This window comes from Zonotrichia leucophrys, chromosome 8 (assembly GCF_028769735.1).
Source record: "Zonotrichia leucophrys gambelii isolate GWCS_2022_RI chromosome 8, RI_Zleu_2.0, whole genome shotgun sequence".
Classification (NCBI taxonomy): Eukaryota; Metazoa; Chordata; class Aves; order Passeriformes; family Passerellidae; genus Zonotrichia; species Zonotrichia leucophrys.
In genome coordinates this window covers 10,898,289-10,970,377 of record NC_088178.1, presented here as the reverse complement: position 1 = coordinate 10,970,377, position 72,089 = coordinate 10,898,289, and the positions used below count along the sequence as shown (strand labels likewise).

At 37.3% G+C, this 72,089-nt stretch overlaps 1 long non-coding RNA gene across 1 annotated transcript; it reads right to left on the bottom strand.

The window, feature by feature from the left end:
- Window positions 1-31,795: 31,795 nt before the first annotated feature.
- LOC135451260 (uncharacterized) lies at window positions 31,796-33,615 on the bottom strand. Its single transcript, XR_010441253.1, has 3 exons — window positions 33,465-33,615; window positions 32,594-33,110; window positions 31,796-31,861 (listed from the first exon to the last, which is right to left on the bottom strand). It is a non-coding gene; the product is annotated as an uncharacterized LOC135451260 (long non-coding RNA).
- Window positions 33,616-72,089: the final 38,474 nt, after the last annotated feature.

Here is a 72,089-nt window from a genome sequence, read left to right as displayed (position 1 = left end):
AAGATAAATGTCAAATGAAATTGTACATCATCCTGAGAAAAAGAGAAAACAAATTATGATTCTCAGATATAAATATTAAATGAGGGGAACCAGATATTTCTGAAAGAGTGCTGTGTTTAAATCACTGTGTAAAACAAAATTAGTACTGTGAGATTCAAAGGGATTAGAACCACTTAGCTGCAAAAATATATCAAAGAAATAGTTAACATAATATGCTGGCTACATAGAAAGTGACAAAGATACTTCAAACAGAAAAGCAATTTCATGACTTCATTGAAGGAATTAAATCTCCCCATAAAAATAATCAAATCTTTTCCCACCATTCTTTATTCAATGGTATTCTTGTTTCAAATGAATGCCACTGCATTTTCCAGATTTTTTGTGAGAAATGTAAACATTTTTCATAATAATATCTTGATTTTCTAAAATGTTATCCCCTCTTCTTAAAGAGTCAAAATTTTGCTAAAACAAAAATAGAAATTTGAGAGCTTTTTCTATATTGAAAGGTATTTTAATTTGTGCTACATAGCATCTTCCTTCTATTATTTCCCAAGAACAATAGAAAATAATTTTAACTGGACTGTCAGAAAACTCCCTAACATGCTGTTGCTTTATCTGTACTATGTCTATGACCACTTTTATCTCATAACTTATTTCTTCATAATGCAAACATTGATTTGAAGCCTTTAATAATATCATGGGGAAAAAAACCTCAACAAAACACACACCACAGATATGTAAAAGGAAATTAATATAAATGGAAATCAAAGTAAGACTTCATTGTAATAGAACAGCAAAAGATATTTCAGCAGGAACAGAAACTTTTTCTCTCAAATTCTTGTCAATAAAGGAGCCTTAAGAGCAATTCCTCTTTAGCAAGGATATGTGGTTTTCAGCTATGCAAATCATGGCCCTTCCAGCAGTAAAAATGCTGCAATAATGTTGGTTGTCCAAAGAGATGATACCAGTTAAAATAAATCAAGGGGGAGAGGCTACAAACACCTAATAAAATTCAACCTCAGAGATGCCAGTGAGGACAAATCCTCTGACGTTACCACGAGCAGGTCTCTGTAACACTGCAGCTGAGATTCTACCACCAATGGATCAGAGAGGCCGCAAATGTTCCCTGCCTCCCATGTTCCTTTCACTTCTATAACTTCAGCCTGAATTACAAAACATTTTCCTTACCTCTGAGGGGAATTTATAACTCACACAATTTTTAAACATTCGCTACATCAAAGTGGTTACAGAGATCCCAGGAATCTCAGCATAGTAACAGAGGCACACAATTAAATCCATATCACAGCAGACATAATAACCTGCTGCCACTTGAGTAGAATCAGATGCTCATTAAAATCTAGAGCTGGAAGTTAAAAGGAAGTATTTGTAGAAGCCAAGCTGTCCTCAGGTCTGACACACTTTTTGATGCAACATAGAGGTGATCAAGTCAAATTCATCAAAGGAAAAAAATGAATAATCAAATTATTAAAAAAAAAATACAAGGGGAAAAAAATCACCACATCATAACGGTAAAGATTAAGGTAAAGCACGCCACAAAACTTTTTATTTTTGATTGAATTTAGTGCTTCTGAAAAGGAGTCAGATTGACATCAGCAGAAACCAAACCCTTTTGTTCCCAGAACGAGCTCAGTACAATCAGCATTAGAAAGCACAAACTCCTGCCACTGACCAGCCACACAGCTAAACCCAGACCTGGCAGGGGCAACCTTCCTGCAGGGATAAAACAGAAATACATTTTCTGTCTTCATCCTAACCTTGTTCTCTCCTGCAAGGCTGTCACACTGAAACAGCTAGTAGGGGTTGGTATGACCTAGTTTATAGATATCAGTATCACAGAAGGAAAAGACCAGCAGCTGATTTACACAGGATGTTAAATAAGCATCAAACCCATTTACAGCCAAAGGCATGAATTTTTTGTCATATTTATAAACTTTGAGAGAATGTGGATTCAGTCAGCGACCACTAAATCTTACACACACCTTTATTTTCTGATTAACAATATGTTACCTGCCAATTTTGGCCTACTTGTGGCCAGATACTTATAAAAATCCAAGTAACCCCATTGTCTGATGGCACAAAGGAACCCTCTCTTGTCTGCAACGTGGAAATAGCTACCCATAAACTATACATGGCCCGAGCAGTGAGTTTTCCACACTGCAGAGACCACAGTTTTCTCAGTCCTGCTGCAACTGCAGAGCTGCCCCCTCACCTTGGCATGGCACTGCTCTCCCTCCCCCTGGTGACTCCAGAGGGATCCCACACACCAGGACGTGGCCTCAGAAAGCCAGCCCTTTGTCTGTGTCACCTCCCTTCACAAAGGGATAAAATTACAGAGTACCATGTCAAAACCTGTGGCAGCACGGTGCAGAAACACAGGTTTTCATCGTTATATGATAAACAAAGCACAGGATCACCCAGACACAACCTACTTGGTGCCACAATGCCAGAAAGTAATGCCACTCACTCCCATGAAACTGGCTCTCCCTCTCAGTGTGTTAACCACTGCTTGTGTTGAGTGTTACATTGGAGCACCTGCTGTCAATGAAACAGCCTGCCCTGGCAAACATTCGGCAGCTTTGTGCTGCTTCAAATGGTCACAGTCTCCAGTGACCTAGTGAGAAAATAAAATGCATTTTCTCTTCTTTCTTGGTTGTTCAGACAGGATATCAATGAAATTTGAGAAGAATTTATACATGCTTCAGGTCAACGAATCCACTTGCCTTGGAGCAGGCATTACAAGCACTGACAGAAGCAGAATCCAAGTAATTAGCAGTCTTGACAGAAAAGCCCTGATTGTGCTTTGTTAGCATTATACTGCAGCTTACAAAGGCACGAGAGCTGCCAAGACCCTGCCACATCCCCACTGATGGAAGCAGACTTTAAAAATTTACTAGTCAACATGTGGCTCTCCAACCTTCCAGTATAAACATTTCATTCACACTTTGCAGCTTTTACTGATTTTGCAAAGAGATCTTACAGAGGCTGCAATCAAAGCAGCACTTGCCAGGAAAACCTAAGTCATTAAGAAGTGTTATATAAACACACGGAGCCAGGCTCCAAATGTCAGAGATCAGAATTAGCCTCTTACGTAAGCTCTTGAGTATTTTGCAACAAATGCATGATTACTAAACTCCGGCAGATTACTCTGTCGTGGATATGTATCACACACTTATAAATTGTCTTCCTTTCCAGGCCAGATTATTTTGATTAACTGTGAGTTATGTTATTACTCATCAATACGCTACAGAACAGATAATTTAAAGTAAAAAGGGACAAACACGATTTCTTTTCATGCTCAGTTCATTTACACTTTGAGAAATGTTTAAGACAATATCCACCCTCTGCAAACAAATCTTCCATTCTTGCTACCTGTGTTTATTTACTAACATTGAAAAGAAACAGTGATTCTAAAATGCAAGGTTTTAACTCTATAACTAGTCAGCTCGAAATGTTGAACAGTCAAGCAGAAAAAAAAGGTGTTTTGTAATATATAAACTGTTTTAATATCACTTTTTTCCCTCTTTTTTGCAAAGGAAATACTAAGTTAACCTTACATGAATCCACAGTATTCGTGTTATTATTTGTAAAAGTATGCATCTGAACTTAGAACCTGAATTTGCTTAAATCCATTTACTCTTTGTTTTCTTTAGCAGTGTACAGACAATTGGCTGAGTTTCTCTTAAGTTTCTGCTAAATATCCATGCTTATTAAGGCTTTTGTATCTCACACTGTGTAACTAACTCCTTTGCATTTATCTGGCTCTAGTTCATGCCCCTCTCCAGCTCCAAGTGCAGCTCTCCACAGCAATGTGCCACTGCTGAAGCAAAGAGCCCAGGGCCTGAGCTGTGTAATAAGGCCCAAAGAGACCCAGAGAGCCAAGGAACATTCTCTTACCTTCAGGTCTTTGGGCACTACAAAGGCTCCTTGCCACAGATCTCCGTGTAAAAATTCTGACTTCCCTATCCTTCCACTTTGAAACATGTGTCTTTTCTCCCAGCAGCCCAGTGCAAGGCAGGAGGGACTGCCCCCAATAGGGGGTATAGGGCTGGGCAGAAGGGAAAAGCCTCATACAAAAAAAAAATTGTATGCAGGCTTAATTTTTATTATTTCCCCTTGTGTTGATGTTAATGAAAAGCAAATATGCACCGTCATGAACATTAAGAAGCCTGGGAGACACAAACTACAGCCTTAAGGTTACAAAGTGGACAAGATAGTTTTCAGGGTCTAGAAAAGAAACTGCAAAGTACAGCTACAAAAGGGGAGCTCATTAAAGTTAAACCTGTTCAAGGCAGCAAGAATGTCAATGAAAGAAATACCCCTACAAATAATTTGCTTCATAAACAGGTTGTGCTTGGGCAAAACAACTCCCCTTGTTCTCCTCTGAGGAAGCACATGTCAAACTCTAGGCTGAGAGCTCTTCCAAGCAGTTGACAGCATGAGCAATTCAGATTGTCAGCAGCAGTATGTTTCGTGTTACAGCATTTGCAAATATATAAATTAAATTCATTGCAAAAATTTTTAGTGGTGAGCTGAAGGAAAATAATTCATAAAATCAGACATTGTTTTGCCTGGTATTGACAGTTCTACCAAGCTTTCCTTACTCCTGAAAGGACCAGAGCTCAGAGCATACAAGGCTGACAACACTGCTGTGTAGGGCACAGACAGACCGGTTTCTGTCTGAGGGGCTACCATCACATCCCCTGAAACAGAGACTCTCCACAAGAGGAAGAAGTCCTTAGTTTTAATTATCACCAAAGGGATTGTAAGCAAATTCATGGTCTGCCTTGGACTAGAAGCCTTGTGAAGGATTACTGGGTTTCAGCTGAAGGGAAACCTGAACAGCAGAAATTCAGACAACTTTCTACTCAATTGTAAGAGTACATTTCACAGCAGTCCTCCAATCATTGATTCATATTTTAGCATTTCCCTTGGACTCCAAACTGTTTGGTGAATAAGATGGATGAACTTCAGGGAACAAAAGAGTATTTTATTTCATTCTATGTCCATTATTCAATGCGATGCCTCAGGTCTTTAATGTCACTTCAAAAACATGCCATTTTACCCCATTTTAATTTTTCATAAGTTTTTTCTGTGAAGTTTTCTGCTGTACCATGTGAATGATCAACAGCCACCAATTAATTTGCCATCAGGGTGTAAAGTTGTGTTCCCTTAACTCTACTGGAAAATTAAGGTACAGAGAGTACCTGTTCCTTGTTATCACAGGGTGACACCAATGTGTCATAGAGGCATTCTCAGCATTTGAAAGAGCCAGGATCAGTCTCTCTATGACACACGTGAATTCACTTTGGACTATTAATCCTGATGCCCAAAGTTAGCCATGCTCCATTTGCTGGTGTTTTGGTTGTCCTCATAACTCAGTGTGCCCACAAAGGGTTTATACACACTTGAGGAATCTGCTTTAAAGTAGTTCCTTTTTTCAGAGTATTTGGCATTCCATGGCACTTTTAAAGATGCCATTGATATCACACTATGTGGCAATTCTGCAAAAACAGAATTTGGATTCAATAAGGAGAAGTTTAAGGTCTGACTCCTCTCTTGAAGAAAGTAGGGGCACAAAAAAAATAGAAAGTTACTGAGACATGACAAGTCATCTAATTCACAGGAACTTGGCTATATAATTGTATTAATTACTTTAAGCAGATTTCTACTAGTAGGTTAAATTTATCATGTGGCTTCACGTGACAAAGCAGAGATTTCCAGGGTGACACTTAACTGCAGTGGCTTGCCTTTTCACTATAAGGTTCTCCAACAGATAGAGAAAACACCCTACATGCAATATCACCCTGATATTTTTCCCCATATATCCTCATAATGAATACAGCAACATACTTTTGAGGGGTTGGAAATTATGTTACTCTCTTAATTTAAGATCATGCCATCATTTCAATGCACAAAAAAAGGATTTGCCAAACTCTTCATATTAATTTGGCTGTGAGCTACCCAAGGTACAAGTCTGCACAGTTAAGACCTCTTTCCAAAAGAAGCCATTCATCAGCCTGCTACTAGAATTCTTATAAATCATAAACACTATTTGTAGGGATTAGCATCTGTGAAAAGCACATAGCAGCTGTTTGAAATCTCTTAGCAGTGTGAGATACAGTGTTGAAACAACGCAGGGCAGAACACAGAAGGGGTAAAAAAAGGACAAGTTCAGTCTGGGTTTCTTTACACCATTCAGTAGTCCCTGGAAGCCTTTGGGATGGGTGGCACTCCATGGAACAATCGTAAGAGACAATCCATGGGAAATGGAATCCCAGGCAAGCTCTGACAGAAAGGTGCTGTTTCAGATCATCTAATACTTTTTAAAACTATATGTTTTTCCTCTAATAACTTTTCATCTATGAACTAAGTCTTTAAATACAAAAACATATATTCAGGTCACTTGGGGTGATAAGGGAGTGTTCCCTATATTATGTTGAAAAAAAGGTGATGACTCACTGTCAGCTTCTGTAAGTACTTTTTGAAATTGGTTCTACTGATTACAGGGAAAACAAATTCTCTTCAGCCATCTGCTTTTCCTTCTATTGAATAAGATAAAACATTTGGCATATATTTGGGATGCATAACTGCATTTATTACAGTTTCAAACGTTATTATGCAACCAATTTGTAAAAGTCTCAAAATTATGGAAAATGCTCTGATGTATTCTCCTCTTTTGAAAAGATACAGATTACATATATATGTAGACTACTGCTGCAATTGAATTTCTTTTCCTAATGACAATACAGTGATAAAGGTCAAATTAACTTCCATTCTTGTATGCTTTGTTATTTGTAAAATCATTTTTGTCCTAGGGTTTTCTGAATAATGGCTTAAAAACACTCTTTAAATATTAAACATACCAAAATATTGATGGATTAAATGAGACCTAGTTTTATAATCATAATGCACTGTGTTTAGTGCACAATGTTTTCTTTGAGTGTGCTTAGTACTGGCTTTCAAGAGGATCCCTTGCATTTTAAAATAGACTCAGTTTCATTATCATAGATGTTTCCTTCTTTTGAAAACATTTATTGATTCAATTTTTTTTTTTTAATTTCCTGGATTTCTAAACCCCTGGTGGGATAATCCCTTACCAATCCATATGGGGAAGGCAGTTTTGCAGATCAACAAATCCTACCATTATTTGATTTGATCCAAGAACAACTTAATTGGAACAACACAAAGTCATTAAGAAAGGTTCTTAGGCATATCCTAGTTAATGTAAAAGACAGCTTAAAATAATGAAAATTTTGTTATGACCAGTAGGTGACCCCATTCTCATAATAAGTAGATCCAGGATTTTCATATATATATATAAAGAACATTCTGGCTGGCCACATTTAATGGTTGGTTTTGTACCAAAGAAATGGACTGGTTACAGTGATACTGCATGAAATACAACACACATCTATGGAGCATGAAAGAATGCTGCTACAAAACAGGCACGTGCCATAAGCCAGGAAAAGGATTGACACAATGGAAATTCTCTTCTGAGATTTTACATTGAAGGAGTTTTTCATTTCAATATATGCATCAAAAACAATTATTTTAGGTTATAAAAATTAAAAAATGAAACTGCAGTAAGTCATCTAAGAGAAAAACTCTGTACAAACATGAAGCTTTTATTGCCTTTGCAACTAAAGCAAGTATTTAGCATTCAGCCAGCATAAGAGAGACTTATGACAGAAATTAATACGCTACTGAAATATACTCAGGACCACAAAAAAGTCTGTCAGATTCAGAAACCACCTTGTCTCCAAATGTGCAAATATCTTACTGAAGCTACTTCATGTTTTGATTCTTCTGAACAAACTGTGAAAAAGTCATTTCCTACCTACAAAAAAAGAATAAATTTTAGTTCTAGGCTTTAGGCAGCCAAGGCTCCTAAATTCTCATTATGGACTTGTGGATATTTCTTAGTGGAAGGCAAGTTTTTTGGAGTAGAGAAAGAAAAAATAAGGTTTTCTAATGCGCTTTTACTTAAATCCTTCAAGGTAGAAGGAATTGCACATTTTTTAACCTTATTTCAGAAAGAAGAGAAAACCTGTACTTTTAAAGGAGGGAAACCCTGTGCCCTGAAAAATCTGCCAGTCAAAAATCTGGTAGGTGTTCACTCTGAAATACAATGAATCATTTCACTCACAAAAGAGTGTCAATCCCCATTGCAATTCACTTGTTGTCTTTAACAGCTTTGTTGATACTGCCTGACAACATTCCTACAATTAAGGTTTTCTTCAGGAATGCCTACAGAAGAAGAATTTCAGTGTTTTATTAACAAAAGCTCACGACCAAAAATACTTGCATAGCCTATAGCATTTGCATACTCAAGGAGGAGGAGGAACAGGATCCCACAGCGTATCCAAGCAACTGTACCTAAGAGGATACGGACCACAGCTACAAGTTATCCCTGAATATCTAGGGGGAAATTCCAGAGTGAGAATTTCATATCTTTGAACTGCAATATTCAACTCAAAAAGCAAATAAAACCAAGGCCTAAAACAACCAACTTGTTTTCTGTAAATTATCCCCTCTGTCCAGGTACTTTTCTCATATCTGCAGATCCCGGGGTAACACAGGTAAGGTGTTTTGTGAGTTAAGAGAAATTGATTGCTGCTCCCAAATAGTGAGTTTTGTTCTTGAGATAGCAGTTAAATCTTTCTAATATGGCAAAAGCTGGTATGTTCCATGCATGGAAATGATGAACCCCCCCTCACATCTTCACTGGCAGATTTTCTATACAACAAGCATCATGCTACCAACATCTCCCTGCAATGTCTCCTTAACTAACAAAATCAGTTTGCCATTTAGTCTAGTTTATTCTCTGATCTCCTGGACCAAACCCCATCCTTGATGAAGACCAAAATAACCTGTGTTTAATGTCCCAACACAAACTATCATACTGTACTCAAAAATATTGCTTGTACTTCAAATTATTGAAGTAGTATTATTGTGATTACCCGACCTGGTCCATAAATTTTTTAACTGGCATATCATACTTACTGTGTTTTTGTAGTCCTCTATTAAACCCAATAGTTACCCTAAAGTAATCCAAAAGTTACCATCAAGACAAACATAGCCAAAGATGGTTTGATTGCTCATCAATTGAAGAAATTGTACGTATTCTAGAGAAACAGTATTTGGCACCAAATCTGCCAGGACATCTCCCATGGAGTGTGGCTCAGGAAGGAGATCACTTTCTGGGCAGTAAATATACACGTTTAAGCAGGCTTCAGAAAAGTAAACACTCTTGTGGCCTGTTTTTTTAACTTTTATTTACACATCAATTATTACTGTTCTTTGTTTTCCAATTCACTCATTTAGAATGGGTTAAGGTTTCAAATCACACGCTAATCTTTCTGAAAAAATATCAGAAAATAAGTTCTTAAAAGAAAAACAGAACTGTGCTCCTAACTCTAGGACAGACTGCATGTTGTGTTGACAACACTCGCTGCAGTTACTGAAAACAAACTGCAAAACTGGAATAGTTCACAAATCGCTTTTCCGTACTCTGCATTATCTTCTCTTCTTTGAAGCAATACAGTTTGTTATTCTGCATCTTTGTTATCCACCCTATATATCTATTAAAATCAGAGCCTAATTATAGCAAAAGAATGGTTATTCCTCATTGGAGTAAGTGAGAATATAGTCTTGTTAACAATACATTGCTCACACAATGGGAAGTGTACCGTGACATTCAAAGCCACTGATTTTACTTTTGTTTTCTAGATGAACAAAAAAACTAGTTTTTCATTAAAATGCACATTGGGGCATGAAGATATGTTTAAAATATATATTTTATATATTCTTTAATAGAAATCACGATCCACAGCTGCCTGTGAGATCACAGCTGGTTACTGTGAGGATGCTGACAGTGCTGCAAATAGAGGATTATTACTCCAGGTGAGGGGAAAAAACTGCAGAGATAGATAAGCTGCAATAAGGGGCAAAAATCCTGTTATTTGTGAAAAAGCTGTAGAAAAAAAACAAACTAGAAGAAAATAGGCTGCAGATAATACATACAGAGAGAATTGTTTAATCACACTGTTTTCTACAAGGCTCATGCAAACAAGAGTATCTGTATTATGTTAAAACATCTGGGGCTTTAGAGTTAGTGATAAAGGGTCAAACTCTCACTGTCATGGAAAAAACCTCTTACATTTCAGTTCATCCTGAAGGGTCTCAAGATTTCATGGCAAGAAATCACTTCTCAAGTTCAAAGAAAAATTAATCAGGTTTAAGGCCATGTTTAACACTGAGAACAAAATGCAACCATACCTATAATTCAGACTGTGACAGGATTTCTGCAAAAGAAACTTCTGGATAGATTTATCATTTAATTATCTGTCCTATTTCTCTATCTGTATTCACCATTTTATGTAAGTGTATGTAATCGTAAAGAAAATCTTTGAAGGACTAATTTCTATCTTGCTCTATTACAGCCAATGCTTGGAAAAATGCAACAAAATTTTTCTTACCCTCTTTGAGTAGAACAGAGTTATAGATCACCTGCACTGACTCCTGATTATATCATCCAATCTGATGATCCACCAATCTAGAGAGATTGTAAAGGTGGTATTTTAAATTCTCTGTCACTTCTGAGCAGATGATTATCACATAGAAGAACCTAAACTTCCCCAAGGGCAATGCAACAGATCATCTGCATCCATGGAATGCATCATTTTCCCTAGGGACACAGAGTGATTGATCGATTAACTGTAGTTATTAAACCAGAATATCCATCCTCTGCCTTGTCACATCTCATTTACAACCTGGTTGTTGTCATAGGCAAAGCCATTTTATATAAATCTTTGTTTCAAACATGTACTTTTCTTGTGGATGGGAGAATAAAAGCCAAAAGATAAATCACAGCAGCAGAATCTCAAGCTAAACAAACGAATTTTAGATGTAATTAACTGTGTTCATAGTATCAGTCACAAATTATATAGGTAATCATTGCTATTGAAATCAGTGACAGCAGAATGAAATCACCATTTTCTGGGAATGTGATAGCACAAAAGATCAAGCTATCTTCAACAATGTGTTGCAGTTGTGTTCTGCATGGCCACTAAACAGATGTTAACTCCCCATCAGTGCAGTGTGACCAGCCTGAGGTCTTGGTGCACTTCCTTCCTTTTAATAAATGTTCTGAGGCTGGGAGGATCAGTACCAACAACTATATTGAGAAGCAGCTAAAGAACAAACTTGTCTCTGCTCTTATTTCACTTCCATTATTCCCATTTTCCCAATTTCTGCTTTCTCCTGGGTTTCTTACATCCATCACAATTCACTGCCTCTTGTCCCACTTTTCATACAAATCCTTACTTAAAAATTTCCTCCATGAAGCTCAGAAACAGAAATCCTTTTCAGCACACATTGCAACCATCCATAAACAGTTATTTGTGATAATTAATCAATCAAGGTTTCCTTTAGGTCTATCATCAGGGTGTCATTCTGTTGTATTTGTGCTCTCTTCTGTTCATACATGAACCTGGAGTCAAACTCACTTTTCATTCCATAAAACCACTGAGAAATATTTCCTTGAACTTTTCAGATTGTTCAAGGTTTGATTGCTTTTTTTGTTGAACACAGCAATACCAGAAAAAGGTGGCCCCAAAACTCACTGAGGACTGAGAAATTTCGAATAATGTCAAATAACCTTTACATCAATCTCTGTTTAACTGGGCCTTCCTACCACAGGGTGCCTGAAGTGATTTGAATCTGCACCATGCGTTTGACAGGCTCACAAGATCTGTGAGACATCATGGAGGTGACATTTTTTAATGCATATTGTTTACTTTGAAATTCTGACAACAAATTCCAATGTTCCATGCTCATGTTCTAACTATCCTAACAGACAAAAATAAACAAACTAATTTACACTGAATCTATGAGTTGGGAGTCCTTCCCCATGATGAGAGGCTGAGATTCTTTTTTGTGTCTATCAAATAAAATCACCCTTTTCACACAATTACGCATGTAAGAGTCAATGTGTGAATTACTACCAGCAGCCTAAAAAGTCTCAATTAGAAAGACAAGCCTCTTCTGCTGGCCATTAGTGGTGAGAGCATCATGGAAAAATGAAATTATTTTAAAGACTAGTATCAAACACAGTCCAGATACTTTAACATTAGTCAAAGCCCGTATAAAGTAAACCTAAAATCCAAATTCATCATTACTTTACGTTACATTTGCTAACATGGCAAAGCCCACTGTAACCACTCCTCCTTTCATTCAGAAAAAGGTGCTAAAATATTTAAATCTTAAAAAACCAAACACCTCACCTTATTTTCTGAGTCTTTATAAGCAGGTACAAACACTATTGGGGCAGAGAACTCTAGTTTTACATTCTGCCAGAATCACCAACCACTTCAAAACAAACTGAGTTTCCTTTTCCATCTGATCACAGGAAATAGTCCCACACAGGCCACATTACAATGTTCTCATCATATCATGATTTTTAAAAGAATTTAAAAATTGCAAACAACCAGAATTACCCAAACTGCATCATTGCTCCAGGACAGAGCCAGTTTACTTCAGCTTCACCAGCAGAATGTAGTAGCCTGAAAGAACAAGAAAATACTTTGTCTTTGAAATTTCCTTTTTCATTCAGGCTCAGAAAACAAAAACAAACAAAACCAGAAAATATTAAATATTCCAGACTATTTTACACAAGCTCCAAGCAATACTATAAGCAAAGAGTCTCTAGAGAGATTAGGATGCTTATACTAATTGTATTTAACACTTTAACGTTTTATAAATAAGCCATGGGGCAACTGAATCATCTTGTGAAATTACAGTGCTTAGGAAAATTTCCCAAAAGAATAAACATTTGAGTTTGGCAAGTCCTTTACTTGCATTGCCTGAGGCACCAATAGGTTTATCCTTCACATGGCTGGAGTTGGGATTTCTCAATATCCTGTAAAGCACATGATGCCCTTCAAGAAACAAAAATCAATCTATTCTTGTAAATTTGTCTAATTCAAAAAAATAAAATTAAAAAGACATTTTCTTCTTCTTTTGAAATTGTAGGGAATAAAATTGGTGGTTCACCCTGTTTAGATTGGGGTAAAAATCCAGGCTATGAGAGAGGGGGTGGCTGAGTGAAAATCCTTATTAACTTACAGACTTGTTTCACCTTTGTGGACAGAAATCTTTTAGGCGAAGCAGAGCTTTATCAAGGAAGAGAATATTAACCAAGGGGAAAGATTAAAACAGAATTATGCAAATAAGATGGCAAACAGTTTCTTTGGAACTAGAAGAAAGAGGTCTCAGAAACAGTAATCAGACAAAACAAGGAACATTAACAAGTAAGCATAAAGCTTATTATCACCCACAACCTACAGCCTGTAAGTGTCTGGTAAGGAGAGAATGATTTAAAGATATATGGTTGATGAAGGATTTGGGACAGAACAAGCTATGTCTTCATCACCAGTCTGGAAACTTGCAATTAAGGGGATCTTTTCCCTGGAAAGATCAAATAAAGATTTTATTTTTATCATATTCCATTTTGTGAGAGAACAAAACGATTAACAGTTGGGCAGAACAGTTACGCAGCTTCTTCATTGACCAGATGAATACCCTGGAGCAAGTAATATCATCTGTGCACTTATCAATAAACAAAATAGTTTATTGCAAGTCCCTTGAAGCAGAGGCTGTGCTGTGTGTGCCTGGACAGCAGTCTCACACTGTAATGTGGTTCACCAGTAGCAGTAAAGACAGAACGTGGAAACTGACTGTGAGGCCAAGGCTTTCAAATCACTCCAGCAGTGAAAGGTCACAATTTTAGCAGATCTCTTTCTTTTTTTTTCCCAACTAAAGAGGTTACAGTTCAAGAGATGCTAAAAGATCCTTTCAGACAGAGCAGTTTGGGAGATTTTGTTTGATTCCAAAATGTTCATAATACCACAGGCTGCTAAAAGGATATGGGATGTTTCATGTCAGCAGAAGTATGTCCCTCAGAAATCTGAGTTACTAGAAAAAGAAAAACAAGGAAAGAACTTCAGATGCCTTTGCCCAACATAAGTCTTTTCATTCCCAGTATCAACAAATATCACCAATATAAAGAATTTCTGGCCCATTGCCTGGTTATTTCCCCATCTCCCCCCATCCCTGTTTCAGTAGGGTTGATTCTTCACTTCTCAAGCTTAACCAGGGACAATGACAAGAAGATAAGAAATGTGCAGTATGGAATGTCACTCACTTCTGAGGGTTGCTTTCAGCTCAAGGAATAGGGCAGAATGGTGAGAGATGCTTTGAAGCAAACAGGGCTTTTTTTTTTACTCCAGTAGGCCACGAATCCACTCATTAATTGATTTTCCTTTCAAGAAAGGACAATCTCCTCTAAAGAGAAGGATCCTATTAGAAACAGTGGAAATTTAAAATAATTAAAAGCAAGAAGGTACCTCACTGTATTCATGAACATGTTAAAGAGTCCTTGTGCAATGTCCAATTGCTTGGTTTTCCAAAGCAAGAAAAGAAATACAGATATTCCATGTTTATTTACCTTTTTGTGACAATGGATTTGGTATTAATATCCAACAGAGAAGATGATCTATAAGAGGTAATACTTCCCTAGGATTCTTCTTCTCAGAATAAATTTTAGCCAGAAGAGAAGAGAAATAGAAGCAGAGTCACAGATGGAGGATTGCATTTTTCAGAGTCATTGGTCCAAGCTGATTTGGAGTCAATTATTTTGTTATGTTGAGGCTCTGGACAGAATTCAGATCTGAGAAAAACATGCTTATCCCACATTCCCTATCTTACTGATTGCTGGAAAAAGATTCAGAGTGGAAATAGCATGGCCTAATAAAATCCTGAATGGAATAAGGGGAAGGACAATATCTAGTAGAACTGAAAAACATCTGAAAATTAAGGCAATGGCTGGGGCATGTTTAAACAGTGTTTGGCCCTAATGCACAGATAAGTAATCAGTGAAATAAACTAGAACTTAGTCACAAGTAATTACAGAAATGTTTAACACTCAGCACAATCTTCTTTTGAGCTTCAGCTGCTGTTAACTGCTGAAGAAATTTGAGAAGTTGCCTTTATTTTGGCTTTTGGAGGTTTTTTGGGGTTTTTTGCCACAGCAGGTACCTTCTCAGAATTACTTGGAAAGACAGCTTTTCCACAAATCACTGGACAGTCATGCCAATGGTCCTCTGGGACTACAGAAATCAAACACCTAACCTGTCACATTCCATTCGAATTTTGTTCTAAAATTTCACACGTATGGACCTCTCTAAAACTACCTTCAAACCATCACAGGTTCACAGAGTGTGAAGCAGTCACATTTCCCTAACATAAAACTAACAATCACCTAAGAAAACATCATGAACAATGAGAACAGAAATGGTATTCCTGGCATTCCTACTTGGAGCATCAGGACTTTATGTCCCAAACTTGTCTTCTTCTGCTGTCAGATATTCAGAATACAATATAACACTACCTTGTAATAACACTATTTAAGGCAATTCTGTTTGATGAGCTTCTTTCATTCAAACTAAATTAATTGGACATCAAAGCTTACAATGCAATATTTTCCATTTGGAAATACTTCCTGCTTTTTTTGTGTGTGTGTGTTTCCTATCCACAGTTTGAAATCAGCTTTCTTGAACATCTCAGGTCTGTAGACAATTCAATAAGTGAAAAGAGTTACAGTAGTTGCATTGTTATAGTTTTACTGTCTGCAACCAAAAAAAAAATTTTATTTACTTTTGTGAAATTTTAACTTTTTAAAGATGTACTAAGAACTATTATAAGTACTTAATTTGAATGAATGGCTGCAGAAGAACCCTGGGTTAGCAGGGAGCAGTGCAAGTAAATGCTCCCACACCTGGTTGTGTCTTCCTCCCTACTCACCTTCTCACTGCTGCTTGTCTAAGACAACAACAACAGTAAATAACTTTCCAAAATCAGCTTCCCTGCTTGCCTGAGTTGGAGGAAACTGGTCCTTACAAGAAAAACACAATGCAACACATATCAGTAACCCACAAGTTTCTGCAGAAGTTCAGGGAGAAGGGGAAGGAGCACCTGGGAAATGTTGGATGGGCTGATGCCCTTATTTATGAGGGTGACTCACACCTATGGAAAGCTCTATATACCCTCATCAAAATCATTCTCTTAAGAAGTACAGACAAATGGAGCTTCAGATGGCTTCCTCAGTGCCTTGAAAAGCACTTTTCCTACATTACTGTTCATTTAAGTGCATCCAGACATGCTGATAACAAACACATTGTGTACATGTTTCAAATAAATGACACAGCCAGACCATACATAGCTGGACAATATATCTCTCTTAAGAAGCACTTGGTAAACTGCTGCTTTCCCAGGGCATTTGATTGTTACAGACATGTTCCCTGCTTTCTGAAATATTAATAAAGGCCACAATTGATATTAAAATGGAACACTACTTGCTTTCTATAGCTGTCCCTGTCAACACTAGTGGTTTTCACATTATAACAAAACTCTTTTATCACTGAGGTAAATGCCTTTCTAATTACATATGCCAGGATTTCCCTATTAAAACACATAGTTTAGGATGATTTCTGTTTGCAGGGGTGCCTGAAAATAACCTCTCCTTTTTTTTTTTTCTTTCCTTTGGTGGAATGGGATGCTCTTTGCTAACAATTCGTGAGAGAGCAGCAATTACTACCTATAGGGCTTTTTGTTCTCCCTAACCCAAAATATCTCTCTTCTGATGCATCACAGATAAACTACTGCTGAGAATCTATTTAAGTATGATTTAAAAAAGGAACTGTAAAAGGAAAAACTGGGTAAACATGGCAGATTGTGCATTTATGGTATTTATAAGATGATCTTATCCTCACTGCAATACAGCCATTACATGGATTATGCCTGAAGTGAGGCAACAGGGTCTGTTTCAGAACTGCATTATCTAAAGTACCATAAGGCATTTTCCTCCTTTTACAGCTGGTGATGAAAATGGCTGAAATTAATTTTTCTCTACACATACACCCAGATAATGTGTCATTTATCTGCATGTACTCTAATACTCCAAGAAGATGGTAACTGCAGTCTGATATATGATGATGTTTTAATCTACATTAAATATTTTAATAAACCCACCGTCTTAAACGGATCTGTGGGACAGACAAATCAGCATTTAATCACACAGTAACCCAACAAGGCATTCTTAAAACACACAGATAGAAAGAAAGGGCTAAGATTTAACCAAGTATGCTTTATATATTAAAAATATACAAATTAAAAGCTGATTTGGATATTAAAAATACCAAAATTAAAAACTAAAATACAAAGCTGGGGTATAATACACAACTTCCAACTGCATGAGAGACAGAAAAAATTACTAAAAGATAAGCATGGAAATAAATAAAACAAATTATTCTAAATATCTGGCATATTGACACTATTGATTTTTTTCATATGTTTATATTTTAAACTATTTTAATAGCAGCTAAGAGTATGTATATTTCTAGCACTGAAATTAAATTTTATGGCTATATATTAAAAATGTGAGATCAAATGTAAAACTTTTGTGTATTACAGCCTTTGGTGAACAATCAGGTTCATAATATGGCCCACTGGTTCTGGGCATTTTATGTTCTATAATGTTGAGACACGGGAGTAAGGAATAGATATTCACAGCACTTCAACATGGTCTCCAAAACTGTAAGAAAGCCATTCCAGCACACACCATATCATGCTTTAGAATGTCTTAACTCCTCTGAAAACTCTCAAGTCATGAAAGCATTTTACAGTAAGTCTTAGATGAAGAGAGGGAGAAATGAACAATTAGATGAAATTGTTCAGCACATGGAATGCATTCTGGGTCCTTCCTGAATTTACCTCTGCAGTTCTTCCTGGGTTACCTGAGCCACACAACTCAGCCATTATCATGTTGTAGAGACAGGAAAACAAACTGAATAGAGGTGCTGATTGAAGCAGCATATCCAGAGAGAGATTACCACATAGGAAAAAAAAAATAAAAAAAAACCCCAAAACCAAAAAACCACCAAAAAACCCCAAACACTATTGCCCTCTTTTATTAAAAATACAGTCTAAAAACCTCCTTAGTGGAAAATCGTTATTTTTCATGGGCAGAGGAAAAAAGTAACTATAAACAGAACTCCTCAACTTTGTGAGCTGATGTTTTGTTTTCTGGAATGTTCACTTGACAGTGGATTTAAGTCAGCCCTCATTATCAGATGGCCTGTGAGTCACGATGTGCAGCATGGAGGGCAGCACAGCAATAGGTTCAAAACACCCAACTCAAAACAAACAACAATACAACAATAATGGCACCAAGAGAAAAAAAACCAAATACACAGCATTACAATAGCATGCAGTACACAGCCTGAGGAGGAGAGCTAAAACTAAAATGGATTGAGAGACCAGTATTTTCATACCCATGAGTTGCTCCACTTTCTGTTATACTGCTTCTATAGATAAAATAACCTTCAGTATAATACAATTGATACACTGCAGAAAAACCAATATATTTGTAAATATTTGCAGAAATGGAAGATTCATGTTGAGGTGAGAACATAATAATTTAAACTGAGTCAGTTGGAGGTCAGGCAGAGGTAATCAAGTAGGAGGATGATGCTACATTCCCCTTCTATTGCACAAAGTCCACACTGCTCTAGCATTTTCACCTGATGGACCAAGGCATTCTCTCACTCTAATAAAGTACCCTTATTGTGCTTTCTCTTCATGGTTGAAAAAGAAAACTCCAACTTCTTCAAATTGTTTCAGGATGATTAAGACCCTGAAAACCAGAAACAAGACTAGAATGTAAAACATCACTAGAAATGCAATAGGTGTTGACATTACTGATGGTCGACAACTTCAGCCTTCAGGAACTGGGAAACCCCAACTCATCTAAAAACCCCTCTTCTCACAAAGGCCACAGCAAAATTATCAAAAGAAACTCGCACACAATCTATGATGCTTTCCCTGCTGACAAAGTAGATAATAATTTATTTTGAAAGAGGGACAACTGCATTCAGAGATAAACCTTCTGTATTGCAGAAAAGTATGGAGAGGAGGCAAGAGAGTCAAGGGAATCTGTTCTTTTCCTTTTGTACTCTAAACTAAGTTTTGTAGACTAAGAATAACCAAGGGGAAAGGACAATAACTTGCCAATGAATTTACTGCTCGTTAGCTGGGGATTTTAGAGATTCCTATATATTATTCCCTCAAGAATACAGGCTTACATACACAGCCCAAAATATCTGCAGTCTCAGCCTCACAAAAGATGAAGAAGTCACCTAATCATATCTGCAAAGAACAAGTGCCCTTGCCATATAATGCTATACTGAAAAAGAACAAAAAACCATAAAAATAAATTCTGTGACTATTAACTGGTAAGTGCCATTTCCCATCATTAAATCCAAACCTAGCCTGTGACAATGGCCCACACCAAGCACAAAAGCTCAGTGCAGCACACGGAGCAGAGCTGCCTGCAGCAGACATGGGAAACCTGGGAAAGGGAAAAGGCTGGAACCACGTGGCTGCTCAGCTGCTCTTCACTGATGGATGAGGAGAGGCTTCATTTGCAGCACCCTGTCTGAAAACAGCCTCTGTCCAAAAAGATAAGCAAAACTTACACTACTCTTTAAAACTACAAACAAACAAAAGCCCCAAACCAAAAACCAAAACAAACAAAAAAAAAACCCCAGACAGATGAGACAAAAGTTTATTGAGCATACTTCTGGTCAATACTTCTATAGAGAAAATGACCATGCAGAGGAGCACAGAAAATTAAAATACACTTTCTCTGCTGAAGGAGACAGTTGTACCACCATCATCCCACTAGTACAACAGAGAAATTTAAGACATAGACTACAGGAAGGCAGGCATGGGTTTTATCTGCATGTTTGAGCACCTCAGTCTCTATAAATTAATTTCCTTCAAACAGCCATTGGAAGAGGCATAGTTGGAGGAAGAGGCACAACCCCTTTGATGTGGGACACTCACTCCTGGCTACTGCCACAACCCCTCCTGAGTGTGCTTGCCATGTAGGGCCCTACACACTTCAACCTTTCCTCCCAAGTGCTGCTGGAAGGAGTGTAGTTTGTAAACACAGAACAGATCTCACCTTAGCAATAGCAAGAGGTCATCGGGGTGTCGGGGATTGAAGAGGCTACATACGAAGGAGATTTTTCTCTTCACTTATTTCATTTCACAGTTGAATTGAATTTTCTGATTAATTACAGAATACTTGAAGGAAATGAAAAGCAAAAAATTACTGTCTCAAGTTCATTTTTAGATAATAATGTTGCTTGACTCTAGCAATGCAACTCTGATTTTTTCTGTCTGCATTGTACGTGGCAACAGTGACCAACCAAAATTTAAATAGCCAGATACTCTCACATCATTTTTCCAAAGGCACTGAAAATTGTTTTGCATAAATTTCAGCAATGTGGAGATAACCTGGTAATGCTTGAGTAATAATGCACTATATTTATAGGCAGTTCTTGAACAATGAGATCCCAGATATGCTATTATCTTTACTTTCCAATAATTCGGCTCCATTATTCTTCTACTGCAAGTGGATCATTTTCATAAACTCATTTGCATCACAAATCTAAATCTTTTCTAGTTAAAGCTTTCATATCACTTTTGATTTTTTTCTGATATTTCCTAAAAAAAAGCAAACCAAATTTCCCTAGTGTTCTGAATTACAAAAACAATATATTCAGTCTACAAATCTCAAATTCAGGTAGTTGTCAATGAACTGAGATCGGCATTTTGAAAATCTCTTAAGATTTTCATGTTTAAAAGCATTTCACAGTCAAATCTAATGGTTCCTGTTCACCAAAAAGTGACACAATCCATGCTGTCTCTGCAAATTCCTGAAGGCTGCTCCTCATGCTGTCACTGCTACCCTTTGATAGGGCCTTCTCCAACAGAGAAAGGTGTTTGCTAAATCTACTGCAACCATTCTAGATCAATGAGTATAATGGTTGTAGAGGAGTTAATTCTGTACTGTAAACATGGAGAAAACAGTATAACCAGGAGTGATACACACAGCACTTTACCAAGTATACAGATTACTCAGCATTTAGCTGCTCATTCTGTATCTCATAGCACAGATCTTGCATAAACCAGGAGATAATGACAAATGATGAGCTCACACTGGGGACATTGAAGATCTGAGCTGCAGGATACTAAAGCAAGAGTAAAGACAGACCTTGATTCTGCCACATTCTCATGAAGGAGGGAAAATGCACCAGCGTCCCAGAATTCACTGGAAGAGCAACCTCCTCCAAATGCTCACCTGTCCCCCAAGAGAACTGCACTGACTGCCCACCGAGCCCCCAGCTGCTTCTGCCCCCCGGATTTGTCTTTTCCCAAGTCCTGAGTTCTTACAGTAGGGGCAGAAGAAAAAGCCTGGAGAGCCAGGTAGCCCTCCATGCACAAACAAAGGCACTTTCCAAACACCAAGATTTAAAAGGAAGCACCATCTCTCCCTGGTGGTTCCCCAAATAAAACACATTAACAAATAACAGGAGGTTATTTGTTACAGCACCGAGGCTGGCAGAACTGACTGATATTTTCACTACAGCATATTTCTGCTAAGCTACATGACAGCAGAGACACTGCTTAGAACATAAACCCAAAAGCCAGGAGAATTCAACAAACAGGTCAGGTGCATTGTCACAAGTCGAGAAACAAGGAAGGGCACAGCCTGGCCCCTTGCAAGGAGACGAGACAAGGAGGGCAGGGAAGGGAGCTCAGCCCTCTGATTTGCTGCCTCATTCATCTTCCAGCTCCTGTTTGTGAAAAGGTGCCCTCAGAATCAGGGGAAGGAGGAGCTGCAGATAGCATCTTCAACAGCCAGGGTCTCTGCAGCCTGACTCACAGGCGAGAGGGCAGAAATCAGAGCTGAGCAGGTGAAGGCTGCTGGGCTGTGACACATAAGTGCAACCAAAAATGGATGGATGCAACATTAGAACTTTTCAGAAAATTCCAACATATGTGGTTGTTTTCATCAAACTTACCTTGCAGCTATTGCATCTTAAATATTGTGATACTAACGATCTGAGAGTGAAAATGATTACAAGCCCACCGAAACTAACTTCATCCATTTCCCTGTCTAAACAAAGTGCAATTCAAAAAAGGTAATCAAACAAACAACCTTACTGTGAAAACAAAATTGGATTTTTAAAATACTGTCATTTTTATTAATCTGAGGTGATATTACTGAGCTGAAGATTGCCCTTTCATTTACAATAAATGTGTTTTTTCAAGTTAACATTCACTGTTTAACTGAAAAAAGAATTGTTAAAAAAAAAATCTGCTGTATTTCAGACAAAAGCTATTTTTTACCATGAAGTCATAAAACCCCATGAAAGAAGTTTACAATGGGTGCATTGAGATCCCCTTAACTGCAGCAGCACCAGCTAAGGCAAATGTAATGGGGAAAAAATTTCAAAGATAAGAATCAAAGCCTTTTATCAAGGTTGTTCATCCTATTACAATCTCCACTTCTACAAACCTTTTAATGCAGAAAGTCACCTGCTGGACAGAAAGCTGTTGGTATGAATCTGTATATAAAAGCATTTTTCAGTTACTGTCTGTACTTGAAATGCCAATGGGATGTCTTCTGTGGAAATCCATTTTAATGAATTTTGGCTTAAATGATGGTTGTAAAGTAGGTTGAGCTTGTCAATTTTTCTCTGGGTTTTTGACATACAAAGCTGTGTTCTATGTAATAATTAAAGACACATTCTGCTCTCAAAAATACCATCAAAGTGAAACCACTGAAATGTCATATCTTAGCATAGGTTTACACTGCTGAGGCCAAATCAGAATCTGATTATTGAGCCCTTGAATGTTGCTGTTGGTATGACCTTGGAAATACTGAGAATAAGCTAAATGCAGCCAAGAGTACTTTTATCTGAGCATACACACAATTTCACAACTACTTTCAAGAAGAAAAGGGAGAGCTATTTTAATGCAAGGCAAAATTGAAAAATAATTCTGAGAATTCAAAATTATCTGAATAAATTAAAAATTCTACTGTTATCTCCTTTCAATTCTGTTTGAGTTTGCTGATATGCAGCATAATCTCACAAGAGTTAATAGTGTCAGCAAGATCCCACTGGATTTGTTTTTACGGAGATATAGACATATTAATTAAAAAACAGATTAAACCACTGTAGGTCTCATTTCACTGAGCTACAGAACAGCTACTGAAATATTTCTGAGAATTACTGCATGTTTCTTATTTGTAAAAGAGAAGTAAAATATTCCAGCAGATCCCATGAACAAACACCACACTAAGAGCACCACTGGTTTATGTATTTGGTTATACTCACTTGTTTCTCAGCATAAAGCAACAGTTTCTGGAAAAATATATGTACAATATGAAATTATTTCTTCACCTAGTTGTCCTTTAAAGGAAATAACTGGAATTTCTAGGTTTGCTATGTATCCACTAAAGGAAATGGATAAGCCAAACATTTGTGCTCAAACAAAACCTCTATGGTAAATCTATACAGGAGTGAATAATTTTTAAAGCTTCTCCAGCAAAATACAAAAGATTTTACTGAAAGATCTTCACCTCCATAATTTTGTTATGAAAAGGGTGTTCTCTTGCTCTTTTATCACTTGTGAATTCAGAAGCCTAAAAGCGCTCTTTCTTCATTTGTGTCAGCATATCTAAGTCAATTTTTAAAGAGTCAAATTTTTGTTTGGATAAAGAGACAATTTTAGCCAAGGATATTAATCCAAATTCACAGATACTAAGCTGAGCATTTTTCTGTTAAACAAATTACTAAAAAATGCAGTTTCAGGATTCTATGGGAAAGAATGGTTCAATCAACTTTTTTTTTTTCCCCCATGGGGAAAATCAAAATTATATCTAAATTTCAAGCAGAATTAGCCCAGCTTGAAAAACTGCAACTACAATATTGCAAAACACTAATTTTGAGTGAATGCAGCATTTTGTTTAAGACATCAGTAGAACTGGAGTGTCCTCCAGAAGCTCTCAGAAGCACAGCTCACCATGCTGTTCTGGCTCTCCTCTGATACCCCCTGGCACCTGGACCATTGGTGTGGTGCCAAGGATGCTGACGCTTGTGAGAGCCCAGGGATGCTTCACAGATATTTCAGGGCTCTTCTTGTGCTCTGGTCCTCATGGCTGCTTTTTAATCTGGTTTAAATCTTTGAGCACAGAGCAACGAGGAGTCCTGTGGGACTTGGCAAGAGGCATGTCTGGATGCTGCCACACCAAGTGCCAGGTGACTGGCAGAAATTCCAGGATATGTGCATGAACAGTTACAGGCAGAATGCCCAAATCTTTGCAAACCCAAAGCAAAGGCCAAATTTTCTAAATTTTATCCCTGCATATCATTACTAATTTTAAAAGCACTTCATTCTCCAAAGAACTTGTATTCCCTGACCAGTGTTCTCTAAAGCTGTCCCTGACATGGAATATTCTCTGCAACATCACACCTCTTCCAAGGACATGGCAGCACATAATGAAGGAGACTTTAATTAAGATTTCCCCTTAGCATCAAACCAGCCAGGAACCAGCTGCACCATTCTGGCTTTCCATGAACTTTGCTGTGAGGAAGACACGCCAGCAATGTCAAATTTAGGCCAAAGTAGAAAGGAGAGGCTTAAGGGAATTAGAGTGCAACCTGTATTTCTGAAATACGTATCTTGCCCATTTTGTACCCAAAAAAACTTTCTAGAAATTGCTGACAATACTTTTTCTCACATGGGCTATTGATTTTTTTGTCCTCCTTCTGTTGTTTTTTTTTTTTTACCTTATTTCTTGCTTAGCCCATTTTCTTCCATTTTCTGAGACATTTTTTGATACAAAAAGGAGTCTTGCAAACAGAGAAACCTGACACGCATCCACAAACTTGTATCATTTACCATAAATAAAAAGAACTTCTATTATGGATCACAAAAGCAAAGAACAAAAGCAAAGAACCTTATAATGATTACTTGGACATGAAATTGATAAGCAAAATTATTAAACACCACACACCACACCAAAATTGCCAGCAGCAAATGTATTGCAAACTCATTTACATTGATTCTTCACAGGAAAGGAAGGGAAAAAACATGGGTGAACACAACAGGGCCCATTTAAGTGCCTGTTTGAGGACTGATCTGCAGCTTAGCAACAGAATGCAGAAAAGGGTACAAGACCCCAAACAGGAAGAGGGAAGCCCCGTGCCACTGCCTCTTTGGGTTTGATTCCCCTAAATATAAAATTGCTAGCCCTAAGTCCAGGACCCCAGCTGATGCAGCTCTGCTGTCTGAAACAAACCCTCTGACCAAACCCAACAGCAAGCACAGAGCAGGAGATGCCCATCCCTAAATTTTGCAACCTTTGTCCTCACCATCCATCCCCCAGGACTGCAGCAGAGCCGCTGTGCAGGGGCACCCTGTGCCAGAGCTCTCTCCAAGGACATTCCAGTGGGGATGCCTTGCAGGTGCACTTCACAAGATTAAAGTGTAAACATATGCAGGCATTTAATATCACTTCATAGAGGAACTGTCAGTAATGGTAAAATTAATCCTGTTCTCAAATATCTGAAGGTCAGAAAAATAGCCATATTTTGCTTTGAAAAAGGTCCACAATTGGAAAATACCATAAGAAACCAGGAAAATACAGAATGGCATGTCCCTCCAGCAGAACATTTTGTCACAAAATAATCAAATCCTATTTGAACATATTCACATTTCATATCTTCACCATACCCTCTGATAGGGAATTCCACAATTTAATTGCCTATTTGTGAAGAAAATATTTGTTGGTTTTAAAACTGTTGCATGATTTTACTCAGTACATCATCATCCTCGCATTACAAGAACAAATAAAAATGCTACCTTTCCTACACTATTTGTCAGTTATTAGACTTTTAGCACAACCCCAGTCTTGTCTCTTCCAAGGGGAAATTACAGAGCACTTTAATTGGTCCTCAACAAGAAACCCTTCTCTGTCTACTATTGTTCTTTGTAGCCCTTTTAGGTCCTCTGGGAACTTTTACTACTCTTGTCTCAATATTCAGGATAACAATGCAACCTAGATTTCAAAAGGATTGCATTCATTATTTTATCTTATTTTTTTCCCAGAACTGTATTTTCCTCTTTAACTGGTGCTGAGGTGACAGTTTTATTGAACTAATCACAATAATGCCAATATCTCCCTCCTGAATAGTAACTACTGAATCAAAATGCATATTTAAATACATTAGTTCCTTTCGATTTACCAAAATTGAATTTCATCTGCCATTCAGTTTCATGAAAAATATGTTTTACCTGTTTAGAATCAGCTTTGCTTTTGAGCATTCAAACAAATTTAATCAACCTACAGCCTGTATCTCATACCTAATCAGCCCTTTCCAAGTTTATTTACAAGCCTGCTGAATACAACCAACATCTGAGAAGCCAGATTTAAAATTCTCCCTTCAAAATTCAGATTTCCAAATATCAGTAACACCCTTACAGCAAAGGTACAAAGCTTGGTTTGGGGTGTCTTGACTATGATTGCAAATGTTTCACACTTTCTAGAGATTTTTTTCTGCAGGGGATTTGAAATGTGAGAGCTAGTAAAACATGGGAAATGTTTTGAGAGCAACTCACTCCAGCAGAATCAATTTGGATTTGAGCTGTTTATGATTTATTATTAATTTTGTGAATTTTTAAACATATTCGCAAATACTGAATTTTTTTGTTATTAGTAATTTCGTTCTTTGTTTTGTCAAATAAAAATATATTTTATAAGAAAATGACTCATAAGTGAACAAATTTCCTAGCAAATGTCATATAATCTAATTATAGCAACCAAATCACTGACATACCAGAACAACTCTATAGCTCAATCACAGATTTTAATATCCAAATCACACACAGAGTAGACATCACTGATTCTCTGTCCCTATGTTTGCAAAGGGAGTTATTTTTTTTTTTTAGTTCACCATAAAATATCAAATAATTAATTATTCTTAAATAAATAGTATGTATTGTTGAAAACATTATTTTAAATGAATCTGGCCAATTTCAACCACTATTCAGCTCTTTGGCTGCTTCAATGGCCTGTGTAACCTGCTCAGTGGCAGACAATTTCTGCAAACACAAAATAATTATCCATTATAGTAGTTTGGGAGAGAAGAATGAAAAGAGATGTGGAAAAGAAGAGAGCTTCATTTCCAGACACAGGTTTCAAAGTGGAGTCCTTCTGGTCAGCCTCTGTGCAGGCTGCAATAACAAGCAGCCACCTCACAGAGATTAAGGCTGACATTAGACGTTCCTTCTCAGAAACAACTGGGGATAATCACATCCTGCTCCAAAAACTGGGAAACTAGCTGGTGATGCAGGTAACAATCACAAGTGGTCATTTCTATCCCTGTGGCCACTTAGAAATCCTGTCTTTACAGCAAGCTCCGCTCAGAATAAATGCATTTTATTGTTAATAGTAATTAATTTTCACCTTACAGTCCTTATTTTACTATCTCTGCAGTAGTTACATTGGCTTGCTCAATGCCCTAATTTTTCCTCACTCACAGCCATTTAAAATAAGCTTTTTGAAACTTGTGAGCTTGCTGAGCTGAGGAGTTCTTTTTCTTCTGAATGTGTGTGCTTGTCTGGCATTTCTATCCAAGCTTCTACAGCTCTGCTTAAGAGTTAAAAACAGTAATAAAATTGAAATATGTTAATATAAAAATGAAGAATGGGATTTGTCTTACCATATTAAGAAGATTAAGCAATGGCTAGATAGTCCTGGACCATCTAGGGTTTAACTTCTGCTTGTCAAAGCTGCTTCCTCATCTCTATAAAGACACTGGATTATAGCCCTTTTCCAAGGTCAGACTACCCTGTCTCTGCAAGTGGAAAACATGAAAGAGATTTACTAGGCAGCAATATACATCTATGCATTTTATCTTTCTGCAGTCTAAACACCTAGGAGATGCTTGAGGCAGAGTTTAAGAGGAAATCAAATGAATTATAAATGATGATTAAATCCAAATTGATTCAAAACTGATGGGGTTGCATCATTTACATTGTCAGTAATGTTGAGTGTCATTTTTAAATGTTACGTCTTTTTTTGAACACGTGCCATTCAACATCTATTAGCAAGATATCAGCGTACATCAGACTAGCTTTCAGTTGGAAGATGATCACAAGCAGGCCTGATATTACAGTGAGATTTTAGAATTGTAATCAGTCTATAGGAAGTAGCTGGAGTGGGAGCAAGCATCTCCACACCTCTCATGGGTCACATAAATGCAGACACAGTGTTTATTCCTGTACAAATGTATATACATCTCTCTCATAGATAATATTGAGCAACAAAAAGTAGACAAAAGTAAGGAATCGTCTTTCAGAGAGTACTTTGTAGGCAGAAAATGGACTGACAGCTAAATAAAGAACATTTACCCAGATAACAAAGTGAAACATTGGTCTGTAGCCCTGCTAAACAAAGCACTGGCACAAAACTAAACCAGAGTTTTCTCAGGATAGGTCACTTCAGAGTACATCCATGGGCATTAAAAACAACACAACATCATTGCCAGTATTGCCATGCACAGTATTTCTCCTATGGTATCCTAAAAGCAGGGTCAGTGTTACATCATCTTTCATATCACTGCAGCACTAAGTAAAAACTTCTGTTTGCTAACAAAAACTGTACCTTAAAGGTTAGTATTGACCAACCCATTTTTGTCCATTTATTAAAAGAGGGCAAATATTTTTAAGCAAAGAATTTTAAAAACACTTTGCAGATAAAGAATACAGACTGAAACATCTGTTCCTCAGCCTTGAAATCAATTTTGTAACAAAAATAAAATATTCAAAGCTTTAAGACAAATTTTGTAGGCACACTTCCCACAATGAACAACTTCAGCTTCTCTTGGTGTCTGTTTTCTTCTTTCCTTGCGAGCACTCAGAGCTAGTTTTGGAAAAAAAGGGGGAAAAGCACCAAACCCACTCAGCAGATGACACAGAAACTGTCCCCGTGACTAAAATGAACCAAACATATAAGATTGTTTTCAGATGAACCTAAGCAGCCTGTGTTTATTATGAAAGTGTCACACTTACACAATTGAGAGTTAAGCCATAATTTATCACACCCTTGGTATGCTAAAAATCAACCCAGACAGCAGATTCTGATACCCAAAGTTGCGTTCTCCCTCTCGACTCGCCCCTGCTCGGCTCTGGTGGGCACTGGCGCTCCTCCAGCCCTGTGCTCGCAGCTCCCTGCAGCCCAGCACTGCAGGAGCAGCTTGCAAGCCTTCTTCAGCCCTGCCTAGCATTCCAAGTGCAAGACTATAACTCTCAGAGCCCCAGGCCCTTATTTTTTTCAGGCTTTTCTTTATTTATAACATGAATTTTTCTGCAGGTTCTCATAAAAATCTACTGAGGATTTCTAAGTGATATAAGAAATAACTCCAAAAATTACCATTTTCCCTAATCCTCCGTCCTGAAAATTCTTCCCAAACACTATCCTTAATGAGTTATTTAGGTGTGTACCCCTGAACAAATGCATGATATTTACAGATCAAGGAACTCTGAAATCATGATTTTTAGAGCTATTCTCCCTGCAGTAGTGACACAGAGTCCTGGTGTAGCTAGAATGAAAACCCTTCCTGTCCCTTAAATTCGGTCCTAATAGAAGTGGACCTACTCAAATAGGCTGTAGAAAATTGGAAGCAGCTTGGGAAGATGAGATTCCGCTGATGAATGTCACAATACAGTCCTGTACATGGTAGAGGAAATTGTTTAAAGTGCTTTCCATCTATTTGTAATTTCTTGCTCCTTCCTTGCAGTTTGGGATGCAGTTTTGCCTATCATCCTTGAGATCTGTGTTCACCCCAACCCAGAATAACTCCATAATGTGTCATTTTGGATCACGTACTTATCATACCGTAAAGATCCTTGGAATCAAATTCCCACAAAAAATGTCATCCAAACCCTTGTGTATTGTTTAGGTTGACACAGGCTATTTAAATGGTAATAGTTGCAAATGCTGGCCTGTGGTATTTCTCCTGAATATGCTATTGCTTCCTCTCTCTGAAACCACCACCATCAGATGTCTCAAGCTGAAGGTTAAACAAAAGCTCTAAGCATCTTTAAATTGGATTAACCAATATGATCAAAGCTTGACAGTTTCATAAATGTCAGCATATCTGCAAAACAGGACTTGAAACCTCTAAATTAAGCCAGGTCCACACCTTTTTCTACTTAGGGATCTTAAATGCTACTTGACCTTCAGGTTTAGAGTGGTAAAAATTAATACAGTATTGATTAACTGGAAAAAATATATGAGTTTAGGCAGATCTTAAAAACAATATTTTTAAAATTAATTCCATCTACCTATTTAACCTTAAACATTTTTATATCACTTAGTTCTTAAAACCAGATTTTGGAGCAATACAATAACGTTAAGAATAGACAAAAACCGAAAGGTTTTCAGTCTTTCTGTTGATACTGGATTTTAAAAAATCTCATTATTCCTCTCTATATACAAATTTATTTCTAAACAGCTATAGTCCCTCATATACTCACTAAAAAAGATTGAGAGGAAAGCTTTGTAGTAAACCTTTCACTGAAATGCCCTCATTTTATATCTCAATGGAATGAAAACACCATCAGAGACAGCAAATCATTGACAGATTATGACCCACCCCAATGGAAAATTGATTTACCAAAGTGACTCAAAGAAAAACTTCCCTTGCTACCTACAGCAGTTCTATATTTCAGTGATTCCATCCCATACACACTGAAAGGTTGGTGTATTTAGTTTTCAGAATTCATATAACTGGAATGTGTTTTTATAGGCCTCACATGCACTGGGTCATTAAGAAAGAGACGTAAATAAGTAGGAATCTAAGGAACTTGGAGCCAAGAGGCAAAGAGATTACCAGAAGCAAACAGCCAAGGGCCTCACTTGAATTTCTGAAAGCCATCAGCCTGTGGCCATGCAAACACTACCCTTGGCAAAGCCAAGCGCTCATCTCCTCAGGCATGGAGCTCGCACATCTCTTGGTTTGCAGTCATCACCTGGTTCTGCCTGGCAGAGATTTACTCGTGGATGTTGGTCCAGCTGCACACTTGATCACAGAATTTGTTATGAAAGCAAAAAGTTGTGAACATTAAAGCACCACTGTGTAACACCTGGAACCACCTCATTATAAACACTTTTTATGGTTGCTGTAATCTGTGCCTCTACTTCTCCATTAACACTTTAAAAAAAAAAAAGTATTTTTAATAGATTAATAGATAAACAATATGGATCAAAAGTCACATTAACAAATTTCCTCTCAAATCCTTGTGGGTCAAGCCATCATAACTCTACTGATTCAGATAACGACACTATTTTCTATCAATTGAGAGACCAGTCACATCTCACATTTTGCTTCATGGTCAGATATTATTAAATTGCTCATAATAACTATGGCATTCAATATTTCTATTCTCTAACTACTTTTTATAAAGCACACATGCCCCAGTATCACAGATATTAAATGGCACTTGTGCTCTTATGTCATCAGAGTTAGAGATTTATTTGAAGCAATCACATGAGGAATTAAGATTTAGCACCTTGAATTGCCAGTATCTAAAGAAAATGTCTAATAAAGTGGAGCAGATAACTAAAACATTACAAGAAAGTGTCAAAACTACATTTCTGTTTCTACTGAGGTTTGAACACTGGCTGATAAACACAGAAATACCTACCTCCAGCCAAGAATGGCAGTAATTCTAAGATCCTCTCCAAATGATAAAAGAGATTCCCATAGACTCAAAGATTTTGGTTTTCTTACCAAATAATCCATTATATTCCAGGTCCTCAAATAGGGCTTGGATGGTTCCCAAAACTTGCTGCTGGTACCTGCAGGGAGACAATCTCCCTTCATTAATAGTCCCTGATGACAAATATGAAACCATTGCAGCTCCAAAATTTTTATTTTCCATTTCCCCACTAATCAAAGGCCATATCAGTCGTAATCTGCGTTGCATGTAGCCTTGTAATATTCAATCAGACTCTCAAACACACACTGTAACACAGCTGCAGTTAAACAAAGATGCTAAGCCTCCAAGAGCATTGCTTTACATCTTAAAATTTGACAAACAGCATGCAGAATCTTAACCTGTATCCTACAGGATATAAAGACAATGCATACAGAGTCAGTTGAAACATTTAACAAGACAAAAGAGATCAAACCAGATTTTGCTGCTATGCTGCAAAATGAAAACACATGGGTATTCATCTTTGACTGCATGTCACTTTCACCACAGGGTATAGCTTTAATTTCCCATAAAATGCTTCAGCATTTACTTTTTTCCCTGACAATCAGTTCCGTAAAGTTGTTCCACCTTTCTTGTTCACCAGATATTGTGCATGTAACAAAGCTTTTTTTTTTTTCCTTGTGCTCCTGTTTAGGTATGTAATAATCACCTTTCTTGCTGGTCAGTTTTCTGATGCCTTCTATCCAAGCTTTGCACACCACAGGCCTCATTACTAAAATGACCTGCAAGAACTGTGAGGCTTGAGTTTTTTCCCCATTTGTTTTTCTGCATTTGACAAAGGTAAGATGTCTGCACAGTATTACAAGGCACATACCCGACACACCACTTTTCTGATCCAGCATCCTCCACAGCAGCCATAGCAGAATAAAGCCTGTGTCAGTCATTCAGAGCAATTCAGCTTTCCTTCTCTCAATGGTCCTAATGTTCTCCCTATGCTGAGAATCCCAGATGAATCATCCAGATGATTATATTGGGTCTGGCTGAGCTGGAGCTCATTTTCCCCAGGCAGCCCTCCCAGGGCTGTGCTTTGCCCCAGGAGCCGGAAGGGAGTTGGTAACAGCCCAGAGTTGTGGCTGCTGCAGAGCAGGGCTGGCTCAGCACCAGCGCTGTCTCTCAGCACCCCAGCCTGAGGCAGCAGGCTGGCACTTGGCAGGATCACAGCAGGGGACGCTAATAGGACAGTGGACCCACATTGACCATGTATCATCAGCTCGGACACAAAAGCCAAAAGGAGTTGGAAGTGAGGGCGTTCTTTGTTTACAACATTTCGCTTCTGGAGCCACTGCTGTGGGAGCTGAAGCCTTGCTTCCTGGGAACTGTCCAGACAAAACCTGCCAATGAGAAGCAGAAAGTTAAAGTTTGGGGCTTTATTTTCCTGTGCTTGTGTGCACATAACCTTTTGCTTTAGGAACCTGCTGTATCTCAACCTATGAGCTGTCTCCCTTCTAATTTTCTCTCCTCTGTTCAGCTGTAAAGGAGTAGTGCTAGAGCAGCTTGGTGAGGGCCTAGCATGCAGCCAAGGTCAGCCCACCACAGCCCTTTTTGGTGCCCAGTGTAGGTGAGACCTACAGTTGGCAATTTCACATTAATCATGCTGCAGTTGCAGCAGTTATTGGGCAGCAGGACAGGGAGTTGGCAGCTGAGCTGCTTATCTCCTTATTTGCCAAGTTTGGGAATGGGCTTACACAGCCAGTGGCTCTGTGCTTCACCCTGGCACTGATGGCCTTGCTGTGCTGGGCAAGATGTTCATTTAAGGAAGATCTTGTGGAGTCCCCAGGAAAGCAGACCACTGCAGATGAAGGAATCCAGCACCTGAGAGATTTAGCAGTGCTGGAAGACACCTATAATGACAGCTAAGAAAAAAGTTAGTGTAGAAAACTTAACAATTTATTGTAGAAAGATTCTTCAACTCCTTGAGTTTGTATTGCAGAGCACTGCGGTCAGCAGTGGTGGAGCAAACACAAGAGAGCTCTTCCCACCATTGTCACTGCATATGAGTAAATGGAAGTATAAAATGCATCAAGGCAGAACAGGGTAATCCTTTTAGGCTTAAAAAGTTATTTCCTACAGGACTTGTACAGAGAAATTGATATGTTAAGTTAACTCTTGAAATTAAAATACTGAAAGGAAAGTACACAAAGTTTAACTAAAGGACTCAGCATATGAATTAAAACATTTGTCTTGCCAAAAGAAATGTCATCAGATGGCCTTTCTTTCAAAAAAACAAATAAACTATAGAATAAAACATGCCTTTTGGGGTTTTTTGCAGTTTCATACCAACACCTCAATATTTCTGATCTCATTTGTGACATAGTGGAATATATGAATGTAACATGATAAGCTTTAAAACTGCTGACATAAAATTCAAAATCCATTTTACACTTTTGAACCAAATAACTTTGGAAGAAGAGAGTGTTTGCTGGGTGAATTTCAATGACTTCTTCCAATTTTAATACAACTGCATTACAATTACCATATTTGCAAAACAAAGAGCACAAACCAGAAAAGCATAAAAAGAAATGGATGATGACATTTGCATTTGCAGAGTACATTCAATGTAAGTTTGATTTTTTTTCTACTCAGCATCACAAATGTGTTTTGAAACCTCAATGTAGTAAGCATTATGCGTTCATTTGAGGAGTTTCATTTGCATTTAATTTTCCTTCAATGGCTGGATAGGATATTAATTTTGAAGCCTTATAATAATTTCTCATTAAATAATACTATGACCTAGACATGAAAAATCTACATATTTTTTACATTTTTCACTCAACAATATCCTGCTTTTATTACATGCCTAAAAGTAGAAATTTTAAGGACAAAGTAATTTCATGTTTTTAAAAAGCATGCTATATTTTTCAGTATTTCCCTTGAAACCTATTTTAATGTAGAAGATTAGAGAGAACTTTTCGGTTTTTTTTAATACATATTACTAATAATTCATTATAGATCTCTTTGATGCTGGGAGTCCTCAAAGCTCTCCAGGTGTCTAAGGCTCATCAGGTACTGAGAAACCCTCACCTGAATCTAAGTGATTAGAAAAGTAAACCTAAGAAATTTTATTATGCCACGGCAGCCTTACTAGAGTTAGGATATCAGGTTCTGGAGGGAAGAACAGTCACTAGTGTTGTAACACCACTGATTTGATGACTGAGAGTCCTTGAGACTTGTACGTTTTAATAACTAAGCAAGACAAAACAAAGGGTGAAAATGGAAGAAATTAATTGTAGTAGACTTGAAGGTGGGAGAGAAATGGATACACAGAAATGGAAGGTCATTCCAAGAATTAATACAGCTGTAAAACTTGTTGTGACAAAAACTGAGACCTTATTCTACAGAAAAGAATTCCGCACAAGCAGTGCTGTGTGAACAGAGAATTACCTCTGACCAAAGCCTTACAGAAACAGCTCTGCAGACACTGACAGCCAGCACAGTGATCCTAAATTTTGTCACTAAAATTGATTTCCTTTTGTTTTGTTTTTTTAAACTTACCTTCACTGTCATAATGGAAATGGTACCAGATAGGAAATAGAAGCAGTGGGGAGAAACCTAGGTTAGATGAAACTTAAATTTTTATTGCAATCAAGTTGGAAAACTTGAAGTGGCCCAGATATCACAGGGACACATGATATGAAAATAAATAAGTAGTTAGCTACGTTAGGTTTAATAAAAGGAGAGTGAAATTAGGGTTGCATGGGCAAAACAAGAGCAAACAGGGAAGGGAGACCACCTAGTGCAGTACATACAGGAGTTTACAGACAAGCAGAGAAATATTTTGTCAAAACAGCAGCAAACAAAAAATTGTCCTTCTATAGTAATAGGGAAAAAAATGAGCACAAAGGCATGGTTGAAAAGCTCCTTACTCATGTCCTGTGAGTGGTTCCCCCCTAGTGAAGAAATCCTTAACACTCAAACTCCTAGGAGCCTCTTAGTCCAAATACAGTAGATGCTGTACACAAACAACACAAAATCCCAACATCTTCCATCCAGTTTAAATGGGGGTGAAGCATCTCTTTCTATATCTGCAAGCTCTTTAAGAACTTTTTAAAGCAAGTATTTAATGGACAACTGTGGGATGGAATTCTTGTTAAGACTGCATTGGGAGATCTCTATGCAATTAATTAATTAGGGACTTCCTTTTGGGAGAAATTGAAGAATTTAATCATGTATGTAAAACTGCACGAGTTCCTGAAGAATCAACACTCTTCCTGGATTCTCTGTCATCATGCCAACTGCACCAGTGCTAGTTCCTCATGACAGAGAAGGAAACAGAGCTGGTATTCAAGCTGGTCACAATTTAAAATACTGGCCACTGGGACTCATGTTCAGTTAAGACATTTGAGGTCTCACAGATTTCCAGAGTTAAGAGAGGAAAATTAGTTCATGTCATTTAGGTATCAAAGGAGGCTGGTGAACAGCTGGCTGAATTCAAAGATCATTCAATTCAGTGTTTAGGGTCAGAAATAGATAAAAGTTCAGTATTACTCAGAAAACATTCAGGCACAGTAGGTGCTAGTTTTGATAGCAAATTCATCAGTATGGGAGATCTTGTCATAATGAATCCATAGATTCATTAAAAGCAAATTCAAAAATTTTGGCCATCTATTAGCAATGGGTAGGGAATATATACAGAAGCCATTTCTGACAGATCTACAATGCAGTTTATAACCATACAGCATCATGACTTAAACCTCTCTACACAAAAAGAATTAATGCCAACCACTCTTGTTGCCTTTTTTTTTTTAGAGAGAATTCATTACTTCTTAAACACCACTTGAAAGACGTGGGAAGGAAATCCTACATTTATCTTAAGGGGCTGCCATTACGAGTGGGAATGATTGCATTGATAAAGTTGTTCTGATCCTACAGCTGACTCCAGTGACGCTCCTTTGTGAGTTCAGAGCTCCACCCATGCTGCCATACACCCACTGAGTCGTAAAATTGCTGGCTTATATAACTTCCTAATTCAAGGACTAATGAATGTTGGCAGTTTTTATTCCCAAGTGCATTTTCTCTTTCCTGATTAAAATTCAATTCCTATGAGAAATAGCAATGTATACTATCAGACTGTTCTACACAGAATATGTAGCACCTTCACAGCTGAGTAGAATAACACACAAAACCATGAAGAATTTTGAAACTCCATCTGCATTTATCTTTTTGTATTCAGCATTAAAACAAAATCATCTACCCTCAACACTACATAAAGTTGGATCTACACAAACTGCTGCAAAATCCTAACTCAGGTCAGTCAGGTCTTAACCACAGTAAGACCATACAGTCATTGCTTTTTATAACAGTAGTGTGGTCACATATGATTACAAAAAGCCCATTCAATGCTCACGGCAGAGACAACTCTTCCACAAATTTCCAGGCACTTGGATTACTTGGTGGCAGATGTGCAGAGTCAACCACAGCTCAGCTACTCCCACCCCCTCCGAGTGAATTCCTTATCCCAATGAATTAAGCACAGCCTTGAACTGACTGGTTGCATTACCTGTGACAGAATGTGCTATGATAGGAAAACCCACGTTAATACTCCAACTTTCTTACACTAACAACTTCATTTGAATAAAATACTTATGAACAATTAATACGCAAAATGATTAAGACTAGAATAAATTGAATAATTGATAAAAGTCCAAGTATTATCACTCACTTATCAAATGCTTTACTTCATCTAAAGCATTACTACACACTCTTACAATGCATAGGTATTAAGTCCTGTATTTTCTTGTGGACAAAGATAGACAAGAACAAATTCTGACAAGACTGGCTGTAAGATTACCGTGTTGAATAGGGTTAGGCCAGTGATTTTTAAATTCCTAACTGCCATTCCTCTTTGTTCCCTCTTTGGATTGGGGTTTTGCTTTTTTGTTTTAATGTGATTTTGCTCTACTGTGAGATTTTGACACGTTTGGTAAAATCTGAAGCATTACTTAATTTGGGTACTAAAGAAAATCATCAAACTCATGCACTGTTTGAAGACTCCAGTGCCTAAAAATCCTATTTTATCATCAGAGCTACTTTTCCACATACATCTGGATTTTTGAGCACTTGTCATAGTATATATCACCTAATTTATCACCTGAATAGGCATCACTTTCCTAAGCAGTTTGTTCCGGGAAGCCGCACAAATCTCTTTGTTCCCTCTAAATGAAAACAACATCATAGAAACTCTCCTACACCTGCTCTGCTTGAAGTTTGCTTACAACAATGGTACAGTGGATTGTTAAAAAATATAAATTAGTCCCTACAGATGTTTACATTAAACTATTATTCACATTAATAAGTCAAATGTTCAAGGTTAGATATCTGTATTCATGGATACATGCAAAAATAGTATTTGCATGCAAACAGTATGAATGCCAAAGCCTGTGTAGGGCTGAGAACTGCCTGTCTTTTATATAAAAAAAAATAAATAGCCTGTACAAGGTAATAAAAAGCAAAATTAACAGATGCTACTGGCCTGTATTTGGAATATCTGTTTAGCTTGACATAAATGAGAGGAGAAAATCTGGAATAGAACGTTTAACACCAGGTTTTTCCTCCCCTGGCACTAATGCAGAAGAAGCATTGGAAGAATGCAATGGAGGAAAAAGTCTAGCTTCTAACTACCGAAAAGATTCTGGGAAAAGAGTGGAAGATCTTATCCACTAATTCTCTTGTATCCAGGAACAGGCACAGCCTTGCAGCACAGAAACTGAGGTTACTTGGAAAGAAACTATTGCTCTTCAAAACTCATCTTTTTGTTTCGTGATAGCAAATGCTCCAGGAATTATATAGCACAGAAAGGATACATTTTGCTTCTGAGAAATTTTGCAGCCATGAATTTAGACAATCTTTACTTTTACTACGCAAAACACACCGGTGTAACTTTGGTGGAATCCAGCATAGTTGCATCAGTTTGTGGAGTGGTTAGGCCAGGACAGAAGTTTTGAATATGTGAGTCAAATATTGATACAATTTGGTTTCCCAAGATTATGTTTTGGGAGGCAGCAAATTTATAATGCTCCTGAAAACTAAATGGGGTATGACAGGTATGCTAAATTCTGCTTAGATAGCTTTCAGTGGGAACTGGCCCTTCTTCATAATTTAAATTCCCACTGTGCCATATTTTAATGCAAGAAACATGGCCTTCACTCACAGGATTTCCCCAGTTTTTAACTGCAGGGGACCAATAGGTCCTAGTTTGTGGTTTGATGATTAAGATTTCTCTTACCTTACCAAAAAGAAAAATAAAAGAGTAAAAGAAAAAACACCAAAGAAAATATATATACAGTCCAGTTAAAAAAAAGAAAAAAAGAAAAAACTAGTTCCAGCAACCTGTATATTTTAATAGAGCATAACATAACTAAAACCGAGGCCAGCATCACACAGTTCAAGTGCTTCTGCATTTTATGTGTATTTATTGTAACATGTGTGTTTGAAATGCATAGTTTTATCAATGATTCTTTTTAAGTAACAAATTCTATTTCATGCTATTGTAGGCTAATCCAAGCTCATTTTCTGTGGATTATGCCTAATTTTCTATGGACTGTCTCCAAGAGCTAACCAGAGCAACACCTCTCTCATCTAGAATCACAAGGCTGTCTACAGCTACTTTTTGTGTGTGCAAATGGAATTATCAAACCAAAAGGAGATTAGTGGCTATCTCAAATATGTATTTTCTTTAAAATATCCTTCAAGACATTCAGATTTTGATATTTTATAGCAATGTTAGCAATGTTTTACCTGAGAGTCCCTTTTAGGAAACACTAATAACCAAGAAATTAATTTCTAAATAATGGGGGGGAAGCCTGTTTAAAAAAAAACATTGCAATTATTATTCTTTTAACAAAGAAAAATTAAATCAAAACAATTTTTTGTCAAACAGTGCATGAGTGTGATGAGTTTTTTTTTAGTGCCCAAATTTAGTCATGCTTCAGATTTTACCATATGTGCCAAAACCTCACAGTAAAACAATTTTCTGTCAAACAGTTTTAATAAATACCTAATGGCAGTGAAATATGTCCCTCCAATGAGTCAAGAAGCCTCTAGTATGCAAATGATTTTGGGAAGTTGATACTGGTAAAGTTAATGAGATTAAGTGCATCACTTAAGTGGCTATTTATTAGCTCTAAGCTAATGAACTGGTTAAAATGTATAATTGCTCAGTCTATTTGTAATATTTGCTACAATTATTAGCTAAGCCACAGCACTTTGCAGCTTTGCCATGAAAAATTATTGTTCCAGAATCTCCAAGACTTTAGTGTAAACTTTTGTCTCCATTTAATTTTTCCTACCTCTTCTACTCCAATAATTGCAAATTACACAAAGAGACAACATTGTAGCTTTACTCAGTCATAAACATCTCACATCTTTACGACAACACATGAAGGACAGCTTGTACAAATAAAGGGGTCTGGGCAGCCAGACTTGAAATTAGCTGCTCAACTTTGTAAACTAAAATACTAAGGCCATTACCCTCTATTTCATGGAAAATTGTGGTCCCCAGGGGGCAAAAACACCCCATCTTTTCATGGTTTTGTTCAAAAATATAACCTCTGGTGAAATTAATTTAACGAGCACAGCAATGTGAGTCCTTTCAGTTTGAAATACTTTGCACCTATATACCAAAATACCTTATTTAATTACTGAAAAAAATTACTTTTCAAGTATATCAACCACTGCAAAAAGATATTTAAACTTCTATGAAAAATTGCTTCAACTGTCTTTGTCCTTTACTGTAGGTCTTAACATTTTTTTCAGAGATATTTTAAGATTTAGACGTGCACCATAATGGTTAAGCCATTGCAGTTTTGTCACAAGCAAAATTTTCCCTTCTGGTCTAAGTCTGAACCTTTCAGAGGCTCTGAACCTGATGTGATCAGCCAAGTGAGAAAGGGACATCTTGAGGGCATACAAAATTGACAGCTGCTTAGACACAATTAAGTGCCTATATCTTTTGGATGAATAGTCAGTCCAACCACTGTAAAATTTTCTAGATCCAATTCATAGCCATTAATAAAATATTATGAACATTGCTTGGCACAATCTATTAAATTTTACATAGCAGTTGTTTTGGATATTTACGGCGTATTATGTGAGACATTCTATTGTTTCAAATACAAATATCCACCCAAATTCCAACATAATGGAGGATACGAAACAGCAAACCTTTAGCTGCAAACGATGACAGAGTTAAAAAACATTCTTGAAGAACAAAATACTTTGCCACAAGTTTGAAGACCAAAAGTCTGGAAGTGTATGACCTAGATTTTTACAGCAACTGGTCATTTTTGAATCTTCACTATTTGCATGCTTGACTCCAGGCAGCCTGATTTTCAGACACTGCATTATGTTTCTCTATTTGCAATGCAAACTCTTTCACCAGGCAGTAAATTCGAAATCCCAGAATGAAGGCACTCAGTTCCAATAATTCCTTTCTAAGATCCTGGTGGGGTGGTGGACCCCAGATAAAATCAAATCCATTTAGAGATGTGATTTTTTTTCATTCAATTGACACTTTGCAGGCATGCAATGTAAAATGAAAACAAACCAAATAGCTCTCTAAATTTTTTTAATTATTTTCACCAGCCTACTTATCACATATTAAAAAAAAAAAAAAAAAAGTCCTCACTTCAAACAGACAGAAACAGCTTGTCTTTTCTCTGGTTGTAATTATTGGGCTGCTCAATCTAATTCTGACATCAATTTCACAAGTGATTTTCCGCTCAGGGTTTACCAACAAAAATAACTTGGACAAGAAAACTAAAGGCTGGTTTGCCCAGCTAATACTTTATTTCTTACTCCTACTTGATATAGAAGCTGTACTTGGAATTTCATCTTTAATAATGATCACTTAATTAAATAACACACCAGTGGTTTAAGTTGTTCTGCTTTTCTGGAATTTGATGAAAAGGGGTGTAACAGTTGACAAGCACTTGCACTTAAAAGAGAACATATCTTTGATGTCAAGTGTGTCTAAAGGATTCTCAAGTAAGAGTAATATGAAAATGGGCTCACCACCACTCAATCTATTCCCAACAGTTACCTGCTGGTCTAAGTGCCCCTGCACCATTATAAAAACCTGTCAAGCATTCAAAATCAATTACACACAGGATGTCAAAAGCTGCCACGCCAGCTGTCCTTTCGGTGCCCGGCAGCTCTCGCTGCCCATTTCCAGTTAAAACTCACCAAGCTGTGCCGCTGCTTTCTCAGCTGTGATTCACTGCAGCCAGGATCTGACCTCTACACACCTTCACACACAAACATGAATGTTTATACACAACAATTGCAGTCTTAATATTTGCATAATTACAGCGATAATGACAAATTAAAGATATTTCAGGACATATTAACATCAAGCTACAATTGTAAGGGGAAAACATTAAGTACTTTAGTTGTTCATGTGTGTTGCCTTTTTCAGTGCTTGTATATGACACTAAAATGGAAAGGCAGGTTTCAAATATATCTCCTGCTGTCTCTTCTACACAGCACATGGACTTTAAAGCATTTATTTACCATGACATGCAGTAGGAATGAATAGTGCAATTATTGAAAGATGTGAGTCCAAAAAGAATGGCTCCATTTGGCTACAGAAGCAGCCCTCCACATGGTATGAGTCACGTATTACTCCCAGTGCTAAAAACTGTTTCATATCCACAAACTTGGAGGGACAAGTTGCTCACCTAGGTATTGATAACTATATTTGATGTAACACTCAACTACAAAATAAAATGTCCCATCGCTAAGCTCCATCTACTCACTTTGCGATAAATTATTTCCATTTTACTGTTATTTGTTGAGATAGGTTTTTTCCCTTTCCATGTGAATTTTGACATTCTTTTTAGTGGAGGAATTTCTATTTCTGCCATTAAGATTTAATTCTTCCTGAGAAGTAAGCTCTCTTCCCAGGCAAAGCTTTTCAATAGTTCCCAGAATTCATAGAAGATCCTTCTATGGTCTTTCACTGAAACCAAAACTATAATGGAAACATTTTGTTTTCCTACAATGTTTTTCAGTCCAAAAGTTTTAAAAATCTTTTCAAACTTTTTGAAGAAAAATCAAGGCTTCTGAATTGAGAGCATCTGTTCTGACACAATTCTATTGCAAGAAAATATTCAAAATACTTTATTTTAAGTCCAGTGTGAAAAAAAGATCAAATCAAAGCTGTTGTGTGGAAGAACTGACATACCCCAAAAAAGCTGAGAAAAGTTTACTGATAGTGTCAGGGACACTTTGTAATAGAAGTGCATGAGGAATTAAACATGAGATATTTGTCAAAAGCATTTGTAGACACACTTAGTGTGTGACTGTCTTTGCTGGAGACAGCACAAAATGCCCCTTTTGATGCTAAGGGAGCCAACAGCAAAGCCCACTGTGCCATTTCAAAGGTACCTCTAGTGACAGCTGCATTCTTCTGGCATTCATCAGATTCACACTTGCTTTGCAAAACCTCTATGAAATAACCCACAGCATATTTTAAAGGAGCCCAGCCTTCCCACAGAGCTGCTTTTGCTGCTCCCTGCAAAGCTGGGTGCCTTGCCAGCAGCCATATGTAGCTGTGAAATGGAGGTTAAGTCACACAGCACAGAGAGGCCCCAGCACTGGGATTTTAGGAGAGTGTGGCTCCACATGTGCTAACGAGCAGTGTGGTGACATTCTGTCTCTGATACACACCATGCATTACAGCTATGGAAAGCTCTAGACACATTTCACTCTTGTTTTAAACCAGCAAGAAAAAGTGCCAAATGTTTGGGGGTTTTTATCATGGAATAATCATGTCTTGATGAATATACATAACTACCAGTAGCACTGAAAGATGAGGGCAGTCCTCAAAAAGATCAGTGTTTTTTCACATACATACATTTTAAACAAATGCTAAACTTAATGTCCGTGTTTAAAATTGAAAGCACGCTCTCTAGAATAATGCAATCAATGTTGTACGATATTAATACTTGTATTTTGAAACAAAAAAGGAAAATAAACTCCCAATTTATCTTTACATTCAGTCACTTGTTAGAGCCTTCTCAAAACAGTTTTAATTGTCCCATGCACTGACTATAAATAAAGCCCTCTTACAAAGCCCTCAAAAAAGCATCAATTTAGCAAGTAACAACTTTACCTGTCTCCACTGGGCCTTTGAGCACAATCTCTCCCAAGACTACACAGAATTAAAGACTTTGTGCTTCACTGCTCAATGAAGTTCTCCAGTGCTACAAAAAAGGAAGTGTTCATTAAATGTACTACTACTATTAATAATAGTTTGAGTGATAACAACAGCAGATGAGTCATACAAATACATTTTAACAAATGAAACAGGGCAATTCACTTTCTCTCCAAAATGCTTTGACACTGCTGTAATAAATTGATTGTCTCTCAAATGAACATATATAATAGTTTCCAAGGTTACAGAGGGCTGCAGTCCTGAAAAGGTTTTGTGCTCGTTTGAATGCACTGAAAACTTTGCACTCGTGGCTCAGCACAATGGTACTAACGTGGTGATGGCCCATTGCTGTCCATGCTGTCAATTTTGAATCATCTGTGAAAACACAGAAGGATGAAGTTGGATGGCCTGAATAAATTACTGGATGCAGTACTGTTCACATGATCATCTTTAGAAACTTGTCACTGGCAAGCTGAGATGTTAATTTGTTTGAAAGTAGAATGATTTTGCTAGTTTGAAATGTTTCTTCATGCTTGGAAGCAGCTGCCTGTAATGCCCATCTGAAGAGTGAAGAGTGGGACCAATAAAAGAAAAAAAATTAATGTTTGTTTCAATAAAATGTCCCTTTAGTGACCCCACCAACTTAGAAAATGTCACCATCTATCAGAATCATCATCTCAACATGAACTAGCATCTCCGAAAAAGGTCAGAAATCAAAACTAAATGCAAAAAATCCTTACAGAGAAAAACAAATTGGCTGAAATACCAATAGTGCTTTACAGCAAGAATGCTCTACAAGCAAAAATGGTTAAAAAACAAGTTTTGGGACTGCTTTCATGATGAAGATTGTAACAATGAGTTTTTGGTGGGGGGTGACTCTTATTTAATAGTGGACAGGAATAATAGTTAACTGTGACCCAAACCCCTGCTTAAGAGGGAATTAAATTCAAGATGGTAAAGACATCAATTAAATAAAACTACAATGGCTGCAACCAGACAAACTGAGGCCTTACTTCACATCACCTTTTATACAGACACTTTATCAGCACATCTGTGCAGAGTGAGCTAAATCTACCTTAATCAAACTGAACAAAGGTGTTGTGACAGTGAACAAATACAGCTGGGCAAGACCAACAATACAGAAAAAGGATTCTTTGTTCAGCTGACCAGCAAATGTCTGTAAAGACCTATGAACTGCTGAGAGCAATGTTACAGAATGCTTTGATGACTTGGGAGAACACTAATAATCTCCACTTTGTTTACTAAAAAAGTTTCAGTTCTGTTTAGAAAAGCTTCATATTAAAATTCTTTGAAACCAATGCTTTCAAGGCTGTTTCATTTAAACCAGAAGAATTTGCATCCAGTCCTGTGGGAGAATTAGTACACTGATGGATTTGGCTGCATCATCAGAGGAGGTTTAAATGCCATATGACCTGCTTATAATGAATATTATTCCTGCTCAGCTCGTCCTCAGCTAGTCAGAATGCTTCTGAGTCTGATTCACCAGAGGGCCAAGGGGGAGGCAGGAAACTCACTGCTGGGCATCTGAGAGAAGCACATAAAGAACCATGTTCAGGGCAAGTGGCATTTTATGTCCTTTTTGTGCTGCTAGGCTGAAAAGTGGCAGCTACTGCTAACCTGGTTGTGCATTTGAATGATGTGAGAAAGCCATTTACTTTGGAATTGAGAGCAAAGTCACCAAGCCATGTCAGATAAATTACAGCTTGGCTGCCACTGCTGAGGCACGGACTGATGCCTGCCTGATGCTTCCAGGACACCTTCTGCACAAAGCTCCGATTCAGCCTTGTGAAAACAGTGAGGAATGTGGGAAAACACCGCACACCTGGGTGCTGCTTCCCAGCGCTCATTTATGAGAAGGAGGTTATAATTTTCTGAATCCCTCTGCAGATTGCATTGGAGAGCACCTAGGGAGGCCTGTGGCATGGAGAGCACTGTGGCCCTGGGCCCTGCAGGTTTGCAAAGCCCATTCACACCTTTTGGCCATGGTGGCCGGATGTGAAGGGCTGCCCAAATGCAGGAAAGACTGAGGGACCTGCTGCCTCAACAGATCGTGCTGCAGCAGTGAAATGAACTAAGCAGGAAGACACTAAACTTTTTTTTTTTTTTTTTCAGAAAAACAGACTATATATTTTCAAGTTGTTTCTGTGTCTTACTCAGCATGACATGAATGAGGCATCCTTCACTGAGCATTGGCTGTGCACGAAATGACAGAGCAAGGTAACTATAAGTATTTATTAATTTCTTTAATATTTAGCACAGTTGTTTCATGATGCTCAATTCCACTTCAACTTTTTGTATCTCCCTTTCACATCATGACTGAACCAACACATTAAATGGTTCTTCCTGGGGGAAATAAATTAGCTGGTCCCTATGCCTTGGGTGAAAAGGCCAAAAGGGGAGATTTAGACCACAGCAAGACATCTAAGGGAGAGATTATCATTATTATTTTGGGGGTAATATGAACAATTAACCAGTACAATTAACCAGGCTGCAGAAAGGCAATGTGGAATCATACAGGCACTCATGAAAGCAAAGGCATGGATTTGAGGTTTATCCAGCCCAACATCAAAGCTAAAGAAATCTCATATATAAAGATGAAAATGCATATGACGTGTTACAAAGTAGTATATATTGAAATACATAAAATGGACTATTACCAGAATGAATCTCAGAAAAATACATTTTCAGATTTCCTCTTCAGTGATATTCCATCTACTGCAGAATAATAACCTGCTATCCATAGCTGGATAATTTTATCATTGTAAATGGTCTTTACTTTTGACTTGCACATTACTGGATGCTAAACTAAAAAGACTTTAATTCAGCTTTTAGGAAATTGCAACATTTACAAGTTTGGCTTCTCTAAAGAATTTTCCTAATGCTATAAAGACAAAACTAGATGCTCACAGCCTGATAGATTGTACCTGTGCTCCTCAAAATTGCTTATCTGTAGATTTCATAACACTTAATAGATTATAGGCAATGATGAGCCTGACTTCAATTGAAATGCATGTTTTAAAAAGACACAATCTGTAAGTTATTAAACCAGAAAACCTCTAGACTGCTAATCCCTGTTACCATCTGTATTTTCAGGTTTGTAACAGAATGGGGACTGATCTCCCTCCTCTGAGACCATTTGCCAATTCTGTCAGTATTCAGTGCAGTGTAATATTATTCTCCAGGTAATGCGGCTTTGTTGCTTAGCAGCAGGTTCTGCTTGCCTACCTGACAGTTTTGGCTAATTTAGATAGAAGTAAAATAATTTTTAAAAGACCCAAACTTGGATAAATCCAACCAATAAAAAGATTCTACTATTATCATCACTGGGCACTAAAACAAGCCTGGAAAGTGAAGAGAAGAATACTTTCTGAGCTCTGACTTGTACTGAAAAAATAATCTTACATTATGAAAGCACACTAAAACTTCTTTAGCAGCACCCTGGCTCTCAGAGAGCAAGAAACAAGTGGTGGTATTTAGGCACTCAGTGGGAGTGAGATACCAAGGCAAAGGTGAAAGAGTCAACATGCACTGGGTTTTTTAATCATCATCTGTAGAAAATAAAGTTCACATCCTCTTGCAGAATATTCCACTAGACTTGATCTAGAGGCAGAAAGTACAAAATTCAGATCTCCAGTTACATATGTAGGCTTAGTGGTAGAAGCAACAGACTGGCTTGTGCTATCAAGGTTGACTCATGTAATTTTGCCCAAATTTTTCAGCAGGACCTTGGCTGATTTATTTTATCACAAAGAAATACAGTACTTAACACTTCATTATCCCCACCTTTTATCTACTTAAGTGATAGCCACTTCTGCAGACACTTTTTCCTACATTCTACCCTTTGTGATGCTGTGAAAAAGATGGTATCATAAATCTCACACTCTGTTATAAAGCTTAGATTTAAGCTTCACTTTAGATAAGATGTAGCAGAACATATTGGGAGAAAAGTAGAGTGAAAAGATTAATGACACGTAATGGTCTCCTACCAAGATTTTCTGAAATTCCCAACAGGTTGATACAAAAAAGTATAAACAAATTGAGAGTAACAGAGATACAGAGCCCAACAAGCTCTCCTGAGTCGTTGGTATATGTATACTGGACCCTCCTTCCCCTGAGACATCCATGAATTTTTTGTACTGGATGGTCTAGGATGTTTCCTCTGAGTGCAGAAAAAATGTAAATAATACAAGCTGAATCTACCAATTGATTCTCATGCTGCCTCACTCGTAGAGTAAAACATTTCTCAGTTTAGGAAACTCGCTCCCTTGCTGTATATACAAAAGCAAATGGATTCTGAAACCACAAGGAAAGAAGCGTCATTCTTCTTTCTTCATCTCTGAGCATTTTACAAAACCCTGGTTTTCACTATCAAAGCTACTTGCTGCCTTAACCACTGACTGAAGGGATAGAAAGCATACACATTATCCACTCCAGTTCTAAATGCACTGTCCCTAAGCATCTGGTGAATAGCACAGCATTTGAAAAGCTTTTCTAGACACAATATAGGTATTTCTCTCTGCAAAACTAGACAAAGAAAAGAAGCTTAGTGGGTATAAATAAAGCCACTTAGGTTACTGACTTTTAAAAATGTAACAATTCACTACAGTTTGGATCACTTAACTTTATAATAATACGGAGTGCAGGCAGAAGAAACATACACTGAAATGGGAGAAAACTTATATTAAAGAACCCAGAAACAGCCCAGACACGAACCTAGGACCAGTTAAATTGAACCATCATATTCTGAGGTTTGGCTCTTGAAACTGTAGAAACCAGCAGCAAGTAATGGAATGAATAATGGTATTTCTTTTCAAAAAGAGAAATGATGAAATGGACTAATTAGCTATTCTCCAATTTATACGCATTATATAGCTAAGACTGATGTTTTGATGTTTAACAGAACAAATAATTATTTCACATGCTTTTGTTTTGCCAACAGTACATAAAAGCAGATCAAGCCATGGATAGGACAATTTCTTTTGGAAGGGATGATTATATTTTCTTTATGACCAAAAAGAATAAAACCAATTTTCTAATGAACAATTTCTAAATGAGTTTTTTGCTTGCAAAAATGACCACTATAAATGGACAGCTGATAAAAATTATTATTATTAGGAGGGAAATAGATGACAAAAGATGTATTTAGCAACCCTCCCATACAGTGAACAGTCAATCTCTTTCTATTTTCCAAAATAACTTTGTTTCTGTCCCAGCTCTAGTTTCAACCACACAACAGGCACTCACCAATTTGATGACAAGATTAGATGGACTTTTTTTAGAGGAAAATTCTGGAGAATTTGCTATTTTGTGCTAGAATGAATGTTACTGAATAATGGAATTTAAGTAGTGGGTGGGCTTTACTCTGTGGAGCATAGGATAAAATCCTGATGGCCGATGGAGAACAGCACCTCACCACAGACTCCTCTCTCAGCAACCCAGTTCTGTTTCCGCTGGTGCTGTTTGTCAGACTGCCATGGCACTGTAGCATTTTTTTGCAGCCTTAAAGGAGAGTAACAGCTGTCTTGGTGTTTACAGAAAGCTCCTTTCATTCACGAAGACAACAGTGTAGAAAAACATTTGAGAGGCGGCTGTCAGAATATTCAAGAAACTACAAACTTTGCTATACTTTCGTGGAACAGCAAGCAAAATCAAAGCCAACTTTTGGTCCTCCTAAACCCAACTGTCCTGACACAGCCCCGAGTTCATCTCAGAGGGAGGCCCAAACGAGCACCAGACCTCTCCTCTTCCACAGAGGGAAGAAGGGGCAGCTGCACTGACCAGAATGACCAGCAGACCATGGCATGACACAATACCTACGAGTCTGCCTCTCAAATCTTGCTGTCAGCTGTGCTTACGTTCACAGAAAACAAATCTTCGCTCATGCACACAAAAGCCAGAAAATCAAAACCAAAACCCTGTGAATTCATCACATTCTTTTTTCTAGGTTAACCATATCTATTTGAAGAGCTTTAGTATGCTCCTAGCAAATTAGCCAGTTACTGAAAATCAATCTCATTTTCACAACCTCAGAACAAAGCCTCTTGCCACACTTGCTCCCCAGTCACACAAAGATATTTTATAGCAAGAATAGCTGTATTACTTTCAGTAAGGAGGCAAGGGAAGAAAAGAAGCTTAGCATACCAGCAGATAAAATATACTTCAGTTTTCTCTTGTAAAACAGAAGTCAGCACCTCTGGGTTTGCTTAGTGCAAATTAATGAGGTGGTATAAACTTTTCTCTAAAAAACTTTAAATGAAACTTTCAGATTAAAGGCTTTTTCACTGAATATTTTATAAAAATGAATTTGTGTAAAGCCTTTGGAATTATGAAGAAAACACCTGAGTCAGAAGCAAGAGCAACAAAAATATTTCGCCGATTAAAAGTTCTTGAATTAATCTGTGATGTAGCTGTCATATTTTCATTTCCTGTCTAAAAGAGGATATAGTTACAATCCATGCCTTTGTTCTGTCAATAGCAGATCAAAAACAGACATGAAACAAGGTAGATTTTTTTTTCCTGTTTATTACTTCACTCCTGTTTATTCTTGACTCCTTGCAAACTGCTGGAGGCCTAAATCATAACCCAGTTTAGCCCAAAAAGGTAAGGCTGTTTCAAATATGCTCAAAGAGCTTCGTAAATTATAAAATCCCTCCATCCCACATCTTCATACGTGTTTAGGCTGATAATGACATCAATGCCCTTCTAAGGAGGCAAGCCTTGATTAGTAAAAATAATTGGAATTCAAATGGGAACTATAAGAAGGGTTACATTCCAGAAATAGTTTGCCATTTATGTAGCAATAAAAGGGTCAATTTTCACTTTGTTACATGAAAAAACATTTAAAATATGAACTTTTATAGTAAATGGACTATGGAATTTGTATTTTTGTCACTTTTTATCTGAGAGGTTTTTAATCTGAGAGGTTTTTTACTTTTTTCTTTCTATGAAGAAACACACAGCATATTCTCTGGTGTATTTTAGGCAAAATTAGTTTGAAGACACTAGGATACCACTTGAGGAAGATAAACCCTGCAGTTTGCTATTTCTAGAGCCCTGGTCTCAGACCCTGATGTTCCATCCCAGCCCACAGCCTTTGAGCACATGTCTCTGTTGCTGTTTGGCAGGGCCAACAGACTAACGTGACCAGTGGGTTAGGAATGCCACACCTAAAAGAGGAGTTAAAAATATGAAACCACTGAGGTTAGAGGAATAGAAGCCTGAAAGGAAATAAATAAATTAAAATAAATTTATTTTATTTAAAAGAAATAATCACAAACCCCTGTGGAAAACAGTATGATGTCATGATTTGCCCAGTTATTAATCTTAGGAACATGTGAAGGACATTTTAACAAGACTCAAATATCAGAAAACAGACCCAACTTGGATCATCCTTAAAGCACCTCCCTGACACTAGCAAAGACATCTTTTCTGAAAATCACAAAAATCTTTCATTTTATAAAACCTTAAGATAAAGTCTAGTTGTGCCATATAAACGCCTAGAAAAGAAAGAAGCAATTTAAGTACTTCTTGAAAGAATGGTGCAATCACCAATTTAATGGGATGAGCCAAATTAGAAGACCTGGAACAGCACACAGCTGCTTTGGTAATTTTCCATGTATTTTTCCAATTTTGCAACATAAAAAGGAAACTGTCTCAATCAGATCAGCCAAAAGAATCTGTGTCTTGTCAAGTCTCATCACTGTCCTGACATCCAGAACTTTTACCTGCTTTGGCTTTATCATTAATTCATATTCTCTTCACATGTGACTTCCAACAGCTGTGATAGGCAAATCATTTTAAAGAAATGAAACATAATCATTAACTACAGAAATTTAAAGAAGTTTAATAATTTCAAAAAAAGCTTTCATCTGGGCAGCCCTTGTCAAAAGCCCCTCGCTTGCAGCAAGACTTCAAAACTTACCATTTTACTATTCAGACAACATTAAGCTATTATAGGTGCCACCCAGGAATAGAAGAAAAAATAGCTTATTTTATCTGACACTGATGGATTGGAATTAAAATATAAATGAATTAGGCACTTTTAGATAATTTTCCTAACTGCAGTTGCTAGATGTCAGGGTTTCAGTGCAAATCTCACATCGAATATTATTTTGTGGCTTCCCTAGACAAACAGATGGTCTCCTCCAACAAGAAAGCACACCAGAGAAAAGAATGAACCTGCATTAATTCTGACAGCACACTTTAAAGAGAAATTAATCTCTTCCTCAGTCTAAATTTAAATAATCATTTAGGTCTCAAATCAGTAACAATGTTTGGCTCCCATTCCAGAGTAGCCCACATAATGCCACAGGGGCCTTCAGGAGCCCAGCATGACCATCTGCAACGTAGGAGCCTGAACATATTTTTTTCTTTAAATTGAGTTATACCCTTTGGTGGTAGTTACCCAGGTCCTATAATTATCCAGGAGCGCAAATGGCAGCTTAGAAAAAGAAAACAAAAGCAAAAAGCACAAACACACCAAACACCCCAGTCAGAGCCAGTAAGACATGTATGGAAGGTGAGGGGAGAGTTATATAATTGCTTCATGGGGAGCAGACTGCACCCACAGTCCTTGACTAAATTAAAAGTCTTCTCTGGGCAGCAGCTTAGCCTTAGAAGTGTTTACTGTTTTTACATGAAAAATTTTGAGTACAGTTGTTTATCTGAATTCAAAATAACGTTGAGAAATAATGACTGAACAGAAGGGAAGCTCTGAAACAATTTGATATTGTCATTGTTAAGTCAAATTATGTTCATAATTGGCACTTCACTAGAACTCTGCAACTTTCTCCTGTCATCAACTCACCTAAGCAAATCTCCTGATATTCAAGTAGTTATTAATTTAAAAACTGTAAATAAAAAATACCCAGCAAACAACTTCCACAAAGCTAATCTTTTAGCACTGAGAGAAATGAATCCATCTTAATGTGATGGTGAGTATAATGCCTCATTACCACAAGCAATTAAAAGAAAAAGCATACAGGCAAAAAAAAAAACCAACACCTTTTCTTAAAAGTAGATCTCTGTGTTATGGATAGCTAGGTTCATTTTTGAATATGGTTGGATATTTTCAAAGGAACATCAACATCAAACTCCACAATTTCACATCAGGCTTGAGAAAGCAAAAAGATTAGAAATGAGACATCATGAGCTACACTGGTACCAAGTAAGGAACACTTTTTCTTCTAGTCCATTTCATTCAAAACAAACAAATTCCAAAGACCAACACCGAAATTCCCTAATAAGTAAACTACAGTAAGTAAGTACAGCCAGATATATTTGGTTGCATTTGCACAAAATTTAAATATCATTATTAAATGTTAATCGCAGACAATTGAAAAAATAATTTACCAAAAAAGCCCAAGTTTTTAAACCAAACAAATAGTAATTCCTTTTTAAAAGTGAGAAACCATGTACAGCCCTGCATGAACACCACTGCATGAGTCCTAGTCACTTGTTGCATTTGCTGCACCACAATGATCACCTAAAACGCTTCCATACCAGGAGGTTTTTCTCTCAATTCACACCTAGCTGCATCTTTACCACGTCAGCTCCTGCTTGCAGACCTATCTCCCTGTTGGTGGCTGGCTCTGGAGCAAGCAGCACAGAACCAGCACGTGCAGGTCAAGCACAGCGTCAGGGCTGTTGCTGTGCTGCAAACAGTCATGGGTAGCAACAACAGCATTCTTCAAGTATTATCAATTCAATGTGCCCCTTACAAGGGACCAAAATGGACAGTAAATGAAGTGAAAATACAAACAGCTATACATTCCATTTTCAAATAATTTTTCTTTTTTATCTCTCAATCCTATTTAAGTGTAACTTTCTTTTTCTCCTGGAAAATACCAGACATCAGAGTATATACAATTTTAACATGTTCCCTCTACAGTCCCACTCTAACTTTTCCTTCTGAGCCTAAAGTGTAGAATTTATTAGAGGTAAATCAGAACTTGCACTCTTTCTTTTTCAATCTCCTGGTGTTTTAAAATACAGCCTGCACTTACTGTTTTTCTGTGGTACTCCATACCTGTTTGAAGGGAGCTTTTGCCCAAAGAACACAAGTACAAGCCAACATTTCTCATTTGTTTCTACTGACACCAAATCTCAAAACTATACAGGAGATTTTGTTCTAGAAGTAGTAGCACAACTAGCCAGAGATTAACCCAGAAAGGAAATTTAAAAAAATTTTAAAAATAAAAATTAGAAGCGGGGACTAATATAAATATATAACAAAGGACAGCACAAAGACCTTCACAAAGTTCAAATATTTACCTGGATTATGTGATAGCCACTATAAAGAGCAGACTGCCTTAAAATGACATTTTTGGGTAATGCACTTAAAGACATGGAAAATGTCTTTCTTATGATGCTCCCAGAAGTAGCTAGCACTTTCATACCAAGTGATTTCTACTGCAAGTTTTATATTAATTTTTTCTACTGCGATCCATCCTCTGATCAAGCTATCTGTAGCCATGCCTCCAGGTGGTTCTGGAGACACAGCACGTAGGACATGCCCAGAGCACAGCAGCAGATTTTATCCAGAGAGTCATGCTCATCTGCAGAGACAACGATGACATTTGGGGATATTGAATTTCTTAAGCAAATATTTTTAACCATTATGCATTATATTTCTTGTTAATAACTTTCCCTTCTCTATCAATCTTGGACTAGAATCAAAGGAAAATGTGCTTAACACTATCCCTCTCTTTGCAAACTGAGGTAATATGTATTGAGCATTTAATCTGCAAAAATAGAAAGTGCAGATTTTTCCTCTACGCCTCTAGCTACATAAAAAGTTTGCTAAACACCAGACTAGGAGATTCGGGGTTTTTTTGCTTTTTTAGTTATGCCATCCAGGTAAATATGAGATTTAGGGCACTGAAAGAAGGGCACTGAAAACCTCAGATCTCAAAATAAGGTGGAAAATAGGATTCTGCAAATTAAGAATATTTTTGTTCTGGAGAGGAAAAAGGAACTTTTATAGTGAAGCAAGTTAAACAGAATTCCAGAAAGAAAACTAAACAAAACTGAGCAAAAACATTCCAAATAAACAAACTAACTAAAAAAACAAATGAAAAATAGCACACCAAAACAACACAAGAATGCCTTGGTAATTTTACAAACATAGAAATATTTTGTGTGCTTACTTCTGCATCCCACATTTCTCTTTGGAAGTGCACCCCAGTGAGTCAGTACAGCTGAAAGGCAGCAGTAACCACTGCAAAGTTGTATGTACCTATTTCTTCTGCTATTCTATAAAAATGCCCATTAGTTACTGTCCCATTTCACATGGTGTGTACACACCATTCATGAGGTGGAAGAGACCACAAATGAAGTCACACAGCTACATGGAGAATGCATCATGTGATGCATATAAATATCCTTGCATGCAATTTCCAACAAAGAAAATACTTAACATAAATGAAAATATGAAGCTCCGTCATAGTAAGAGTAGGCCTTCTCCCAGGAAGTCTATTTCATGGTTATCTTCACTTAACACCAGGACTGAGTTACAGTCTATTCTCATTTGCAGCTGACAACAGCTTAAAACAAAAAATGGAACTTCATGGAGTAATGCCTGCATTGCCAAGCAGGGCTGTGTAATGGGAACTGACCTGCAGATTGGGATTGTTGCTGCTGAGCTACCAGAGCCCAACAGCAGCACCTCCAACAGATCTGCTGTGACAGGAGCTGCCCCTGCTCGCACATCCTGCTCCCACTTTCTGGGATAATGGTGTTGGGAAGAAATCCCTTTCACAATGCCCCAGGGCTGCCCTGCACTGGGAACAGAAAAGAAATCCGTTGCAGAAAGCAGTACTGGGTGTAAGGAATGCCAGCACAGACCCACACAGGAAACACAAACCCAGGCACTGGGGTGATCTGATCTGACCACTCCTTCCTAAGAGAGTCAGTGAGATTTTCTACAGCCTGAGCAGTTTCAGATGTTGGCTGCAAGAAAGCATAAGGAGCATGTCCCAGGAGGGCAAGAGAGGTCAACGAGTGCCAGAAAAAAATTCTACTTCTACTTTTACTGTCAGCTGCCACTGCAAATCTTCACCTTCTACAATGTGATCACACCTTTGAGGTGTGACTGTTGGTTCATTGTCTTGTAATGGAAGATATTTTATTAACAAGAAAAGGAGATTTATTGGTCATTGAAATGGTTCTCCTGATCACAACGTGGATGTTAGAGATATTTTTGTTTTAGCACTTGTAAAGATACTTCAGAAAAAAAATCTCCAATTTGTTTATAACTAAACCTGTGGTAATTACTGACCAATGGCAATTAGAGCTGCTCATTTAACAACCAAGAGGGAGATTGGCATGAGAAGTGCAGTGGGGATGAAACTGAGAAAGAACCTAAGCACTAAACTGATAAGAAGACTAAGGTAAGGAGATATAATCACTGAAGATCATTCCTACAGCCACACACAGTATTTCAAATGCCCAGCAGCAGTACTATAAAGTCAGTAACATTCAGAATGAAACTTCAGCCATCCAGCCCTTAGAGCTGCTCCAAGCTGGTCATGAGCACAGGTGCAGCTACAACAGAAGCAATTTCTGATCATCAGGGAATTGGTTTGATAGCAGAGCTGGAGGATGACATGGACATGGAAGTAGGGTCCATGGCAGACCTGCACTTATGTGCCAATAACCATCAATCCTCAGACACTCCCATGCCCATTCCTGGGTTCAGGGGCACTGTATGGTGCACACTTGGGAAGAAGATACCAAAGTCCCTCTGTCAAATTTACTGTTGTGCAAGCATGGAGCAGGCAATCAATCCACCTTCCCACAATGGGTGACCATGATATTTAGAACTGTAAAATTAGCCAAGGACCACAGTGAAAGTTCTTGAAGTCTGCAAGTATATTTTCATTTTTCTCCTCCTCAGTAGCTGTGAAATATGCAGGACCTGACAATGTGTCAATCAAACTCACCCTGTGAAACCAGTTCTAAAAATAGTGAGAATCACAGTTATTCATCAGGGAAGGGTCCAGAGCAACCTCTACCATATGTTTTTCCCCCAAACCTAACTAAACTACCTATCTGAAAACCATTCACCTGCTAGTGTTCATACGCCATCACAAGTGGATGTTGAAGTCCTACAGAAATGGCAGGTAGATAACTGCACCAAAATCCTATTGCAAACAGAATTCCCTGACCTCTGGCCTAGCTCAGACACATTCACAATGGAGAAGAATACATGGGTAATGCTTTTTTTAAAGTACCAAGAAACCCTTCAAATATTTTCAGAACCTATTCTAAATAGAGCTTAGACTAAATAGAGTTTAGAGCAGCTCTTCAGATCCCCACAACCCTGAAAAAATCTCTTTAGAGATTTCAGGGTTGTGGGGATCTGAAGAGCTGTTCTAAGTGCTGGAAGAATGTTTTGTTTAGACCTGATAGGCTGAGGCAGCAAAATAAAAATTAACCTTGAAAGAACACATGTACCTTGTTACAAAATCCTATGTACATGTGCAGACATGACTAAATAAAGCTGTGGATTGAAAAAAAGAAAAAATAAATCCTTAGTGTCAAGGTGACTTCTTAGGCTTTATTTTAATAAGGAAATGTAAATTCTTACTTGAAGTCTGCTAGAACACTCAAATTGTATTTTAATTGGCTTAAATTAATGTTATATAAAATAATATTTACCCACAGGGGAAAAAATCTTCACAATAGTAAAACAGATGGAATTTGTATGGCATTCTAAATACATATTTGCTTAATGCTTTACTTGTTTAAGAGTTGACTCTCAGCCCTCTTGAAGTTCAGGTCATATTTCCACTTGACTTTTATGAAAACTGAACCTGCATTTCAAATATCAAATTAAAAAAATCTTCAGATACAAACAATGAATAAGTACAAAATCAGATTTATAAAGTTAATAAAGAAACCAAAGTTTTGTTGTACTCAAAAAAAACAAAAGCTGTATTTCAAAATCTAAGGTAGAATGAAGTGCCTCTTCTGCTTGATGTTACAGAAACTAGACATTTAGGATAGGGTTCCATACAATGCATTAATTGGTTCACATTTCATCATGCAAGTGTTCAGTAAATGAGTTTTTCATTGTTAAAGGAGCCATTCTGTGCCCTTTCAGGGAGAGGAAACAACTGTTTGAGAATAAGTGTAGCAGAGCACCATCATCAACAAATATATTTCTGTTTTAAAAAATTGAATACCAAACTCTTTATCCTCAGCTTCACAAAAGAATAAAGAAGCTTTGTGAGCTTGCATACATAATTAAATTCCAGAACTATGCAAATACATTTATAATATGTTTGAATGCTAACCTGAATATTAGAACTACTGCTGTCTATTTTAACCCCCCTTCTCTTCAAAAGGTGGTCAATTAATCTCACTTTGCGAAAAGTGTTTGAGGAAGTAATTTCCCGTTCAGAGAGAGAAAACCAAAGAGGATGTCTCTGCCTCTGACACATTGTGTGCTTACAAACTTAAACCTTCAAAAGTTCCTACAAACGTGGGTGGGAATTCTTTTAATAATGGTTTTGGTTCATGGTAGCACTTGGTATGTGTTAGGAAGATGCCACTGCCTTCTCAGTTATGCATTGCCATGATGTGATGCACTTTGATCATACCCAAGAACAATATTTCTCATTTGGTTAAGTTTTCTCTCTAGAATCACTTCATTTTATTTTCTGAATCTTTCTGGCTTATATCTTGCTGCATATATCAAGATTTAAAAGGAAGAAATTAATCTGTTTACTTTTTTAATACAAAAAAGTGACTACTGGAAAGATTTTGAGCAAATCCACAACTTGCCCAATTTGTCAGTTTTCTGAAGCTCCCATCACAACAATCTCCAGCTCCCTGGCAGCAATATACATGTGTAGTGTGTTTATTTTTAGATGTGCAAATATCTATTTGTATAAGTTATCCCATATATTCAGCTGGAACAGCAGCTTGTTGTCCTCAAAATCCTGACTGGATGAAAATCCTGCCTAAGTGTGAAAAGAGCAGGAATCAGAGATAAACCTTACAGCAGAGAAGTCACCAAAAAATTAGGTTTGATTAAAAATATCCCATTTCACTGAGCTCAGTACATCTGTTTCCTAGTCTGAATTTGCTGGACTCCTCTCTTCACAGCAAAACCCCTGATCTTTGATGGTCCCCTGATTACTTCCCTCAGCTCATCAGCATAAAAAGCCTCAGCTGGAGAATGATGTCTCACCCTTCTCCCAGGGGTGGGAAGGTGGAGATTAACCAGCTTTCAAGCTATTGAACAGGAACAGTGTCCTTTCCACAATAAAAGGATATCATTTGCATTGCCATTCACATTTATGATCGTTGTAGACGTTGAACAATAGTTTTAATGAAGCCCACAAGACCAGAGCTATAGCCAAAAGCATGGCAAATATTCGCTTATTCTCTGAGGTATTTCAAAATTTAATATTGACATTTTTAAGAACATCCCAAAGCAATTCATTACTATTGGATGTAATTTGTATGCATCATCCTATTTCCAGATCAAAAATAAAACCTAATTTGCTAAAGAAAGTCTTACATAGTGCATTCTGCAACATTACAGGTACTGGAACTATTTAGGTGGGGTTTAAAATCCCTCAGAGTCTTTTCCTTCACACCTTATTGAAAAAAGTCCTGCTATTTTTTGGTTTGTGTTCTGCCAAGATAAGGAAAATATTTCAGCACTTTGCAAACATTTTGAAGAGAATAAACTGAAAATAGGTCTCAAATGATGATCTGAATATTTATGATCTGATGTATAGAAAGCAATTTGGAACATTTACATTGCAAACATTGAAAAGACAAGTCAAAATAGAAATGGTGCTATCTAATTAGACAGGCCTTAATAATTAATTCAAATTTTGCTTAGCAGTTTTGAAGTCCTCTTTCAGGATACCCATCAGGGTAATTGGATCCTGAAGAACATAACAGAAACCCCTTGTCAAAACAAGTCTTTGCAAGTTGAAAAGTTGAGACATTGTTCATGCGACTGGAGAAAAAGCAGCCACTAAAGTGTACTTTGCAGAGGTGCTGCAGTTCAAAATATTCTGCCAAGCACAAAGGTCTTATTTGGCTTAATATTAATATAGATTTAAATTTGTTTAACAATATCACAATTATTTGGTGCATTTAGCCCAAGTTTTGAGACAACTGTTAAAAGCACCACTGAAACACACCAGCCCAATACTGCTGCAGCCATGCCTAAGATATGTATGTAAAACTAGAAAAGTTTAAATTAATTGTTTTTAACAGAAAAACAATTCACCTTTTTTTTTTTTTTTACTGTCATGGCATGCTACCATTGGGATGAAATAAATAAAAAGAAATTTACCAAGACCTAAACAGGGTCCCTGAAATAATCTCCACTTAATACAATTATAAAAAGAAAAAAAAAAGACAGACAAGTATTTATAAACACTTTAAATCACTCAGAGTTAGTCACAGCTAAATAGTAAATTAAATAATTACATGGTTTGGGAAAAAAATAATTTTACATTACCAACCCTGCATACATTAATATTCTAATTTTACAGTTTTGTTTAGAGTATTTGCAGTATTACAGTTATAAATTAATTATGCAATGGTTCATCCTTTGTGTGTTAACTACCTTCACAAGTAATCAGCCAAGAAAACAGAAAAAAACATTATCCGAAAAATTCATTTCACCATGCTATTCTTTGATCTCTTTAATACATTGAACATTCATTAAGTCCTGGTTATATTTTCATTATTACATTCTGTCTGTAGCTGAAAACAAATTCAGCTTCCTTCAGGCAATCATTTGCAATCTAAGAAAGTCAATTTCTATAAACAAAATCAATCTTAGGCATGAAATTTTAACACACACCCTCCCCTAAAAAACTAAGAATACACAATCCAAACACCATAAAGTAACATAAATTTCAGTCTATTTAATTGTTAATTACTATTCTGTTATAATTATACATGAAATGATTAGGGATTTCCACTGGATAGAACACTATTCAATATTTCCTTTCATATCTCGGGCAGACTAGGTGAGCTCTTCAAAGAAGGTAATACTGGGTGAAGCTGCCTCTGTATCACTATGAGTCTGCCTGCATCAAGTTTATGTGTAGTTCTTTTATTCTTCCTTTAGAATATTCAAGCATCTTCCAGCTATAGAGCAAAGAGTGGGTTCTTTTCCTCTTTTAAAATTGCTGTGATTTAGTAGAAGTTTGTTTAAATAATTATTCTCTTGTACATTAGTTTTGCAACTGAAAAAATACTCATTTATATCAGAATTCTCAAGATAGCAAGAGAAATACCATATCATAGTACCACCATCTGCATATATGCACATTCAATTAAGACTATCTTTAAAGGATGTTTAAAAACGTCTCAAGAGAGAACCAAAATTGACAAATTATTCAAGTCTGCAATACCTAGCAGAAGGTGTGGAAAGACTGTTTTTCTTGGTTAAGATTCCAGTTACCTACATTCCTTCAGCTTCTTTGTAACCACTCCCTAATTTCTGTCATATAGCATTTTAGGAGATACTATGTGCAAAATTTCGAGGTTTTCAGATGATATGCATGTAGCTTCAACAACAGATTTTACCTTCACAAAGTCTAGCTATTGCAGAAGCTTCCTCTTGCAGATAGATTATATGTTATTGTGCACAATGAAAATTAATGCTTTGAGAAGACTAAACTATTAAAAAGAACATTGGATAGATTGAGAATCGACCCCTTTAGAAAACAGACAAACAAAAAATCCCCCACAACATTATTTTGCCCAGAGGATGAAGGCAGAAAAGAGAATCAGCATCTCTAAGGAGCAACCTATCAAGGAGAAAAGGGTTTGTCACAAATAGTTTTCTTGTATGGCTGTTACTGTTAGACTCAAATTAAGAGGTCGCTCTTTTCATGGACCAGATTAGTGTCCAGCAAATAAAGGTGCAAAGAAAAGCTTCACTGTTTCTTGCATGCCTTGCATTGCCAGAGTTACAAATGAGGAGTGTGGGTCTGATCTTGCAGGGTTGTGTTCCCTCACATTGGTGTGACCCAGCTGCAGCCACCCCTCGTGGGTCAGGGCTTCCCACAGTCTGGGCTGCAGGACCAACAGTGAACTCCTAATTTATCCAACAGCTCCAAGGAACATTCATTCCACTGATGCATTCTGTCAAAACAGTTTTTCACCCAAGATTGACAATTATTAGCCATTATCTACCCTAAGCATTATTTTGTCTAAATACAAAGATTCTGAAGTTAATTGGACAAAATGTAGATCCTGTAATCCATACTATTCACCTCATTAGTGTTAAGCCTTTCCCCAATCCTCTGATTTAATTGCAAATATTTGGTTCACTGAAGCTAATATCCTTTTTGTCATTGTTTTTCAGTTAAAATCAACAGAACTCTGCCAAAGATATAGATTACCAATAAAGGTTTATCCTTTTATAATTACTTCAAAGCCCCTATCAGGCAAGTAAAAGTCATTATTATGCAGGCTAAACAAAATGGCAAAGGATTTTCTGATGCTGAATATTCAACAAATCAATGCAGGTAAGCTGTCCTCATAAACAAATTATAAGACTTCATAAATTTAAGGCATTTGGAGCAGTGTTTAGGTGCTTCTGGTGTTCAGAATATTGTCCAAGAGCAAATATGAGCAGCTTTTGAAAACCTTATGGCTCAATACATGTTTTCAAAGAGAATAAGCCAAAATTAAACTTTTATCTTCTGAACCCATAACTTGTTTTGAATTTCTATTCAGGATCTTAATAAAGCTTGCAATGGTTTTACAGCTGCAATATTTATTACTTCCACTTTTTAATCTGATTTGTGATACTCTGAACATGTAAAGCCACAGAATTAACTCAACTGGTCACCTAATCCATTATAAAAGCTGCTCCCATTAGGTGAACTCCAACAGGAACAAGAGATTGCTCTACTAGCAAAATTAATCACCTGCAGATAATTTTCTTGAAAATGTTATATCTCCACTCATATAGCTCTGTTCTACTAAATAAAAACAAAGAAAAAAGAGATTACATTTATATCCTAGATATTTATAGTCTCATGTATTGCCAGCAGGAAAATGAAAAATATTTTAACATAAATAAAATAATGAAATAATTATTAATTTCAAGCCGCTACTCAAAGTGAAAAGAAAACATTGTGGATTCCAATTTTGTTGAGTTATTGATATTTTCTTGACAGTAGCTAATTCCTATAACAAAATTTATTTTTTTAAGTTTCCTGCTGATTCTGTGGATCAAATACTGCACAAAATCCTCAGGACCTTATTTTTCATATGCAGATATTCTCCTTGTACTCTCAGCAAGTAGCACAGCTTGCACTGAGATAGGAACATGCTGGCTGAGAAGCTTTTGCCTTCCAAATGTTATCAAGGAAACAGCAACAAGTTAGCAACAGTTCTAATAAGTGTTGGTCACAGTGATGTGCTTTGTTAACCCCACTTGGTACTGTGCTGAAAAGTGTGCTTGCCCAGTCAGACACATTAATGCTGCAAACCACAGTTATGCCCATTCACTTTCCTCCAAACTCAACACAGACACAAAAATTTATTTTCTGGGCCACGTGTTACCTGAGTTCTCTGCTTGCTTTCCTTAAGATAAATACCAGCACACAGCTGAAGATGTGAGAATTTAGTCTCATACCTTGTGTGATAAAAAATATCCTATTATGGAAGGGAAGAGAGAAATGAAATCAAAAGTGGTTTGTGAAATAAATAAAAAAGAGAGGAGCCAGTGCTAAAAACTGATGCAAACTTAAATATATGTTTAAAGAGCTTTGGACAAAAAAAGAAAATGAACAGAGTGCCCTATTCAGATGTGAAATAGACAACTGGAAAGAGCAATACACAGAAAAACCTCCTGACGCAGGATTAAATTTGTTACTTTCTATGTATTTTTCCCCCAGTTTGTTTTCCACTAGTTACATTATTCATTTGACACTGAACCACCTGCTTCTCAGGGGTGCTGTAGTTGCTCCTTGTTACTTGAACCTGACATTTTGTTTTGCCTTACATCTCAATTTCATTGTCACTCAGACCTTTAGAAACTGTTGATGTAATACTGTAATCTATTCTCATAGCGATATTTAAATACTATGTGCTTTGCTCAGAACACTGTGATAGATCCCTTGAAACCTCCTGTCAATATGAATTATCAGTCATATTTTTGTTTCCTTTTAATCAGCTTATATGCCTCAATATCATTCTGTGATATAACTGATTTTTGCTCCTGCCTCACTGTAACAGGATACAACTTAAAAATATATCTTAAAAAAAAATTCAGTCTGCCTTTATTCTACAGTTCTTTCATTTATCAAACCAGAACTGATATTTCAGCTGCTATTAGATTTATTTATACACAACTATTTCAGTTTGGCTTACTTGTTTTGTCAGTCACTTAAAGAGCTCAATAAGAAAAGGGTTTCTTGGAGTTGTGCTGTAGTAACAAAAGCATCACAAAAATTAGTAGAATCACTGTGAAAAACATAAGAAACAAGGAAAATTAATCTATTAGCTTAAAGTTACAATTCTACACAGGGTTTGCCTGAAAGCTGTGGACATTTAAATTCTGTGCAAGCTCAATGACAGCCTTAAAAATTGCCATTGAAGACTACAGCACAGACAGAGCACACTTCTCCTTCCAGCAGGTTTCACTGCTGGGCTTGGCACCAGCACAGGCACCACCCATGCTGGACCGAAGACGAAAATAACAGTCTCAAGAGTTTACAACAAAGTCTAAAGTTATGAGCCCTTGTGAAGGACACCAAAGGAAAAAATAGCAGAAGCACCTTCATAGGCAGGGATTATAAAAATGTAGGTAAGAAACTGCAACAAACATTTAGGAACACACTCTTTGTCAGCATTACTAATATTTCCACAGAAGGTCTTAATCAAAAGTCAGGACCGAAGGACAGAACAAAAGTATCATCAGTGTGAAACTTTAGAAACTGCAGACACAAGTAGAAACTGAGCTGTTTTCTTCCCTGCTTAACCTGGTTCAAAACTTATTCTTATCCATTTTCATGGTAAAGACAACACTGAATTAAAATCTCCTTCCCTGGCAAATACTTATTAAATTCTGTGTGCTTGAAAAAAGTGTTTAAGAAAAGTTAGAACAACATCTACAATTCATACTCAGCCCAACTCTTAAACAAATCTTACACTGTGTGCCAATGCTAACTCTCACCTTCCCTCCAAATATGAACTCAAGCAAAAAAAAAAAAAGATATTTTGCAAAATATCTTAGAAATTCTGTTTTTCATCCCCTATGAAGATTCCATATTCTCACCACTTGCCCCTCAATGACTTTATGCTCTGTTCAGAAACACAATACTCCTGCATTAGCCCAGTGAGGCACTGCAGAGCAGTTGCAAAAGCCTCAATCAAAAGGCAAAATGTGATTTGGTTTCTGGGTTTAGTTTGTTTGGGCTCTTTTGGGGTTTGTTTGCTTGTTCTTCCAAAGGGAGCACCACAGCATAGGCTTCTTGGATGCTTTAGACATTTGTCAGATAAGTCAGAAAACTTTCTTTCCTAAAAAGACGTCAAATATTTAGATGAATTTGCTAATACAATGAGTATGATATAGCACATGGAACTCTAGTTCCCCAAACATTATTAATTCATTCCACAAACATATACTCAATTTTTAAATAGAAATAGACACTTTAAACATGATAAAAATGGAAGAGTGCAAAAACCCCGTCTGCCTGTCATTTACTGTTCACAGTGAAGACTGCAAAATTGTTTCCTTATGATTCAAATTCTCATGACAAATAACTGCACTGTCATTTCCAGTGCCACAGCACATAATACTGAATGCATTGCAAAGCAGACAGAAGTAGATCATACACTGAAGCAAAAACACCTGACATGAAAACACAAGAGGCTGCTGATTTCTCAAGTCACCAGCGTTTTTCAGTAGGGCTTCCTCTATGTATATTACCTTTTCAGAAACATGGTATAAACTAAAGGATTTTTCTCACACAATTCCTTGTGCTCTGGTGTCCCAAACATAAGGGATTTTAAACAGTCTATTAGAGGCTTTTCAGATTATCTCAGTTGGTGAGAACATGGTGATAATAATGCCAAGCTTGTGGATTTGATACCTTTATGGGACATTTGCTTCAGAGCAGGACTCAGTGATCCTTGAGGGCTCCCTTGCAAACAGAATACTCTGTGATAAGTTAGAATTAGATATATACATATATATGCATATAAAAAACCTAAGATATCTGGCAGTACTTTCTGCTTTTTGTCATTATGTCTGCTTATCACAATCACTTTGGAACAGCTGAAAATCATGTGCAGGATGGACTGTGAGTAGCCCACCTTGAAGCCCATAAAAAGGAAGGCAAAAACTGGTGCAAAACATGGAGGGGAAAGTGAGGGGTTGCAGGACACCCTGCAGCAGGTGTGGTGAAGACCTCTGCCATGATTTTTAAAGTAACCATAGCTTTTTCTATCTTTTCTCTTTCTTTCTCTTTGTCTCTCTTGGCATTAAATAAAAATATGTCAATTTTTTGGCATCGACATTTCATCTCGTTTGGGTTTTACCTCATTTTCTTGGGGAGTATTTGGAACCTTCAAAGTTCTTTCCAGTTTATTCACAGACACTTCATTTCCTTTGCCCCTCTGTGTTTAAACTGGGTTTTAACATCTCCTAAAAGATATGGTTGATAAGTTGAACAGTAGAGACAAAAGGTGGCTGGGAAAAGAGAAGTTTTACAGGGTTATGCAGTGCTTCCTCTAATTTGTTACTAGGTATTTTAGTCTATGTAAATGACCTTTTAAATACCATTCCTTGGTGTTTAAGGAAACTTGTCTGCGTGACCCCTTAGCCTCTGTGCAGCCCCAGACAGGGATGGGGTCCCCACAGGACTCTCACAGCCCCACAGTCATACCAGAGGCCCAGACCTCCAGATTTTTGCTAAGCAATACAAAATTTAAAATTTTGTAACTTTAGTCAGTCTCATTCATCTCTGCCACGGGGGAAAGGTGTTTTAAGTTTCTTTTCCAAGGGCTGTTGCATCAGGCAAGGCATGATGTGCTCAACATCCCAACAGACTGCGAGGAGCACAGGAGATACAAGGTAATGACCATCAACTCCAAACAGCTCCTCTGGCATGGTCAGAGACACCTGGTCCAGAAAAGACTGATAACAGATAAGAATTGGCACAAGAGGCAAAGAAATCCATTACCAACAGGAAACCAAATACTAAGAACTGCAAAACCTTGGACCAATGAGCATTGAACCATGAATTCCTATGGGTTTTGACTGTATAAGTATCTGAAAAATATAGCAAAATTCATGTGTCATAGAATGATTTTCTCTGCACACCCAGGCTATGTGTGAATTAAATTATTTCTGTTGCCCATCCTGGCCAGAACAACATCCTTGCCAGAATAAAGTAATGACTAGGTTTTCTAACACTAAAAATGTTGTTGGAGAGGTTTTTTTTGTTTTCCCACAGTTTCAGTGACAGGAGAACATCATAACTTTGGCACTTGATCTAACATTGTCCCTTAATGAGTCAAGGGATTTTCTAGACTCTCCTGATGACTACAGAAGATGGATTTTTTCACAACCAAGCACAGCACATGCTTTGTTTCTAGATAGATATAATACCAATAAAATTGAAAACTGCATCTAAGTATTCAATTCAGTTATTTCAATATTTCAATGAATAATATTTTCCCATGTATCCATGTATAAGACTCAATGTCAAAGATATATCAGTACTTCCTAAATGAGCTTATGAATACATATACACTTTCTCAGGTTAAAATAAAATGTAAAAAAAATCCTAATCCAAATTATCTAGATTGTTGCTTACTTCATTGAGATGGGAAACATCTTCATTCACATGTACTCCCTTTATCTGCATGTTTTGATAAAATTTAATCAATCAGTCTACAGAAATTCTATTTTGCTATTATGTTAGCACTTGCCAATTAAGTAGCCACTAATGTCAGCCTCCTTCAGGGAGCTGACTGAAAACTTACAGAAACATTGGCAAAACAACAGTTCCAAAGCCAACTGTTCCACAGAGGAGCACTGAGCAATCTGCATGGCTGGCCCAAAGCAGCTGCCTTGCACATGGAGAGGAAATTCTCTCTTCTATATTGGATGTACCACATGAAGTCTAAAGCATGAATGGCTCTCTAACAGTTGCTGAAACAACACCCAAACACATTTCTTACCACAGAAAACACCAGGACACTCAGTCTGAACAGTTTCCAGCTTCATTCAGAGGAGCCAAGCCGGATATTTAGGATGGCTACAACGCACAAGACATGCTCAGCATCTGTAGCCATCTTGATTTTGTCACAAAAACCGCATGGTACTCAGCATTCAATTCAGATTCACGGCCTCCAGAGACATGCAATTACATCAGGTATTTTTCTTGAGTTGGAATATGCTTTAAAATATGATCCAGTTTTCATACAGACTCTGACACTAAAATGAAAACAAAAACAAAAATCGAAACTCTCAGAACAGGCAGCGTTAGCAGCATTCATGCCTCTGTTTGTACAGGCACTAAATGTGAGTCTGGGAGAAGGAGATTGCAGTTGAATAGTGCCTGTCTTAATAGCTGTCCTTTTGTGAAACTGTAATTTATTTTCAATTATTTCTATGAATAAGCTTTCAAAAATATGTGTTGGTACATTAGGATATTTAATTAACTAATAATAAGAGAAGTTACAAGCAATCAGATATATTTTTCAACAATTTATCACTTACATTAATGCTCAGCTTCTTTGAAATATTTGCACAGCTTACCAAGTTTCTTTTACTAAAATGCTGCAACAAGTTGATCCTTTCTTAAATCTGATATTTTATCTTCGGCTCAAAATTTTCCATCTTTCCCAGAACAACTTGGCAAAGGGAGCAAACCACTGAAGAGATCAGCAGTGAAACTGTGATTTTCAAATTGATTTGTAAACAGCCATAATGCAAAGCAGGCATCAATTTATTGGTGCTCTGTAAACCTCTGGCTAATTTATCAAGCCAGGCACTGTGAAGTGCAGAAAGCACTTGGAAGGAAAGAGTCAGAGAGAGGTCAGTGCCTGAGCTGCAGCTCATTTCCACTGAGCCATTGGCCTGAGCAGTGCGCACATCAGACACCCCAGGAGCATTCCCTGGGCCTGCCTCTCCCAGCCAAATGTGGCAAACAACAGGCATTAACACAGATTTGAAAAGCCTTACACCCTCTCTGTTAGCTCAAATAATGACCACAGTATTTGGTTAGACTGCAAATAGGCTTCAGCTGCACCTGCAGACCTGACCCACCCCACTGAGGGAACCCCAAATTCATTAAAACCTGTGTTGGCACCTCTGCTGGGAGCCCTTACAGGGATCTGAGAGCTGTGGGTCAGTTTTGCAGGCATGGTGCAAAAATCACTGCTGCACCTCACCTGAGAGCCTGTAAGGCTTCAGTACAATTTGTTCAGAGTCCTTCAACTACCAAAATGTGGGCAAGCCTCCCAACACAGCCACTGCTGTAGGTGAGGGAGCTGTTCCCTGTGCTCCTCAGCCCCTGTGCATTCTGCAGGAACACCCCGTCCCAGACTGCCACAGCAAGGTGGGAGCTGTTCTTCTAAATTAACACTTAGACAACAAAATTCTTAACAGGATACTATTAATAAGGCCTAAGGACTACATACGATGGTCTATGATCTCAAATATATTAAATGTGTATGAGCATGGAGCAAAAAGGCAACAGAAAACAGACCAGCTTTAACTTCTGCTCTTCTTGTCTTTTGCTGCTCTACTGCAATCAAAGGAATTGCTGGCCTCTCTCTTCCACAAATCCATTGTGAGAGGTACATCTTTGTGATTAGAAAAGCTGCAAACCCAGCATTCTCTTAACTCAGCAAGTCAGTTTCTCAGGACAAAGACAAGTGCCTGTTTCCCAGCTTTGAGACAACTTACTTCTCTCTTTTGATGAAAAAAGGATTTTCCATGACCCACAGAGGTTGCATGTTAACAGAAGCTATTTCTGCTCAATCAAGTGGCACAACAGGACCCTGCTCTGGAGAAAAGAAAATTAGGGAAGTTCAAATGGCTCATGCAGGCATGCCAAGGGGATCTGTAGGAACCTCCGTGCTGGCTCTCTGCCTCCACTCCCCAGAAGGAGAAGGGTGAAGTGAGAAAGGAGGCTGTACTGAGGGGCTGTGCAGAGCATCGTCACCACAATCCCAGCACAATGGCCATAAATAGAAGTGCTCAAATACTGAAGCACAGAAATGTAGAAAAATAGGGGTTTTTTTCAGATGATTAATTTAATTCCATTTCAGATCCATGACTTCTTAAAGGAAGACTTTTTTTCTTTTTCTAGCACTGTTGCTTGGACTCAACTCAGTAAGGCACAACAAACACATTACCATTTAGAAACACAAGTGAAAATTTTTGATACTCCAAAATCTGTTTCTACATCAGTGTCATGGGTTAAAAAGAGTGAAATTTATTTATATCTCTATATTATATTACATCTCTATATATTATCTCTATTTATATTCAATTGAAGTTGATTTCCATTTTAAAGTGGCAGAGTATCTTATATAGCTTCTGAGATGGCAAAAAAGCAATGTATACATTTTTGATCTTGGATTTAATTTTATTTATTTAAATACAATTTGTTGGCTTACAGCACTAGTTGGGTTAGAGCAAATATTGCATTTTAAAACTTTATGGAACTAATTTATAGTGTAGGGCAGGCACAGACTTGATCTCCTGGCAGCAAAATTTTATGTTTCCATTTCAGCAATACTGCCTAACACAATAATATCAGGCCAGCAAATCTTAAATATAAGTTAAGCTAACATGATCCATTGCCTTATAAAGCAAAAGTACCCTGTGGAGTCATGCTGAATATGCCAAGTGATTTTTCAAAATTTAATCATCCTAAATGTCAGATAAAGGTGCTTTTGCTGTCATTCTTTAAAACCAGGAAAGAAATCCGAGTGTGCCTTCAAGTTATACAGAAAACTGTTTGAAAATAGCTGTGTTAAAATATTAATCTGCTGTTTGCTAAACGTAAGGAAGGAAATATTGACTTGTTTTAGTGAAAAATAAAGAATTGTATTGTATATTTTATTTTTGCCAATAAAGATCACCAGTTTTCATATCAATATAGATATTACTGTTTCCTTCTAAGGTCAATTTATCTTTTGATGATGCTTCCATAGTAGATGTTGTACAATGACAGCAATGGTATTCTGATAAAAAAATTTCGTGCCTCTAATCAAACACGTGCTGACTTTAACTCTGGAGTTGGTCAAATAAACAAGTTGGAATGTTTTATAACCATGCTCTTAACCAGCCCCACTCATGGAATGGGATTGACATGAAGACTATTCACTAGAAGGCTGCACAAGGAAATGTGATATCACAGGCTCCATGTGGCTGAATAGAAAGTAGGAGTTGAATTATACTGAGAAATTTGAATATTTGTAAAGTAAATTATGACTTATTCATAGTGCCTCCCCTAAGGCCACCTTATTGAGGTGAGGGAGAGAGGATGTCCCAAATTATTTTTTGGAATTTCACCTTTAGAAAGGGTGAATATCACTACATAAAATTAAGAAAACAAAATAGCCAGCGTATCATAACTGACACTAGAAAATCTCAGAGAAAAAGAGAAATAAAGAAATACTATGGTTAGATAAATTATTAAGTTAATAACTATTTTAAAACTTTGAAGAACTGTGGATGGCATCAATGGATTTCATCCTACCCATTCTCTTTTCTCTAATGTCATGTACAAAATATTTCACATTTACAGTTTCTATGCTACCACATGGATCAAATCAGTCTGTCAAATTCTCCATGTCCTGCAGCACAAGGGATTTAATTTTAGGAGGATATCAGGCTTGGAATAAACTTTGAGTCATCACCTTATCTTTTAAAACCTGCAACCTTACTTGCCAATTTACACACACAAATGGAATGTGCATAATGAGTCATGGTGAAATTCAGGTAACACTCCCATACACAAGGTTGCGATGGAAAACCACAGCAGACATCAGGACTGCAGAGCTCTGTTTAGCACACACTGTCTTGTATTCAGGAACAGTGCATGTTCAAACAAACAAACAAGTCGGCCTCCCCCTCCAACCCACCGCTAAAAAAACCCCAACACACAACCAA